Here is a 72,089-nt window from a genome sequence, read left to right on the forward strand (position 1 = left end):
GGTCTACTTGATACAGACGTGATGCCTATATACATGATCATGCCGAGATATTCTCATAACTATGCGCTTTTCTATCAATTTGTTCACCCACCGTAATAGTATTAATTTGTTCACCCACCATAGAATTTGCTATCTTGAGAGAAGCCACTAGTGAAACCTATGGCCCCCGGGTCTACTTTACATCATAAAAGTTTCTGATCTACAATTCTAGTTTACTATTTATTTTGCAATCTTTACTTTCCAATCTATACAACAAAAATACCAAAAATACTTATCTTATTATCTTTATCAGATCTCACTTTTGCAAGTGGCCGTGAAGGGATTGACAACCCCTTTATCGCGTTGGTTGCAAGGTTCTTGATTGTTTGTGTAGGTACTAGGTGACTTGCGTGTATCCTCCTACTAGATTGATACCTTGGTTCTCAAAAACTGAGGGAAATACTTACGCTACTTTGCTGCATCACCCTTTCCTCTTCAAGGGAAAACCAACGCATGCTCAAGAGGTAGCATTAATACATGGTTGAAAACTGATGAGGGCTATGTTGCCTTATGGTTTATCTATGAATCTATCCGGCATTTTGTTAACCCGGCCTGGCTTTGGACTTTAAGTCGCCAGTGTATGATGATTTTATGTGCTTAGAAGTGTTGTGCTCCAATGTAAGTGCATCTAGTGCCACCCCTAGTTGGTTTTGGAGTATTGACGACTAACCTGGTTGAGGGACTAATGTGTTTGTGAGAATTGCAGGATAACACAGGTAGTAGTCCCTCGTTGAGTCGGTTTACCTACCGGAGATGACCCCCAAAAATGTATGAAGACATTGAAGACAATGGTGGTATGTGAAGATATTCACATTGAAGACTATGACAAGAGAAGGTATTGCGTGAAGACTATGGAGCGCAAAGACTTCGTTGTTTCCTTTTCTTCTTTGTTGAGTCGTAGGAACCACCGTACTGTTAAGTGGGGTCCCAGTGAACAAAGTCAGAGTGACTGAAGTGATGCTCAACCAAAATCCTATGTCTTCGAGCAAACACAATGAAAGCAAATCTTATCCACAGCTAGATGAGTCAGCTTTACTTGTAGCCCAAGTAGAGTTGTCGCGTGTGTTTGAAATCTGACCGTTGGAACACGTGTCAGTTCCTTAGTGACCCAGGGTCATTTCGGACAAATTAGGTCGGGTTGCCTACTGGCTATAAATAGCACACCCCCTACACCATAAATTGGTGGCTGCTCAGAGTTAGTGCACGGCTTTTGTCGTTTGAGAGCAACCCACCTCCGAAGCTTTTGAGAGAGAGAAATCCTTGCGAGGACAAAGCCCAAACACCCAGAGCCAAAGAGTGTTAGGCATCACTGTAGTCTTTCTGTCCGCGTGACCTGAAGACTTGTTACACTTGAGGACTGTGAATCCTCCAGCCGGTTAGGTGTCGTGTTCTGAGCATCCAAGAGTCAGTGTGGATCGCCGGTGAACGAAGTCTGTGAATGTTTGGAAGTCTACCTTGAAGACTTACCAGAGTGATTGGGCGAGGACTGGGTGTCCTTAGCTCAAGGGGAATAAGGTGAAGACGCGGTCTTCTGAGTTGAATCTCAGCCTCCCTAACCAGACGTACAGTTGTCACAGCAACTAGAACTGGTCCAACAAATCCTGTGTCCTCAACAAGTGACTGGTTCTATCCTCTCCCTCTCCTTACTTACAATTCGTCTTCGTGAAGTCATTGCCTATTTGCTTTACCTATTTGTCTTCACTGTGTGACTACTATCGTTGTTTGGCTTCATACCATCTTCCATCCTGATCCTTACTACCTAGCTGCTATTAGTCTCCGTGCTTTCACTTCATTGCATACTTGACTATGGGTTGCTTAGTGTAGTTTACCTTCCGCTGCATATCAATAGGTTCATTTCTATTGTTTGTATTCGAAACTCTCATGTTTTGAAGACTTTCATAAAAATCGCCTATTCACCCCCCCCCCACTCTAGTCGATAACTAGCACTTTCAATTGGTATCACAGCAAGGTACTCCCTTGTTCTGTGTGATTCGGTTTAACCACCTGGAGTTTTAGCTATGTCGACTGCAGGGATAATCAAAGTCTCCGATGCTTGCCCCGTCTTCGATGGAACTGAATATCCCTACTGGAAGAATAAGATGCGCATGCATCTTGAAGCCATTGATGTCGACCTCTGGTATGTCGTCAAGAATGGCATTCCCAAGACTGGTGAAGGTGTCACCCCTGCTGATGTCAAGAAGTTTATTCAACTGGATTCTACTGCCAAGAACATCATCTGTGGTCATCTGACCAAAGGACAGTATGGCCGTGTGAGTGCTCTGGAAACGTCGAAGCTAGTCTGGGACTGGCTCTCCAAGGTCAACGAAGGCGTCTCAACCCAGAGAGATCAAAGGATCAGTGTTCTTCGCAACCTCTTCAACCGCTTCAAGAGAAACGACAATGAGAATGTCCAGCTCACGTTTGATCGGCTCACTGACATCACAAATGAGCTTCGTGCTCTCAGCGCCACTGAGATCACCAAGCATGAAATCGTCAAGACACTACTGAGATCACTTGACAGCTCGTTTGACACCCTTGCCCTCATGATACAAGAACGCCCTGACTTCAAGACACTCGATCCGTCTGATATACTTGAGAGGCTCAACACACATGAGTTCCAGCTATCTGAGAAAAGAGATATCTATGGTCCCAACTACGGGCGAACTCGTGCTTTGAAGGCAAAAGTTGTTTCCTCATCTGAAAAAGAATCTGACTGCAGTTCTGATGATCCTGAAGACATTGGAAAGGAACTTGCTATGCTTGTGAAGAAGTTCCAGAAGTTCACTAAGAAGAAGGGCTTCAGAAAGTCTTCACGATCCAGCTCAAGAAATGATGAAGCTTCCACTCATGACTATAAGAAGAGAACATGTCACAAGTGCAAGAAACCTGGACACTACATCTCTGAGTGTCCACAGTGGGACAATGAGAACAACAAGAAGAAGAAGAGCAAGGAATATGATTCAGATGACAAGAAGAAGAAGAAATCCTCAAAGTCTTCTTCCAAGTCCTCATCCAAGTCTTCATCTCATAAGAAGAGCTCATCTGGCAAGGCTCGTGCTTTTGTCGGCAAGGAGATGGATTCAGAGGAGGAGTCTGCTTCTGAGGAGGCGGAGGTGGAGTCTGAGGAGGAGTCAGACCCTGGCGTTGCAAGTCTGGCTCTAGCTACAGCCTACGTTGCCAAGTCCATCTTCAACACTGAAGACAATGGCTCCGTCACCAACGCTGAAGCTAATGACAAGGACGACTCTGCTCCCACCTACTGCTTCATGGCACGTGGTGCCAAGGTAAAATCACGCGATGCTTACTTTCAAACATCTAGTGAAGATGACTCGGATTGTGAATCCAACCCCAGCTACAAAACACTTGCTAAAATTGCAACTGAACAACAGAAAGCTATGGAACATACTCAAAAACTGTTAGATAAAAGCGATGACATGTTGGACGCTGAAATGACCCGTTCTCAGTCCTTAATTGAAGACATAAAAAATCTTCATGTTAAGTACCAGGAACTTGAAAGTCGTCATGAAACGCTCTCAACAACTCATGAAAAGCTCTCCTATGATTATCTTCAAAGGAAGCAAGAGCTTGAAAAATTGAGAGCGACTCATGAAGATCTTCAAAAAGAGAATGAGTCACTTCGCGCTCAACAGATCAGTTCCTCTCAGGAAGGATTTGAACCACCATGTCTAAAATGCCCTGAGCGTGATAACGCTACTTCTGTTGCAGAATGTTCTATTGCTGCTACTGTTGGAATATCTTCAACTGCTAATGTGGTAACTAACCCCTCTGCTGAGGATACCACTACTATTGCTGGTGAAAATGCTAGGTTGAAGACATTGCTTGAAACAGGGATGTACAAAAGTCCCAAAGGGCATCAGACACTGTGCGATGTCCTCAAAAAGCAGATTCTGAACCGAAACCCTAGGAAAGAGGGTGTTGGGTTCGAGAGGAAAATGAATGTTGATAGCTCCTACTGGAAGCCTGAGCAGTACCCCAAAACCATATGGGTTGCTGCAAAGGGACCTTCAGTGGATCCATCCACCTTATCTGGCTTCACCTGTGCTAACCCTATTATCATTGATGAATCCTTTGATGCAAACTATAAACTGTTTAAGAATCAGAATGGTGAAGTGTTTGCCAGATATATTGGTACTAACTGCAGGAATGGGCCACCTATGAAGAAGATCTGGGTTCCCAAAAGTTGTCTTGAGAATCTTCCCGTGAATGTCATCATGACACCACCTGGGAAGAAGACAAATCCCAGACCAAAGGCTTCATATGGTCCAAAGGCTTCATACAGATACAGGACTCAACTGAGTCACCCTAACGCCAATGTTTTGCAGGGAAACCATACTCAGACTTATGAATATGAGCGTGTGTCTTCAAACCGCTATGTTCATAAAACTAAGAACTTTTCTGCTTATTCATATGAGTATCATTCTTCTCCTGCAAGGCTATTTGCTAGGGCTCCAAAGCCGAAGTTCTCAGATGCTGCACTTAGACTCATTGCTTCTAAGCCACCCCTGAAGATGTGGGTGGTTAAGAAGAATTAACTTTCTTTTGCAGGGAAAGGTCTCCATCCGGAAATCAAAGGCGTCTGATGCTATTGCTGGGGACCTAAAACATCTTGTAGGACACAAGATCAAATGCCCAAATGGTCTCACTATGTATTTTGTTCCTAAATCATTTGCCAATCATCCTATCAGTCCTAATCTTGATCTGAGCTTTGATAATCCTCTTGCCCGTCAAATGTTTATGCTTCACAATACTCTTGGTGAAGCCTATCCCCCTAACTGTACTGTAGGGTATGACACCTCATGCTTCAGAATGGATTATGGACAGCGGATGCACTAATCATATGACTGGTGATCGAAGTCTTCTCATGGACTCAACCTTACGTCCATCTGACAAGAGTCACATCACATTTGCTGACACTCGTAAAAGCAAGGTATTGGGTCTAGGTAGAGTTGCAATCTCAAAGGATCAACACATGGATAAAGTGATGCTTGTTGAATCCCTTGGTTTCAACTTAATGTCTGTCTCAATGCTTTGTGACTTGAACATGATTGTGATATTTGGAAAATATTGTTGCCTTGTACTAATGGAATCTGACAAGTCTCTAGTCTTTGAAGGGTACCGGAAAGATGATCTGTACATGGTAGATTTCTCAGCAGGGCCACAACTTGCCATATGCCTTCTTGCAAGAGCTTCAGAGTGCTGGCTCTGGCATCGGAGGCTAGGGCATGCTGGCATGAGGAACTTACACACTCTCGCAAAGAAGAAGCATGTCATAGGCATCGAGGGCGTCAAGTTCAAGAAGGATCACTTGTGCGGTGCCTGCGAAGCTGGAAAGATGACTAGGGCCAAGCATCCCTCGAAGACAATCATGACGACATCTCAACCCTTCGAGCTGCTACACATGGACCTATTTGGCCCTACTCACTACTCTACTCTCACTACTACTGCTTGTCTCTATGGCTTCGTCATTGTTGATGATTATTCAAGATATACATGGGTGCACATAATTCTCTACAAGACTGAAGTGCAGGATGTCTTCAGACGCTTCGCCAACCGTGCCATGAACAACTATGGCGTCAAGATCAAGCATATCAGGAGTGACAGCGGCACAGAGTTCAAGAACATTGGCCTCGACCTTTACTTGGATACATTGGAAATCACTCATGAGTTCTCCGCTCCGTACACACCTTAGCAGAATGGCATCATGGAGCGCAAGAACAGAACACTCATTGAGATGGCTCGAACGATGCTCGATGAATACAAGACACCAAGAAAGTTCTGGCCTCAAGCTATTGATACTGCATGCCATGTCATCAACCGTGTTTATATTCACAAGCTTCTGAAGAAAACATCCTATGAACTCCTCACTGGTAAGAAGCCAAATGTCAGTTACTTCAGAGTATTTGGTGCTAGGTGCTGGATCAAGGATCCACATCACACTTCAAAATTTGCACCGAAAGCACATGAAGGTTTTATGCTCGGTTACGGAAAGGACTCGCACTCCTACAGAGTCTTCAACCTCTTTCTCTATAAAGTGGTTGAAACTATGGATGTGCGGTTCGATGAGACTAACGGCTCGCAAAGAGAGCACCTGCCAAATGTGCTAGATGAAGTCCCACCTAGTGAATCCATCAAGCTAATGGGAACTGGAGAAATCATACCGACTGATGCACAGCCTGAAGAGGAACTTATCATTTCTGCACCTAATCAACCTGAAGACAATGCTCAGCCCGAAGACAATCCTCCTAACGATGACAATGATCAGCAAGAGCAAAATCTCCGTCCGGTTCATCCTCGAGTTGCAAATGAAGTACAGATTGAGAAGATAGTTGACAGCATCAATGCGCCTGGTCCACTCACTCGTTCAAGAGCAACACAGCTAGCAAATTTCTGTGGGCACTTTGCATTTGTCTCAATATCTGAACCCAAGAAAGTTGTTGAAGCCTTTATGGAACCTGAATGGATTCAAGCTATGCAAGAAGAGCTTCAACAGTTCAAGCTGAACAATGTCTGGGAACTTGTCAAGCGTCTTGACCCCCGCAGGCACAACATAATAGGCACAAAATGGATATATCGCAACAAACTAGATGAGCATGGTCAAGTTGTCAGAAACAAGGCTCGTCTCGTTGCTCAAGGATACACTCAAATTGAAGGGATTGGCTTCGATGAAACATTTGCTCCTGTGGCTAGGCTTGAAGCTATTAGCATACTGCTAGCCTATGCCAACCATCACAACATCTTGCTCTATCAAATGGATGTGAAGAGTGCATTTCTCAACGGCAAGATTGAAGAAGAAGTGTATGTCGCACAACCTCCTGGCTTTGAAGATCCAAAACATCCTGATATGGTGTACAAGCTAAACAAGGCACTGTATGGCCTCAAACAAGCCCCTCGTGCTTGGTATGACACGCTCAAACACTTCCTGAAGAGCAAAGGCTTCAAACCTGGTTCCCTGGATCCCACACTCTTCACGAAGACATATGATGGTGAACTGTTTGTGTGCCAAATATACGTGGATGACATTATCTTCGGCTGCACCAACCAGAAATACAGTGATGAGTTTGGACACATGATGCAAGAGCAATATCAGATGTCCATGATGGGTGAGCTGAAGTTCTTCCTTGGTCTTCAAATTCGTCAGCAAATAAATGGCATCTTCATATCTCAAGAGAAATACCTCAAAGATTGCCTAAAGAAGTTTGGAATGCAAGACTGCAAAGGTTACACGACGCCAATGCCAACCAAGAGTCATCTGGGTCCTGACGCCAATGGTAAAGAGTTCGATCAAAAGGTATACCGCTCCATGATTGGTTCTTTACTTTATTTATGTGCATCTAGGCCAGATATTATACTTAGTGTTTGCATGTGTGCTCGATTCCAAGCGGCACCGAAGGAATCGCATCACTTAGCTGTGAAGCGAATTCTTCGATATTTGGCTTACACCCCAACATTAGGATTATGGTATCCAAAGGGCTCAGAGTTTGATCTAGTTGGATTCTCGGATGCTGATTATGCTGGTGACAAGGTGGATCGCAAGTCTACATCAGGCACATGTCACTTTCTGGGACGATCACTTGTCTGTTGGTCTTCAAAGAAGCAGAACTGTGTATCACTCTCCACTGCTAAATCTGAATACATTACTGCTGGATCTTGCTACGCTCAGCTTCTATGGATGAAGCAAACACTCAAGGACTATGGCATCCATCTGAAACAAGTACCACTCTACTGTGACAACGAAAGCGCCATCAAGATTGCCAACAACCCAGTTCAGCACTCGAAGACAAAGCACATTGAAATTCGTCATCACTTTCTCAGAGAGCATGTCATGAAGGAAGATATTGATATCATACACGTCAACACTGAAGAGCAACTGGCAGATATCTTCACAAAGCCCTTGGATGAGAAAAGGTTTTGCAAGTTACGGTGTGAGCTAAATATCTTGGAATCCTCAAATGTCCTGTGATCGGGCACACATCCTAACACTTATGCATGTTGATGACTTAGATGTGCAACACATGAAGAAAAGTATATCTTCAATCAATGATGACTTACATTCTAAGTGTGAATACGTTAACACGGAGTTTGACTTCGGAGCGCCACGATAATTGTGCGCCGTGTCTGGGTTTAATACTTCCTATACGGTGGGTAACGCCACCACCAAATTCTTCGGTTTGAAGTGTTTTTCTCATGGCGTTACATTTGCTATGTTTTCGCATTTGGTTTGTCTTCAATTTCAACTTGTCTTCATGATTATCTTCACTATGTTGATTTGGTTGCATTCTGATATATACATATATTAGTGTTCTGTCCTCTATAGCATTCACTTATAGCTATGTCTTCTCGTTTGAATCTTTTGAACTAAGTGAATGTGAACGGACCCTAACCTCTCTATGCTTCAAACTCTGTATATCCAAATCATATGCATTCTGTTGAAACTGTCGAATGTCTTCTCTGCGTCCTTGTCAGCAGAAGATACAGAGACAAACATTAAATCTGTTTTAAATGTTCAACTCTTATTGCCTAAAACCCGGAGAAGCCGGAACGACCATCCGACAGTCCAGGCGGGCGTGGGAACGTGGGACAACTCCAAATGTGTTGCATGTTCGCCACGTGTCCCTCAGTTGTGAACCGCCAGGGGCACCTGCGTAATTGCGTTGTGCCGTCCCCTTTCCCCATAAATACCTGTCCAATCGCGGTCAAAATCCTTCTTCCACCTCGACAAACCCTAGCGCCACCGCTAGCTCTCGACGACGCCGGCGACGAAGCGCTTAGCTGCCGCGACCTCTCCGACGCCGTCTTCACGCCGGCCGCGGACATCGTCTTCTCCACCGCCGCTGTAGGTGTCCTCCGTTGCCAAGTTAGGGCACGGAAGATCGAACTGCTCGGCCTCATCTTCTACTCTGTCTAGCAGTTCATCGTGTGGTAAATAAAACCCTCTTTTTACCGTCTTTTTGATCCTATAGATTCATCCTTTCTACCAAAAGTGGTTTCTGCCTCCACAAATTTGGATCTATCCTGTCTGCATCTCATACAATGCCTGGTATATTCACTTATGCTTCACCCATAGTTAGATTCCTCACTTGTACTTATTCTTGGATTCGTACAAATCTGGAACCAACTCTCAACATATAAGTGAATGTCTTCGCGCTATGAGGTCAATGTCTTCTAAACTGATTTATCTTCAAAATCTTCTGAGAATGCATATGACCTCTTCCCCTTCCCTCGCATCTCTAATGCTGTCACAGGTACATGTCCGTGGGAGAATCCCTTGGTTCTCATAGTCTGCATTCATTTCAGAATTCTTACAGCATCACATCAACTCTCCCGAAGCCAGCTCCTGTCTGACCAGCAGACGGAAGCCCTTGACAGTGTTGAAGCCATTCAGTCTGAACTTCATGGCAACAGAGAAGTCTACAAGGAAGGGTGGCAGACAGCGTCGTGGGAACACCTCAAGAGATTTGCCTCCTAACCTCTATGAGCTATACAAGACAGATCCATAGGAGGACTACAATCAGCGAAAAACCCAAATCCAATGGATTCGAAGATATTGGGCAGAACAATGGTACAAGTACAGGTTCGTGACCCAGAAATATGCTGAGAAGAATGCCATCAAGCGATCATGGGGAGACATTTTGTACAAAAATCTTCCACCCAGGTCCAGAGTTGAAGCCATTGAACAAGGCTTCTACCCTTGCATGGTCCATGGACCATAGCCTGAAGATGCCGACCCATCTTCATTGCTATGGTGTCATGACGACAATCTGTTCAAGCGCAACTTCCAGTTTGCCAAGAACTCTGCCAAAGAAAACAAGTCGCGGGGATTATACTTCAATCCAGGCCCCACTGCTCCTCGTGTCGATGGCACACGCGAAGCTGAACCCAATCTTGTTGGGCCCTTCTACAACCTAGAGGGTCTCATCACTCATATTATGGTTCAAGGGACAGCCATGGATGAGCCTGCAGACGACGCTGATTCTGATGAAGCGCCTACACCACCGAAGCCAAAGAAGCTGAAGAAACCTAAAGCTTCGAAGCCTTCCCCTGCACCAAAAGCTTCGCGAGTGAAGCCTCTAGTCACTACTCCTCCTGCACCAAGTGTGCAGTCTGAAGATCTCTCACGCATATCCAAGACTGAGAATAAGAACAAGAAGTCTATGCACACCACTGGTCCAGTTCTGACCCCTGCTGCTATTCTGAGGAACGAGAATGACGCCATTGATCTGTCAAGTGATGACGATCTTGCTGATGACGCTCTTGAGCAGCTGATAAAGAGCAAGCAAGAGGCGGAAATCTTCAATGATTCGCCTCTCTTTGATGTGGAAGTATTGAACAACTTCATTGATGAGTGGTTTGACACCCCCAATCTCAGCTTTGATGATCTACAACTTCCCATTAACCTGAGCGTCTCCTTCCATGGCGCCATTGCTCCTGAGCTGGCTCTTGCTCAGAAAATTGTTGAGCTGAAGCACAAGATTGATTATGAAAAGGCTCAGTTCAAGAAGCACATGGCCAAGCTCAGCGTGGCAGACGTCCAAAACTTCAACGTCATGCTGCATGAGCTCAAGGAAGCTTTTCACAAGAAACGTGATGAAGCCAAAGGTTCTCGTGAGCGCATGAAGATTCTTGCTACCAAGTGTGTTCAAGCTTACAATGAAGCTAAGAAGCACAAGGCACTTGGGCGTCCTGGCATCGACCCTAAGATGGCTGCCAAGCAGAAGAAGAAGCCATCTGTGGACCAAACTGAACCATCCAGGCGGGAAGAACCTCGCATTGTCTTCCCAGCCAGTATGACAGGCGTGAAGCCTAAGGTCCCCACAGTGGCTTTAGAGCTTCAGAAGACAAGGGCAGCTGAAGCCAAGGCCAGAAAGCGCAAGACCAAGAACACCACTGATGATGCTCCACCCACCAAGAAGCGCAAGACCAAGAAGAGAGATCGGGCTGCTCCCATAGAGCCCCTTGTAGTCGAGCCGATTTCTGTTGCTCGTCCTGAATCTGCACAACAAGAACGTCGAATGATAGTTCATGAGCCTGCTTCCACAGAGGCTCCTGAGGCTGAAGACATTCCAGCTGTTGACCCCACCGCAGCTGAAGACATTGGTCATCAAGACAATGTTGAAGATGATGAAGTCCTTCCTCAGATCGAGCACAACGTGGTATCATCGCCTGTTCTTACGAACAGCGAACTCATCAGCATTGGTCATCCATTGACGCCAATTTCTCAGGATGACTCATGGGCTGATCACCCACAAGAATCCCCCCGTCAAGAAGAAACACCAGTTACTCCCCCAACTCAAGTCACCACTCCGGTGATTGAAGATGAAGACTTTGTGGCCCAACCAACTCCATCTCCACAAGCGTCGCCAGCGTTCCGCGGGCTTTGCAAAGGACCAAGGCCACAGGTCACTCTGTCAAGTGTTCCAGAAGGAGAAGAGCGCCAATCCGTTTCACGTCAAGTCTTTCCTGAAGCCTCTCCAACTGTGAACAACCCCGAGACTGAAGCCAATATGGCTGAAGATATTCCGGCTGCATTAGCCGATGACCAAGAAGAAACAAGAGAAGAAGAAGCACGTGTTGCTACACCCCCTACCAACCAAGTTGTTCTCAAGGAGAACGTGTCTGACCCTCCAGCTACTCAAGTGGAGGTTAACAACATTGAGGCGGCCACCATCACCAACACTGAAGCCAATGACGTTGTCATGGCTGAAGCTAATGTGGTGCCCGAAGTGATAGCACCTGAAGTCAATGCTGCACCTGATGCAAATCTGCAGCCTGAAGTCACTGCCACTGCCAGTGCTCCTGTACCGCCTCCCAGGCCACATACTATTGAGCAAGCATACAACTATGGTCAGCTGGTCACTGTCAGATGGCCTATTCTGGTTCCTCCTGCTGCTGCAGGTCCGCAATTTGATTATCATGTCGAGCACAGGCCTCAGGTCCAGAAGCCTAAGCCAAGACTGCCCAGGTTTCCAGGTACTGCCACTTCACCAGGGTCCTTCAATGCTAATGGCTTCATTGCGCACAACACTTTCTTTGATAGCGCCAAGAACCCCTATTCCAAGCCAAGGATTTCATCAGATCGGTTCTGGAGCTATCAGCAGTGCAGTTATTATTCATGTGTTCTTTATGATCAAGGGCGCATCTTTCCTCATATGCATCTTGACTGCGAAGCCATTGCTGGATTGCCATGCCTTGAAGAAGCCCTTGACTGCTTCCGTGATGCTGGCTTGCTAAACTTTGTGACTGATAAGGAGCATTGGAATGAAGAACTTCTGCTTCAATTCTATGCCACCCTCCACATTCGCGGCTACAACAGGGATCCGAAGACTTGGGTCCTTGAGTGGATGACAGGTAATGTCCATCATGAAGCCAAAGCTTTTGACATCATTGAGCTAACCGGCCTGCCCACTCCAGGAGAATTATATGAACCTGGTTGTCAGCTTCACCGCAATGCTTTGGAGAGTATCTTCCATAAGCCAGAGCCCAACATGAGCCAAATGTTGAGCATGATGAAGCCTCTGCCACAAGACGCTGATTACCCAAAGGAGTTCTTTGTCAAAGACCTAGAGTATCTACCCCGCACTATTTATCACATCATCAGGCGAACTCTATGGCCTGTCAAAGGACATTCTTCAGCAGCAAAACTTGAAGGAGCAATGAAGACTTTGGTCTTTTATATCTTCAACGGCATCAGCTTCAATGTTCAAGACTTCTTTATCAGGTAGTTGGCTGCATCAGGCTCTGATCTCTTTGGACTAAAGTTCTATGCTCCGTGGGTCATGCGCCTCATCAAGCTACACTCAGCTGTCAACTATCAGCCCTCTGCTCGCAACCATCTGATCTTTCTGCCAGAGGTTGATATGTCAGTTGAAGCCATATACCCAGAGCCTGCCAAGGAGCCTGTTTGTCTTCACAATGCTGATCACCAAAGCTTCACGCAACCCATTGAAGGAGTCCAGGCAGTCACTCGTGTTTATCCTTTGGCTGGCAATACACGCTTACCTCACCGTGCTCAAACTGAAGCCACTGGAAGCACTATTGCTCAAAGGCCTCGGAAGCAATCTCATGTTCTCAATGACCGAGAACTTCTCATTGCCCTGCATCAGAAACAGGATAAGCATCACTTCTGGCTGAAGCGTCAGATGCAAAGCCGCTTGGTGGACGTCAATCGCATCCGCAATCTTGCCACCAAGAATGCCTTTGTTACTCATGAAACCTGTCGGAGGTCATGGAAGAGTTTGACATTGCTGAGTGCTGAAGCAGATCTTCAAGACGATGGCTTCACTGAAAGATTCAAGTTTGACTCCACTCCTCCAAGGAATGCTGTCTTGCGTCGAACTCCGTCTCTTGAAGACTCTGATTATTCCTCCTCCGTTGCAACGGTGAATGCAAGAGTGATCGATGATCAAGATGATGCTACTTCACCACCTCCAACTTCAGCAGGTATCGACACTGCACCAAGTTCGTCTGCACCGCCAAACCCCGACGCCGACCCTGCATCCTCTCCTACTCCTTCTGGGAACGAGTAGAGGCTCTATGTCTTCAAACCTTTTTGGTCCTTACTGACAAAAGGGGGAGAAGCATATGAGTTGATAGTCTTCAAGCGGGTCCATATGGGCGGTTGTTTTATATTTTGCCTAGTGTTTACAACTCTTGCTTTTGATACATTTGGTTCTTTGAGTTGTAACACTTAAACTTGATGGTCGTCTGCTACGTTTTCTGCTATTCTGTGATGCGATGATAAATTCCGCATGTGCGAGGATAAATTCCGCACTTAGTCATTTTTGCATACGTCCATTTTTCATTGTGCATGTCATTATCTTTGTTATATCAAATCATGCATGATGAATTGTCTTCATAAGTTGAAGAGGATCTCCTCAAGTACAACCTGCCATGTGCATTTGCATTCCAAAAGCAAATTACGTATATGCACATCTTCAGGGGAGCCTTTTGCTACTTACGAAGACAATACCTAAATCCTTTACAATTTCACATATTTTTATCCCCGTTGAAAACTTCAACCAGTCTGTCATCAATCACCAAAAAGGGGGAGATTGTAAGTGCATCTAGTGCCACCCCTAGTTGGTTTTGGAGTATTGACGACAAACCTGGTTGAGGGACTAATGTGTTTGTGAGAATTGCAGGATAACACAGGTAGTAGTCCCTCGTTGAGTCGGTTTACCTACCGGAGGTGACCCCTAAAAATGTATGAAGACATTGAAGACAATGGTGGTATGTGAAGATATTCACATTGAAGACTATGACAAGAGAAGCCATTGCGTGAAGACTATGGAGCGCGAAGACTTAGTTGTTTCGTTGTTTCCTTTTCTTCTTTGTTGAGCGTAGGAACCACCGTACTGTTAAGTGGGGTCCCAGTGAACAAAGTCAGAGTGACTGAAGTGATGCTCAACCAAAATCCTATGTCTTCGAGCGAAGACAATAAGAGCAAATCTTATACAGAGCTGGATGAGTCAGCTTTACTTGTAGCCCAAGTAAAGTTGCCGCGTGTGTTTGAAATCTGACCGTTGGAACACGTGTCAGTTCCTTAGTGGCCTAGGGTCATTTCGGACAAATCAGGTCGGGTTGCCTAGTGGCTATAAATAGCCCACCCCCTACACCATAAATTGGTGGCTGCTCAGAGTTAGTGCACGGCTTTTGTTGTTTGAGAGCAACCCACCTCCGAAGCTTTTGAGAGAGAGAAATCCTTGCGAGGACAAAGCCCAAACACCCAGAGCCAAAGAGTGTTAGGCATCACTGAAGTCTTTCTGTCCGCGTGACCTGAAGACTTGTTACACTTGAGGACTGTGAATCCTCCAGCCGGTTAGGCGTCGCGTTCTGAGCATCCAAGAGTCATTGTGGATCGCCGGTGAACGAAGTCTGTGAAGGTTTGGAAGTCTACCTTGAAGACTTACCAGAGTGATTGGGCGAGGACTGGGTGTCCTTATCTCAAGGGGAATAAGGTGAAGACGCGGTCTTCTGAGTTGAATCTCAGCCTCCCTAACCAGACGTACAGTTGTCACAGCAACTGGAACTGGTCCAACAAATCCTATGTCCTCAACAAGTGACTGGTTCTATCCTCTCCCTCTCCTTACTTACAGTTTGTCTTCGTGAAGTCATTGCCTATTTGCTTTACCTATTTGTCTTCACTGTGTGACTACTATCGTTGTTTGGCTTCATACCATCTTCCATCCTGATCCTTACTACCTAGCTGCTATTAGTCTTCGTGCTTTCACTTCATTGCATACTTGACTATGGGTTGCTTAGTGTAGTTTACCTTCCGCTGCATATCAATAGGTTCATTTCTATTTTTTGTCTTCCAAACTCTCATGTTTTGAAGACTTTCATAAAAATCGCCTATTCACCCCCCCTCTAGTCGATAACTAGCACTTTCATCCAAGTTTTGGGATATAACCCCTTGCTGGAAATGGTGTTGTAAGCCGGCGGTATAAGTCAATTGAACAGGGCATTGTGCGCTCAATCTTTGGGTTGTAACCCTTACTGCACAGGTATGATAAACCGGCAGCGTGAGCAAATATTACAGGTATGATATTTTGTTATGATTATATAAGGTTATGATTAAACCGGCCCTGGTTATGGACTGTGTTAGTCACCAGTGGGTTTTCTATGGGGCATTGTGACCCGCCCTGGGGTAAACTGCCAGGGCACTTGTGATCTGTTTGTGTGCAGGAAAAAATAATAAATCTGGTATGCATACTTGATGATGTCATGAGCATAAGTGGCAGATCTTCAATTGGCGGATCAGCAGTATTATGCAAACAAACCGTGCACGATGGCACGGCAGATCAAGAGTTTAGCTAGCCTATTACAAGGCATCTGATGGCCCAACGAGGATAAGTGTTTTGGAGATGTCAACACACCAAAGTATTATGCTTAATAAACCGGTTCATGATTGTTGGCGGGTTGAAGCCTCCGGATCATCCTGTGCTTCTTCTTCATCTTCAGCTCCTTGATTATCCATCAGCTGGAAGTCAGGTGTAGCCCAATTGATACCTGTCAACGCTCTAAACATAGCTTCATCATCAATTAGGTTTGATGGATCAATGTCAGGAGCGAAGGTGTGCTTACGAATCAGCGGGATTTCTGAAATTCGTCGGCTGATGAACCGGCGCTTTCGCTTTCTTGTTTTCAGCGTCATAAGCCGCCTGGTATGTGGATAGATTGGTTTCGATAGCCAACTTGCTTGCTAAGGGACGCATTGCTCTTTCTATTTCTGCAAAATCATCAGCACTGAAGGCAGATCCGTCCTCCTTCATGCTGGGGCAGCCATTGGCCAAATCCTCCGGATCAAGATCTGCTTGCCATGCCTTTGCCCGGCTTAAGGCAGTCAAGGCGCCGGCTCTGGCAGCTCCCCATTTTAAGTCATCAATGTGTCTTTGATGAGTGTTGAGGGAGATTTCTTGTGCAGAGTAGCAACAATGGTCCGTTGGGCGCCAGTATATAACTGTTCTACAAGAGTGTAGACAGCTTTAAGCTGGATGTGCATATCTGAGCCCAACTTGGTGCTCCGAGAACCTATATTCGTACAAATTTGGGTAAGCCGGCAGCTGTTTATATTATGATTATTAAGATGCAAGAGAGACATGTTTCCTACTTACCGAAGATGGCTGATGACATGATATTGATTTGTTGCCTTAAGCCGGACAACTCGTCAGTCACCGGTTTAAGTGCGGCTTCAGCACCCTCTGCTCTCTTCAATAGAGCCGCCTTTTCAGTCTCCCAGCCATCCTTCTCAGTATTGAAGTTTTTCTTAAGCTGCTTAATGTTTTCTAAGGCAGTTTTTAACTCTGATTTGACCTTGGGTGCCTCTGATTGCTGAGTTTTAACATTGGCCTTTAGATCATTCAGCTGTGCATCCTTTTCAATCAGTTCAGCCTGAGACATAAGCAAACAGGGAAGGCATTATAGTCATGATTCTTTGCAAAGTCCCTCGCACAATACAAGTATTATCCTTGGCACTTGGGGGCTAATGTTTATTGCTCTTAAGAACTTTTTTAAAGTCCCAAGCACAATACAAGTATTATCCTTGGCACTTGGGGGCTAATGTCTATTGCTTTTTTCAAAAAAACGAATTTATCCGATGATTTGGGTAAGCATGATATGCTCCGGTTTACAAAGGTAACATATTGAAGTATTTATTGATCAGTGTTGGTAAGTCCCAGTTTAACTATGCTAGTTAAATCAATCCTTGGGGGCTATGGATGCGAAGTTTATTTCTACTGCTTAAAGTACCGGCTTAACTTGATGATTTAAGCCGGCCCTTGGGGGATACTAGTGATGTTGTGCAGTTCTTTATGGCAATTGGAAATTCTACAGCATATTCAATCCTATCATATCCTATAGACTTGGCGGCTGATAGAAAGATAATTATGAAAGAGAATGGTGATTGGATTACCTCATAGCGTTCCTTCATCAAATTGACCAAGCCGGCTTCAAAGTCACGGCTGCTATATAGATGGTTCAAAAAACCAGAATGGATTTCTTGGGCACTGAACTGGGCGTAGCTTTCTAAGTCTACCTTCCACTTGCCTTTATCATCAGCAGAAATTTCTTCTTTGGAGTTGTGCTTGGATAAGACAGTGGGGTTACCCGGTGCTGTGTAACCAACCCTAGTCATGACGATGTCGTCAGTGTTTCCTTCAGCAGGCTTAACTGGGCTTGGCGGCTTAGAAATGGCCGGTTCAATGTCCATGTGGTCTATGGAGACTTCATGGTCTTCTGGTGGCGGATCATCAATGGTGGCTTCAGCAATTGGGTAAGAAGACTCTGGTTGTTGTTGTTCCGGTTCAGACGGGTTGGAATCGTCAACTGGCTTATTTAGTTTCGCCTTTTTGCTGGGTTTGGCCTGGCCCCTGAAAATAAGAAGTACAAAGAGGTTGGTATATTGATCAGGCTAAGATTTGAATGATTAAATATATCCTTACCCAGGTACAGTCTTGAAAGTTGGGATTTGAGTTCCCGTTGAGTCACCAGAGGAAGAATGAGATGTTCCCTGATAATTTGAATCAGACGGGTTAAGAGGCTGACGAACAAGACCCGCCTTGGGATAATCCAAGTCAGAAAATGTTGAGACCTCCGGTCGACGTTTGTGAGGTGCTGGGGTATTTGGTAAGCCGGAGGATAAAACGCCACCGCCGTTGTGACGGGTTGTATGGCGAGCTTCATGTTGCTGCTCCTTCAAAAGAAAGTTGGGATCCAAATGAGCTAAAGGGTGAGAAAAGCTTACTTTCCGGCTTGCTTGTCGGGTTTTCTGTGTTGGCAGAGGTTCTGAGCCGGAGGAAAGAATAATTACCTCTGCGTTATCTGCACGGCCGACTTCTGCTTCATCCTAATAATAGTCATTGTCAATAAGATGTACAAAAAACGAGCCAAGGGAATCAAGTTCTACCTCCGACTCATCGTCATCATCTTTGTCATCCAAATCAAATAACTCGGCAGTTTTGGACTTCTTCTTAGCAGGTTTTTTGGGGACCTTGTTCTTCGTCCGGGTTTTCTTTATTTTTTCTGGCAATTTCTTAGCCCAGAAAGCTGAGTCGGCCTGTAAACAATGAATATGTACAAGCAAGCAGCAAAAATGGAAATATGAATCAAGTATGAGCTAGGTTCAAACTTACTGCTGGCGGCTCATTCAATGTACAAAAAGGGCTCAGTCCGAATTTACTGCAATCTTCCAAGCTCTCATTCAACAGAGTCTTGGTCATGTTATTTATATCTTCCTCGGTCATTTCGGTGTTACAGTGGAGAGGATCTGTTAGCTCGCCGGTATATTCACACATTAAACCGGGCCGGATGCTCAGCGGCAAGACTCTCCAAGCGACCCAGTAGCGAACTAGATTGATTTCAGTTAAGCCGTTCGCCATTAGAGCCCGAACCTTGGCTAAAACTGACACATACTTCTTCTGGGTTATTGTGCTGATACGGTCTCGAAGATGATGTCTACTGCTAAGCCGGCTGGCGCGGTAACCTGGCAGGGGGTTCTCTCCTTCTGGTGAGGTGTCTTGGCAATAAAACCAAGTCTGATTCCAGTCTTTGGGGTGACTGGCAGATTAGCAGCTGGAAAGATAGCCTCTTTCCGGTGATGTATAGATATGCCACCTAGCTCCAGGCTAGGTCCATCTGTGAATTTGTTCTGCCGGTTCAAATAGTAGATTTATCTGAATAATTCCACAGTGGGCTCCTGTTGAAGGTACACCTCACAAAAAACTTGGAAGCTGCAGATATTGGAGACAGAATTTGGACCAATATCTTGAGGGTGAAGCTTGAAGAAGTGCAGTACGTCCCGGAAGAATCTTGAGCCGGGAGGGCTGAAGTTCCGGTCCATATGATCCATAAAAATTGTAAGTGCGTCTAGTGCCCCTTAGTGATTTTGGTGTATTGAAGACTTATAGGTTAAGGAACTAATGTGTTTGTGAGTGTACACAACTCTATAAGTCTATGAGGAGTTTGATATTTACAGAGAAAGTCGACCCCTAAATATGAATATCTTCGACTGAAGACTTTGGATTTCTGAAGACTTTGAAAGTGAAGAAATTGGTGTGACCATGAAGACTTGATATTCATGCGAGGAACATGAAGCGTGAAGACTTTTGTTTTCGTAGTTTCATTTTTCTCTTTCTTGAGTCATAGGAAACACCGTACTGTTAAAGGGGGTCAAGGAAATACTAAGGAAAAATTTCCAAGTGATGCTCATCTCAAAATCCTACACCTACCAATCCCTTCGTGTGAAGCCATTGGAAATCTCATGCAGCTCAGTCAATTTCTTCAGTGACAGAGACGAAGTTCTTCTGGTCTCTGAGGAATTTGTTCTGACTGAGGAGTTAGGAATTTGCCAGTGCAGATTGCCTACAAGTGAGGAACATGATAGCCCTGGGGAATTTGATAGTCAAATTTCCGACCGTTGCTGTGCTATGTGCCAGCTGTCCCAAAATATCTTATCCACCTAACGGTCATATCGTTGAAGGGCATTTTATGTCTTATCATGTCGGGCTGCTCCCTAGGCTATAAATAGCCGCCCCTACAACCACTAGCTGGTTGGCTCCTCCGAGAGAAACTGACACTTGTCATTTGAGAGTATCCCATCCTTCGAGGACTTTGAGCAAAAATCATCAAGTGAGGAAAACCCAAACCCAAACACCTACAAACCCAAAGTGATTGAGCATCACTGGAGAGATTGATCCTGTGTGGATCCGATGCTTGTTACCTTTGAAGACTGTGCATCTTCCAGAAGGTTAGGCGTCATGGTTTGAGCATCCAAGAGAAAATTGTGGATCGCCGAGTGATCGAGTTTGTGAAGGTTTGGAAGTCACCTGAAGACTTACCACGAGTGATTGGGCGAGGTCTGTGTGACCTTAGCTCAAGGAGAATACGGTGAGGACTGTGTGTCCGGGACTGTGTGTCCTTAGGTTTAAATACCTAGCCGCTCCAATCAGACGTACAATTGTCACAACAGTTGGAACTGGTCTACCAAATCATTGTCTTCACCAAGCCAACTGGTTCTATTTCCTCAACTCTTTCATTTCCTCATTACTATGTTGTGTACTTGTTCATATCTGTTTTAAGACTTTGAATGAAGACTTTCTCAATTTCTTCAGTCTGTTTGTCTTCTTCCTGTCTATCCTGTGTTTACGCTTTCTGTACTCTGTGCTTGCTTTCATTTCATCATGATGACCATGCTTATGTTCTGTTATGTTTGCATCTGAGTACTTATTCCGCTGCAAGTAGTTCTTCCTATAGGAATTTCCTCACTGTGAAATTCCTCAGTGAAGAATTCATAAAAATCGCCTATTCACCCCCCTCTAGTCGATATAACGCACTTTCAAAAACCACTACTTCGCCATTTTTGGGCTCAGGGCGAATTTCATTGCCTAGGACCCTCCAGTGAATGACTTCTTTCTTGGATAAGACGCCAGACTGAACATATTCTTTCAGGTCTTCCTCGGTGACCCGGGAAACGACCCAGTTGCAGGCGGTGACGGTCTTAACCATTTTGAAGAAAAAAGGCCTACAAAACAAAGATGTTGCCGGCTTACGATCGTGATAAGATCATTGATTCAAAGGTAAAGCGTTATCACATTAAGTCGAAAGATGAACATTTGAAGTACGAAGGCATTCATATTGGCGGCTTAAAAGGGGACTAATGGTACCTGCCGGATTATGTTTTTGTTGGTAAGCCAGACAGAGTGTTAAAGAAATCAAATCATAAGCAAGTACAGGTAAACCGGAAAGATATTGTTGAGTCATGGAAGTTATGAAGCATGTAATGGATCACGGTTCGCAATATAAGCCGCCGTGGCAATCGTGGGACTTCAAATTTATCAGTGGAAATTTGGCTAAGTGTTGGACAAACATATTTCACAAGCTAAGGTTATATTTTTGGATCTACGACAATTCAGAAAAGGAGTGAAAATTCTAGACCTAAATGAGGGCAGTGAAGAAACTCATGTGTTCAGATGGATCTTGTACAAGTATTTACTACGATTGGAAAAAGGATGTTAAAACTATTACTGTGTGTTTTTCAGTATCATGTTTAGAATCAACTACACGATCTGGAGAAGAACAGAGAAGAACAAAGAGGAACTCCGACGAACAGTGGAACCCTAATGCAGATCTGTGGCAAGGGGTAATGAATACCTGTTGGCGCTGATGGACAGTGGAGAAGCGTCGTGATTTCTGGACGCGTTCAGGTTGATGCAGCGGCCTTGGCTTCGGGCTACGGAGGAAGTTCGACGGCGGCGGCGGAGCTCTGGCCGTGCTAGCATCGATAGGAAGGAGAAGAAGAAGCAGCGGCAGGGGGTAAAAGTGAAAACAGGGGGCCCCTGTCCCTATTTATAAGGCAATAGATACAAGGCATGCACGGGAATCGAGGAGGCCAAAATCATCATATGGCTATATGGATGCCTCGGTTTTCGAGAGGTTTATTAAGATAAGTATCAATTAAGATGCTCTGGGCTTCGTGCGATATTAATGCGAAATGACGTCATGGCCGCTTAAGAAAGTTCTACGGGCTGACGTCATGGCGGTTTACAGTAAGGTTTATCAAACAAGGCAATGCAAGATTTTGACAAGTGTTGAAGATTGATATGAACAAGTTCAAATCAACCTGGGGCCTAATGTTGGGGATATAACTACTGGATACGAACCGCCCAGGAGGGGCCGGGTCATACCACTGGCGGCTTACCAATGAAGATGGTGGATCATGTGAGCCCATTGACGGCCCCAAGACCCAGAGGTGACTTAAGGCCCAGGTGATGAACCGCCATGTATGTATGACTTGTATTGTAAGGCATGTGTAGTTAGTCACCAAGCCAGACACGTTGTGTATGAGCCGGCCGGGACTCCGTGAGCTGCCAGCGTCGACCTATGTATATAAAGGGACGACCCATCGGTGGTTCAGGGCAAGAAAACAAGAGACCGAGAACTAGGTCAAGCGTATTCGCTCCCTGGTAATCGAAACCTAAGCAATACCACCTCAAACTAGATTAGGCATTTACCTTCACTGCAAGGGGTCGAACCAGTATAAACTCCCTGTGTCCTTTGTCCCGTTCAACCCCTTTAAGCTAACCTAGCTGCGATGGCTCCACGACTAAGTCCTTCTGCTAGGACATCTGCCGCGACAATTCCACGACACAACCCTTTACAAGGACATCATTCTTGCATCTGAAGTAGTGATCATACGCCACTATTCCCTCCCGAATATGGTTGAACACATGTCTCACCATCCAAAAGCGGCGCCGGAAAAGCTTGGCATTGAAGAGTCGGGAGGTGTGCTGAAAATAATCAGCGAAGAGTAGGCAATGGCTGCTCTCTCGGTTGCGGTTCAACACCGGAGCATGGCCTGGGATCGGTCCCCTAAACCTTGGTCGCTGCCTAGCAATGCCGTCATTGACGAACATAGTCGCAAGCACAAAATCCTCATCGTCCGATGAACACATGAAGTTATTGAAAAAGAACTCATCCCCGCTATCCATGGTACCTTGTGGGTAAAATGCCAAACACCTTGCAGGCGTGGTGGAGTAGCGGCCGATGAAAAGCCCCGTCCCTCCACGTTCATGCAGCAGGTTTATCAAAGTGGAGGCGAGGGGTGGTGCCTCGGACAACGGCAATGAGAAGAGGCGACAAACGCGGGCAAGAGTGGGCCTCGGATGCGACTTGGAGGTGGGGGGAGTGAGTGGATGCTAGCTACGACCTGGCTAGCGTCCATGACGCAAGAAGTGGGCGACGATGGCGTGGTCGGGGTGGGGGGAGAATGCCCAATGTGCCACCAACGGATGGGTGAGGGGGCGGACAAGGACGAGTGTCGCACACGTCCGCGCCATGTCCATGTCGACGCAAGTCCGACCCTAATTTAAGCCGTAAATTGAGTCCGACGCGTTGAACCGCGTTTTATATCCGCGTGGATCCAAACAAAGCGGGCGAACCAAATGAGTCACTGGGCGTTGGCCTTATTATCCTAAACGCGACAACAAAGCGAGGTGTCCGACGGCGGGCGTCCCTATGTCTCGCTATAAGCGAGACAAATGGCGGCCTATCGCGCGGGGAGAGCTCTACATGGGCTGCGGCCCATCCATGCAGGAAGCTCCAGCCTCCTTTTTTCTTTTTTTCTTTTTTTCTCCTTTTTTGGTTTTTTTCAGCAACCAGAATGTTTGTTGCCTCTTTCTTTACCATCTGTACTAGTACAAGCATAGAACCCTGGTTCATCATCCTTTATTTGGTGCTTATGTAATTCTTAAACATGTGTACCTGTGAATCGAATAATGCATTAGTTGCTTGAACCTGATTGATATGAATAAAGCTATAGCCTACTTTCAAGTTTAAATTAGGTGCAATTTTAAATAGCATCAACTAAATTAAGGTGAAATTATGGTGTGTAGGTCATTACGGCGCACACGGTTAATAAAGCACAGCGTATGCGATATACATCATAATCCGACATGGTTCACGGAGAGGAAACGTGTGTAACAATGCACATAGTTGCCGTTTTCAAAGCATGTGTGATGTCAGACACTATCACATACGGTGCGGGAAAACTAACTATGTGAGATTGTCTACCTATCGTACACGATTTATAATCATGAACTGTTTGTGATGTGCCAGGCATCATAAATGTAGAGCCAGTTTGGTACGTGCCTGGAAAACTCCCGTGCCTGGAATCTGCCTGGTTTTAGGTAAAACCACAAAACACCGACTGCGATGGCAATGTGAGCACAAACGAGTAGCAAGGATGAAGCGTTTGGGATATTCGAGATATCGAAAACGGTTATATAGGGACAACTGTATGCATCAAGGCTCCTTATCCCCGACGGTTTCTGGGGCGTGTGGGAAGGACCCCCTATCGCCCACACTAACTTGGCGACGGTTCCAAATGTCGTCGTGAAAACGGGTTAAAAACCGTTTGTATAGCACCGACGCGTACTAGTGGGTTTCTGGATTTATAGGAATTTTTGGCGTCGGTTTCACGCCAGGGAGGTCCATAAGTCACGACAAGGCAGGAGGGCACGCCCTAGGGGGGTGGGGGCGCCCTCCACCCTTGTCGTTGACTCGGGACTCTTCTGGCCCAACTCTTTAGCTTCGGGGGCTTCTTCTGGTCGATAAAAAATCACCGTCAATTTTCAGGTCATCTGGACTCCGTTTGATATTCCTTTTCTATAAAACTCAAAAACAAGGAAAAAAACAGAAACTGGCACTGGGCTCTAGGTTAATAGGTTAGTCCCAAAAATAATATAAAATAGCATATAAAACATCCAAGATGGGTAATATAATAGCATGGAACAATAAAAAAATTATAGATACGTTGGAGACGTATCAGCAGGTTTGTCGAAGTGGAGGCGAGGGGCGGTGCCTCGAACAACGGCAGCGAGAAGAGGCGACAAATGCGGGCAAGAGTGGGCCTTAGATGCGACGTGGAGGTGGGGGAGTGAGTGGAAGCTAGCGACGACATGGCTAGCGTCCAAGATGCAAGAAGTGGGCGACGACGGCATGGTCGGGGTGGGGGAAGAATGCCCGATGTGCCACCAACGGACGGGTGAGGGGAAGGACAAGGATGAATGTCGCACACGTCCGCGCCATGTCCATGCGGACGCAAATCCGACCCTAATTTAAACCGTAAATTGAGTCCGATGCGTTGAACCGCGTTTTCTATCCGCGTGGATCCAAACAAAGCGGGCGAACCAAAGGAGTCGCCGGGCGTTGGCCTTATTATCCTAAACACGACAACAAAGCGAGGCGTCCGACGATGGGTGTCCATAGGTCTCGCTGTAAGCGAGACAGATGGCGGCCTATCGCGTCGGGAGAGCTCTACATGGGCTGCGGCCCATCCATGCGGGAAGCTCCAGCCTCCTTTTTCTCTTTTTTTGGTTTTTTGTTTACATTTTTATACGTAAAAATATTCTCTCTCTCTCTCTCTCTCTCTCTCTATATATATATATATATATATATATATATATATATATTAGAAAAAGCACTCTATAGAAACATTTGAAAAAAAATGATGAACAAGCATTTGAAGAATGTTAAATGTGTATAGAGAAAATGTTTATCACGTATACAAGAAATGCATTCAAAATTGATCGTCTATTCAAAAAATTTAAGCAAGCATTTGAAAAATGTTGATAAAGTATTTTTAAAATGTGAATCAAGCATTTAAAATATGCTAAATATGTACAGAGAAAATGTTGACCATGTATTAAAAAATACTAAATATGTATCATCGTAACAAGAAAATAAAGTTTCTACGATCTGATCGTGGAGGAGAATATTTGAGTTACGAGTTTGGTCTTCATTTGAAACAATGTGGAATAGTTTCGCAACTCACGCCACCTGGAACACCACAGCGTAATGGTGTGTCCGAACATCGTAACCGTACTTTATTAAATATGGTGTGTCAGAGGCAATAATAAAGTTGTTATTTATATTTCCTTATATCATGATAAATGTTTATTATTCATGCTAGAATTGTATCAACCGGAAACTTAGTACATGTGTGAATACATAGACAGAACAGAGTGTCCCTAGTATGCCTCTACTTGACTAGCTCGTTAATCAAAGATGGTTAAGTTTCCTAACCATGGACATGTGTTTTCATTTGATGAACGGGATCACATAATTAGAGAATGATGTGATGGACAAGACCCATCCGTTAGCTTAGCATAATGATCATTAAGTTTTATTGCTATTGCTTTTTTGATGACTTATACATATTCCTCTAACTATGAGATTATGCAACTCCCGAATACCGGAGGAACACCTTGTGTTCTATCAAACGTCACAATGTAACTGGGTGATTATAAAGATGCTCTACAGGTGTCTCCGATGGTGTTTGTTGGGTTGGCATAGAACGAGATTAGGATTTCTCACTCCGAGTATCGGAGAGGTATCTCTGGGCCCTCTTGGCAATGCACATCACTATAAGCCTTGCAAGCAATGTGACTAATGAGGTAGTTACGGGATGATGCATTACGGAACGAGTAAAGAGACTTGCTGGTAACAAGATTGAACTAGGTATGATGATACCGACGATCGAATCTCGGGCAAGTAACATACCGATGACAAAGGGAATAACGTATATTGTTATTGCGGTTTGACCGATAAAGATCTTCGTAGAATATGTAGGAACCAATATGAGCATCCAGGTTCTGTTATTGGTTATTGGTCAAAGATGTGTCTCGGTCATGTCTACATAGTTCTCGAATCCGTAGGGTCCGCACGCTTAACGTTCGATGACGTTTGTATTATGAGTTATGTGTTTTGGTGACCAAAGTTTGTTCGGAGTCCCAGATGAGATCACGGACATGACGAGGAGTCTCGAAATGGTTGATAGGTAAAGATTCATATATTGGAAGGTAGTATTCGGACATCGGAATGGTTTCGAGTGGTTCGGGTATTTTATCGGAGTATCGAGGGGTTACCGGAACCCCCCAGGGAAGTATTGGGACTACATGGGCCTTAGTGGAGAGAGAGGAGGGCCGCAAGGGGTGGCCGCGTGCCCCCCCATGTGTCGGTGTGGAACAACACCTATGGGATCACAAGAATCCCTACTACGGTTGCCGGGGCACAGGGTTGCGAGGAGAGCAGGACTAGTAGACAACACAGGGATCGTTTACCCAGGTTCGGGCCGCGAGGATGCGTAAAACCCTAGTCCTGCTTTGGTGGGTGTATTTCTGAGAGTTCTTGAGCTCTCGAACTAGCTGTGGTCAGTGCGTGGTTCCCTTGCTTTATTGGGGACGGGGGCGAGGCTTGTTCGGCGCGGGTTTGGCGGTGGCCCCGCTGGCGTCCTTGGCGAGGGCCTTGCTGGGTGGCCCGGCAAGGGTCTTGCCGTGGCGTGCTGTCGTCCCCGGCAAGGATCTTGCCGGGGGTCTGGTGGCCTTCCTCGGCAGGGATCTTGCCGAGAATCATCGTCTTCTAATCCTCATCTGATCTTGAATATGTCTTCACAAAGATCTGCATGCCACCACAGAGGTGCCTTCCCGAGCCCTGGCCCCACGTTGATGACGGTGTTGGGGGCCGTGGGCTCAAGGGTGGCTCGCTCTGTTGGTGTGGGGCGAGCTATCCCTGCAAGGGTCTTGTCGGGGCCGTGCGGCAAGGGTCTTGCCGGGGGAACCTGCTTCGCCCCTCTGCTCTTTGTGGTCTTGGCCTTGGCGTTGCTTTGATTGTCTTGGGCTTCGGTCTTACCTTGGCTCACCTCCCCTGTTCTGCTTAGTGTGGTCGTGGGCGCGGCTCTGACTGCCCGTGCACAGGTAAAGGGGTACAAAAGTGTGCCCCTCTTTTTGTACACCGACAGGAGCCCCCGGGCCTGGGCCACACATAAGCGCGACACGTTGTTGGGCCAGGCCCAAAACGGTGCGCGGGTAGGTGGGGCGGTTTTTACCATGGTAAGACTCTTCGCGCGCCCCGCTACCCACGACCCGCGCGCCCGGCGCGGCGTGGAGGGGCATGCGTGACGTGGGCAGCATGCGTGGGGCAGTTTCCACACGCATGCGTCATATCGCAGTAAAGAGGCGGCTCGCGCCCTCCCCGTAAAAAGAGGGAGGCGTGGAGGCGCGGCTCATTTACTGAGCGGGGCTGGGGTGCGGTCTTCAAGGCGTCCACTTCCCATGATCACGGGGTGGGGAGAGGTCGCTTCACCCGTCCCCTCAGTTCTACACGTCTGCCACGCGTCTTTCATGCGCCCGGGGTGGCAAACGGTGGAGGCGGGAAACCGGGGCGTCGCTGGTTGGGGCAGCGGGTCGGTCCTGATTCCCTGCGCCTCCGGTGTCTGGATTGGCCGAGCGGGGCGGCCGAGCCCCAACCCCGTTCCTTTATAAAGAGGGGAAAGGGGGATGGCATCCTGCATTCTTCCATCTTCTATCTCCTCCTGCTTCCGCTTCTTCCCCTCACCCGCCATGGAGAAGGGGAATCCTGGTCCCTTGACGGTGGCGGCGAGGGTCGCCGCTCGACAGCACGTCCCTCCTCCTCCTAAGCCCGCGGTGGTGGAACCGGCCGCGAGGGGAAGGGGGAGGGGGCGAGGCCATGGGCGAGGTCGGGGCAGAGGCCGTAGCGCTCGGGGAAGAGGAGGACGGGGCAGCACGCCGGCCTTGCCCCTGCCAATGATGCCCTTCCTGATGGAGGGCCACATTGAAGACCAGCCTTGCGAGTTCTTCATCAGGCTGCGGCGGCCTCCGCATCATCGTCTTCGTCTTCCCGCCCCGTTTGCTCGGGTGATGGAGCATGACCCGCCCCAGACCCTCAGATTGCACATGAGGGGATGTGGGAACGGGGGCACGCGGGTTGAAGTCGACTTCCCGGCTCCTCGGGTTATGTACCTCCGCCGTGGATGGAAGACGCTCTCCCGCATCCATAGCCTCACGGCGGGCTCGTCCTCTATTTCAAATTAATGCAGGACGGCCTGCTCTCCGTCAAGGTCTTCGGAGAGTTTGGAACTCTCCTGAAATGCTGCATGGAGAGCTCCTCTGATGGATATTCCGACGATGGAAGCTCTTCCTCGAGCGAAAGTGACGAGGAGGACGGCGGGGACGAGTCCGACTAGGCGTCGGACGCCCCGCGCCTGGGCGGGTGCGGCAGCAGCAGCATCTGCACCTGGCCGCTCCTCCGGCAGGGTTTTGCCGGGGGCTGGGCCAGCTCCTTGAACTTCTCGGGGCCGTCTCCTTGGGCGGCTGGCGTCGGGAGGTTGCGGAAGAGGAAGAGGGCGGGCGGCAAGGCCGTCAACTCGGAGTACGCGGGCACCAACGCCTTCATCGCGTATTGCCGGTCCTGCCGCCTCGTCTTCCAGCTCCTTCCCGGCACCGTCATCACCGGCCCGCCCGTGGGCGGCCACCGAGGTGTTCTCTAGGTGCTTTCTGCTGCTCGTAGCTTGCCTAGGCGCCCCTTTTGCCCTCTCGCCTCCTTGACCTGCCTCCTGAGGAGAGGGACAAGAAAGGGATCACGGGCACCTTATCTCTTTTTTTTAATCTGTAAGCCTGCGGGCCTTGTTAAATTTAAAGCTTGTAATCCCCTTTGTCCATGTTTTTCATTTCGTACGAACTGTACCTGTATGGGATGTTTTTAATGAAAAAGGGATGCTTGCCGGGCTTTTCGTTCGTGGGTAAATCCCGCGACAAGGAGCGAATCCTCGTTATTGTTTAGGATAAACGTTTTTCGCCCGGCAATAGGCCTTGCCGTTCCCCCCACTTCATTCGACCGTTCTCGCACTCTTGGCGGAGGCAGTGATGAAGTGGGCTTCAGGCTCCTCGTCCCACCTCCTTGCCGTCGCGGCTACAACCAAATCCGGACCCAGGAAATAATCCTTAGGTATGGGAAAAAGGGGAGCACGGCAGCCTAGAGATAGAAATGAGGCTTCACATGCCCCAGTCCCGTTTCGAAATGTATGACAGGGGATAAAAATACTTATCTGGTTCTGCAGCCCCCGACAGTCTTATCTTGCCGCGGTTGGATCCTCGTGCTTGTAGCCCCCGGCAACTCTGGTTTGCCGGGGTCAGGACGCCGGTCCGTTTCCTTTCTTCCAAGTAGCTCGGCAGAAGTGCTCATGTGCCCTGCGAACCAAAAGAGGACAGAAGAGGAACAGATAGACGCGCACTCGACTTCTAAGCTAGGGGTTAGTCGCTACTGAGCACTATCAACCCTAACCGAGGAAGAGACTCGACCTAGCATGCATGCTATGACTTAGGGCGCCAGCGCATCATTTATTTATGCTCAGGGTCTGCGCCTGGCTTTGTACAAAGGGTCACATGCCTTGTCGGCAGAGCTTGTACGAAAGGTGGCTTGCCGGGAGGCCCGGCAAGCCGCGCCTTACGGGTAAAACTTGCGAAGATGCTCGATGTTCCAGGAGTTGCTCACTGGGACGGTATCCTCGGTCTCCAGGCGGACTGTGCCAGGCCTGGTGACTCGCATTACCCGATAAGGGCCCTCCCACTTCGGCGTCAACTTGTTGGAATTCTTGGCTGACTAAACGCGCCGAAGAACAAGGTCGCCTTCCTCAAAGCTTCGGGCATGAACCTTGCGGCTATGGTAGCGGCGCAAGGCTTGCTGGTAGCGTGCCGCTCTCACAGCCGCCCGAAGACGATCTTCCTCAAGGAGCATCGCGTCATCTTGGCGCAACGGCTCTTGCTCAAGCTCATCATAAGCGAGCACTCGAGGTGACCCGTATATGAGTTCCATGGGGAGAACTGGTTCTGCCCTGTATACCAGGGCAAAAGGTGTCTGGCCGGTGGCTCAATTTGGCGTCGTCCTGATTGACCAAAGAACTGTCGGCAACTCATCAATCCAGCGCCTTCCACTCTTGTGCAGCTTGTCAAAGGTCTTCGTTCTCAAGCCTCGCAATACTTCAGCATTTGCCCTCTCTGCTTGGCCGTTGCTCCGTGGATGTGCCACGGAAGCAAAACAGACCTTGCTGCCGAGGTCTTGGATGTACTGCATGAAGGTGTGGCTTGTGAACTGCGTGCCGTTGTCGGTGATGACTCTGTTTGGCACACCAAAACGACAGACCAATCCTTTGAAGAACTTGACGGCTGACTGAGCAGTCACCTTCCTCACTACTTCCACCTCTGGCCACTTTGTGAACTTGTCGATTGCAACGTACAAGTACTCAAAGCCCCCGACAGCGCGGGGGAAAGGGCCCAGTATATCGAGCCCCCAGACCGAGAATGGCCAGGAGAGAGGGATTGTTTGAAGGGCTTGGGCTGGTTGATGAAGCTTCTTTGAATGGAACTGGCATGCTTCACACTTGGTTACTAGTGCCGTCGGATCCTGGAGGGCGGTGGGCCAGAAGAAACCTTGCCGGAATGCCTTCCCGGCAAGGGCCCTCGACCCTATGTGGGAGCCACATATGCCTCCATGTATCTCCGCCAACAGCTCCAGTCCTTCCTCCCAGGGGATGCACTTGAGTTTCACACCGTTCGGCCTTCTCCGGTACAGGACATCATCGACGAACTGGTACAGGGCGGACCGACGGGCTACTTTCTCCGCTTCTTCCTGCTCCTTAGGAAGCTCCCCTGTTTGGAGGAATTGGACGGTATGCTGCGCCCATGCCGAAGCCTGGGGCTCGACAGCAAGGACCAAAGGCATCTCTTCCGCCATGGGAGCGGCTGTATCTACGGCCAGGGCTTGACGCCCTGCCGGAGCCAGTTGCTCTTGGGCAGGCTCAGCGTCCGCGGCAGCACCCTTGCCGGTAGCCCCAGGGGGCTCGGTAGGAAAGTACTTGCCAGGACCTGATTTCCTCCGCTTGTTCTGCCCCGCTGATGGTTCGACGGATGGTTGAGTTAACCAGAGCAAAAAGGTACCTGGTTCCACAAGTAGCTTGAATGCGGCACGCTTTGACAGGTAATCGGCGATGTCGTTCTCCGCTCGGGGGACGTGCTCCGCCTGGATACCGTCAAAGCGTTCCTCCAGCTTCCTCACCTCATCTACGTAAGCTTCCATCAATGGGCTCTGGTAATCATTGTTGACCTGCCTGACAACGAGTTGCGAGTCACCCCTGACGATGAGCTTCTTAACCCCGAGGTCTGCCGCGATCCTGAGACCGGCAAGCAATCCCTCGTACTCAGCAGTGTTGTTGGTGGACATCTCCCTGGGGAAGTGCATCTGGATCACGTACTTGAGGTGTTCTCCGGTGGGTGCGACGAGCAGCACACAGGCACCGGCGCCTTGTAGCGAGAAAGCCCCATCAAAGTACATGATCCAGTCGCGGTCTGCTTCCTCGCCGGGAAGAGTGGTCTCCTGGATTTCTTCGTCAAGCGTCGTGGTCCATTCTACGATGAACTCCACCAAGACTCTGCTCTGAACTGTCGAGGTACTTTCAAACTTTAAACCGAAGCTTGACAGCTCCAAGGCCCATTCCACAATCCTTCCGGTTGCGTCTGGGGTGTGCAGTATCCGTTGCAACGGGAGGCGGGTGACGACAGTGATCTCGTGGGCTTGGAAGTAGTGACGCAGCTTCCTCGAGGCCATAAGGAGGCCGAAGAGCAATTTTTGCACGCCGGAATACCTCGACCTAGCCCCCTGCAAGAGGGAGCTGACAAAGTAAACCGGGTGCTGCATCATCTTCTTCTTCGGCACCACCTCACTCGACTACGCGGGCACTACCTTGGTGGCACCAGACTCTGCCGGGGGCCGCGCCTTGTCAGCACCAGGCCCTGCCGGGGGAATCTTTGGCTTGCCATCCGCTGGTTCTGCCGCCATTGTTGCCTCCTCGTCGACCTCCCTCTGTGCCACCAGTGCGGTGCTGACCACTTGATTCGTCGCCGCCAGATACAACAGCAATGGCTCTTGTGGTTTAGGCGCAACCAGTATTGGCGTGGAGGAAAGCTATTTCTTCAGATCCTGCAGTGCTGCCTCGGCTTCTGGGGCCCACTCTATTGGGCCTGCCTTCTTCAAGATTTTGAAGAAGGGAAGGGCGCGCTCGGCGGACTTGGAGATGAATCGGCTCATGGCGGCAACGCAGCAGGTGAGCCGACACACATCTTTGATCCGCTTGGGCGCCTCGATCTGCTCAATAGCCTTGATCTTTTCTGGGTTTGCCTCGATCCCGCGCTGTGACACAAAGAACCAGAGAAGCTTGCCGGACGGAACGCCGAAGACACACTTCTCAGGGTTCAGCTTGAGGTTGATCTTGCGCAGGTTAGCAAATGTCTCTTCCAGATCTTGCACAAGAGTTGGCCCGTCCTTGGTTTTGACCACTATGTCATCCATGTAGGCCTCCATATTTCTATGGAGCTGGGGTTCAAAACCAATTTGGACTGCTCTTGCGAACGTTGAGCCAGCACTCTTCAACCCGAAAGGCATCCGTAAAAAGCAATACGTACCACATGGGGTGATGAATGCTGTCTTCTCTTCATCCTCTTTCGTCATGAAGATCTGGTGGTAGCCTGAGTAGGCGTCGAGGAATGATAGCAGATCGCACCCGGCCGTGGAGTCAACAATCTGGTCGATGCGTGGCAACAGGAAGGGGTCCTTAGGGCAAGCCTTGTTGATATCTGTGTAATCAATACACAGTCTCCACTTCCCATTCGCCTTGCGCACCACTACCGGATTGGCCAACCACGTCGGGTGGAGCACTCCTCTCACCAAACCCGCCGCTTCCAACTTCCTGATCTCCTCTGTGACGAACTCCTGCCTCTCCAGAGCCTGCTTTCTGACCTTCTGCTTGACGGGCCGCGCGTGGGCGCAGAAAGCTAGGTGGTGCTCAATCACCTCCCTAGGAACACCGGGGATGTCGGATGCTTGCCACGCAAACACGTCGACATTTGCCCGCAGGAAGGTGATGAGCGCGCCTTCCTATTTGCTGTCGAGGGTGGAGCCTATGGTGAAGGCCCCTCCCGTGCCATCCTCCTTGACGGGCACCTTCTTGGTCAGTGGCGGCTCGGCCCTGGTTCTCTTGCTCTTGTCGGTAGAGCTCTCTGGCACGTCCTCAACGGTAGCACAACACTCCGAGGAGGTGCGCTTGCCGGAGTGGGTGCGAGAGGTCTTGCCGGGCTTCTTCTTCCCTCCCGGGGCTTCAGCGGCATGAGTAGGTGCCTTGGCGGCAGCCGCTGCAACTGCTTCCCGATAGAGCTGGTCGGCGCAGATCAGCGCGTCCTTCTTGTCGGAGGGACGGAGATGATGGTCAATGGCCCGGGCATCTTTAGCATGTTGTAGGCGTAGTGTGACGCCGCCATGAACTTGGCTAGTGCCGGGCGGCCGAGGATCCCGTTGTAGGGCAAGGGGATCTCGGCTACGTCGAAGACGATCCTCTCCGTCTTGTAGTTCAACTCTCCTCCAAACGTCACGGGCAGTGTGACCTTTCCCTTCGGCTGGCTCCTCCCCGGATTGACCCCTTGAAACGTGCCCGTTTCCTCGAGTCTCCATCAGGGATTTGCAACTTTTTGATCACGACAGGCGAGATCAGGTTCAGGCCAGCCCCGCTGTCAACCAACATCTTGTTCACTCCGAGGTCGTGTATCGTTGGTGAGACCAACAATGGCAAACACCCGACCGCGGTAGTGTGGTCAGGGTGGTCCTCGGCGTCAAAGATGAGGGGCGTGCTGGACCACTTCAGCGGCTTCTGAGCGTTGAACGACGGCTCTGCTGCCGTAATCTCGTGCACCCACTGCTTGAGCTGGCGATGACAGGTATGCAGCGAGGCGCCGCCCTCGATGCACATGGCCTCCGTAGCCTTCTGGAACCCTTGCTCACCAGACTCGTCGTCCTCATCGTGATCATCGTCTTCTTGTTTCTTGTCGCGGCCCCGGGCGGGCCTTTCTTGCTGGTTGTCCTTGCCGGGGCGGCCTCCTTGGCCGCCACGCTTCTTGCCGGACCCCTCCGCACCATCCTGGTCCTTCTCCTTGTCCCGCCTCTCGTACTCAGCCTTTTGCTTCTCAGCAACCAGCTCGACTTGCCGGCAGTTCTGGAGGTCGTGGCCCTTGGTGCGGTGGATCTTGCAGTATTGCTTGCCGGAGCTTCCTGGCTTGTCGGTAGCCGCCAAGGCTCGGCAGGTGGCGCACCCAGCAATCTCCTTGCCGGGGGCGTCTGCTTTGACCTTCTTGCCGGCACCGGTGTCGTCAGATCCCTCAACGGCAAGCACGGTCTTGCCTTTGCATTTCCTGTTGCGACGCCGGCCCTTCCTCGTCGGGGTAGCGGCGTCTTCATCGGTAGAGTCGGTTTCCGCGCCGGCGTCTTCGCCTGGGTACTTCCTTCCCTCTTCAGCCCGGGCGCACCTATCGGCCAGGACGTAGAGCTCGGCCACGTCCTTAACTTTGGTCATCGCCAGCTCTTCGCGCATCTTGCGATTGCGCACGTTCTGGTGGAACGTGCTAATCACAGCGGTGGGATGAACGTCGGGGATGTTGTACTGCACCCGGCTGAATCTCTGGATGTACTTGCGCAGGGTCGCCCCTTCCTTCTGGGGAATGATGTGCAGATCACTGGCCTGGCCATGAGCTTGGTGGCCTCCTGTGAAGGCGCCAACAAACTCATGGCACAGATCCGACCAAGAAGAAATGGAATCCACCGGCAAGTGCATCAACCAAGACATCACATTGGGCTTGAGCACCAGTGGGCAATAGTTGGCAAGCACCTTGTCGTCGCGAGCCCCAGCAGCCAGCATCGCGATGGTGTAGATGCTGAGGAACTCGGACGGATGGGTTTTGCCAGTGTACTTCTCGCCGACGTCGGGCTTGAACGTGCGGTGGGACGGCCACTGCAACTGCCGCAGCTCACGGGTAAAGGTCGGGCAGCCCACCTCGTAAGGTAGGCCGCCGGAGCCCCCCGGTGCCGGGTGGTCCATACCGGGTCCTTCCCGCTTGTCCGACTGGCGGCGCATTTCGCGACGACGCTCGACGGTGGTTCGAGCGTCTTCGTGAGCTCGTTCCCGAAGGACCTGGCGCTGGTCGCGGAGGGTCCGCGGGTCGGACGACGCTATGGAGATGTTATCGCAAGCATCGTCACGACGGGCCGACGCCTGCAGCGGCTGGCGAGGAGGAGGAGAGTGCACCGTGGCTGCAGCTTCCTCGGTCCTCCCAGCGCTAGCATGTGGTGGCTCGGTGGGGCGCCGACCTGAGGGCCCCGCTGGTCGCGGATCATCTTTGTTGGCGATGGCGACGAGGCTCCCGATGGTGGCCCTCCACTCGTCGAGCTTCTCAGCAGCAGGAGGGAAATCGAGGAGCAGCAGCGCGCGCGCCAACGCTTCCGTTGGTGTGGGTGACGGCGACAGCTTCGTGGATCGCGGCGCGCTTCGACTTCTAACTATGTTAAAAGGAGCTCCATCACGACCCAGCGGTTGCGTGCCATTTGCACCAGCGCTTCGGCGAGCGTGCTGAACCCCTTCATCTTGCCGATGACGCAAAGGGCTCTTCCCACGGTGGTGCCTAGGGCCACCAACATGGTGACGCTGCTCGGCGCGCACACCATGGGAAGAACGCGCGCTGGTCGCCGGTGTAGGCGTCCTGGAGGTCGCCGCGCCGCCCGGAGTCGGCACAACGACGCCCATGGAGGGCCTCGCACCGCCTGCGGGGGGCCCAGCTCCATCTTTGGATCCGGCGACATGTAGCCGGTCGTCTGGCGCGCGAACGACGCCGCTCGCCAGGCTCCGACTGCCTGGGCGATGCTGGTGCTCGCGGGCCGCGGCCCGGGTCCTGTCTGCGACCGGTCCGCTGCTCGTCCGCACCGGCACGGGCAGTTCGGCTCCCAACGAGCCGACCGCCATGGCCGTCTTCTTCTTAGGGGCCATGGCGACGAAGAACTGCTAGGCTAACTACCAGACCAGATTCTCACAATTGCGCCCCCTACCTGGCACGCCAAAGATGTCGGTGCGGAACGACACCTATGGGATCACAAGAATCCCTACTACGGTTGCCGGGGCGCAGGGTTGTGAGGAGAGCAGGGCTAGTAGATAGCACAGGGATCGTTTACCCAGGTTCAGGCCGCGAGGATGTGTAAAACCCTAGTCCTGCTTTGGTGGGTGTATTTCTGAGAGTTCTTGAGCTCTCGAACTAGCTGTGGTCAGTGCGTGGTTCGAAAGAGCCGAATCCTCCTCCAGTATGCCATGGACCTCCTTTTATAGTTGAAAGGGGCAGCCACAGTGACACACAAGAGGTGGAAAGGCGTACAGTGCCCTGAGCTTATCGCTCGTATTACAGGACAAGACGCATTTAATGCATAGCTTAGGTGTCCCCTTGCTTTATTGGGGACGGGGGCGAGGCCCGTCCCGACCGTCGCCGCTCCTCCTCGCCTTGACACGCGCTCTGGCCAGTGAGGTGCGTGGTGCCATGTAGGCAGTCAGGCAGCTGAGGTTGCGCGGTGGCGGAGCCTTCACGAAGATCTGCATGCCGCCACGCAGGCGTTCGATGAGTTGGCCTGGGAGCTGCATGTTGCCACACAGGTGCCTGCCCAGCTGGTTGGGCTGGCAGCTGCATGCGAATGGTGGTGGAAGCTTGTTCGGCGCAGGTTTGGCGGTGGCCCCGCTGGCGTCCTTGGCGAGGGCCTTGCCGGGTGGCCCGGCAAGGGTCTTGCCGTGGCGTGCTGTCGTCCCCGACAAGGATCTTGCCGGGGGTCTGGTGGCCTTCCTCGGCAGGGATCTTGCCGAGAATCGTCGTCTTCTAATCCTCATCTGATCTTGAATATGTCTTCACAAAGATCTGCATGCCACCACAGAGGTGCCTTCCCGAGCCCTGGCCCCACGTTGATGACGGCGTTGGGGGCCGTGGGCTCAAGGGTGGCTCGCTCTGTTGGTGTGGGGCGAGCTGTCCCGGCAAGGGTCTTGTCGGGGCCGCTGAGGCCGGGCCTTGCCGGGGGAACCTGCTTCGCCCCTCTGCTCTTTGTGGTCTTGGCCTTGGCGTTGCTTTGATTGTCTTGGGCTTCGGTCTTACCTTGGCTCACCTCCCCTATTCTGCTTAGTGTGGTCGTGGGCGCGGCTCTGACTGCCCGTGCACAGGTAAAGGGGTACAAAAGCGTGCCCCTCTTTTTGTACACCGACACCATGGCAGTCCGAATTGGACTAGGGGAGGGGGCGGCGCCCCCCTTTCCCTCTCCCTCTCCCTCTCCTTCCTTTTCCCTCCGGTGAAGAAAGGAAAAGAGGGGGGCGGATCCTACTAGGACTAGGAGTCCTAGTAGGACTCCCCCTTGGCGCGCCCCCTCCTGGCCAACCGCCTCCTCCTCCCCTCCTTTATATACGGGGGGCGGGGGCACCCCAAAGGCACATCAATTGTTCTCTTAGCCGTGTGCGGTGCCCCCCTCCATAGTTTACTCCTCCGGTCATAGCGTCGTAGTGCTTAGGCGAAGCCCTGCGCGGATCACATCACCATCACCGTCACCACGCCATCATGCTAACGGAACTCTCCCTCGACCCTCTGCTGGATCAAGAGTTCGAGGGACGTCATCGAGCTGAATGTGTGATGAACTCGGAGGTGTCATACATTCGGTACTAAGATCGGTTGGCTCGTGAAGACGTTCGACTACATCAACCGCGTTAAACTAACGCTTCCGCTTTCGGTCTATGAGGGTACGTGGACACACTCTCCCCCTCTCGTTGCTATGCATCTCCTAGATAGATCTTGCGTGATCGTAGGATTTTTTTTTGAAATTGCATACTATGTTCCCCAACAATCTGGGGAGGAGAGGGAGGTGGGCTGGTGGGTGTGTGTCCGGTTCAGATGCACGTCGGGGTCCGTTTGATCAGTGGGTTAGTCAGGTGTTAGCAGAATAAGGCTATGTGTTACTAGAATAAAATGATGAACAAGCATTTGAAGAATGTTAAATGTGTATAGAGAAAATGTTTATCACGTATACAAGAAATGCATACAAAATTGATCATCTATTCAAAAAAATTAAACAAGCATTTAAAAAATGTTGAAAAAGTATTTTTAAAATGTGAATCAAGTATTTAAAAAAATGCTAAATATGTATAGAGAAAATGTTGACCATGTATTAAAACAGGCGAAGGAGATTGGGTGGACTAGTTGAGTGAAACGCAGGCGGATGGTGGGGGGGGTGTTGGGGACTTCGGGTGTTGGCGGCCTAGGTGAAAAGGGTGAAAAATATCCCTAGTCGCCGCGCGCGCGGAAAGGCCTATGCAAACGGTTTCCTCTAAGCGCTCGTGTGCACAAACAGAATAATTTCGTTTGAAATGAAGACGTATTAATTTTGAAATGAAGACGTGAGTTCATCGTTTCGCCTCTAATTTGTCCCATGTAAACCAATCACAATTTGACCACGGGTTTGATTTGCTGGCGCATTTCAGGCCTCGTGTGCTATATGTAAGACATTTTTTGGCATTTGCTGTGCATGTTGGCATATAAATCAATTCCTAGCCGGACTGCATTTCCTGTCGAAAGGGATGGGGATTGTCGTTCGATCTGGGAGCATCCAACGGTGCAGACGTACGATCCGTGGGGTTTGGGTTCTAGCCAATCAGAACGCACGACTCAGATCGCGCGCACAGCAAGGGGGGGCATCAGCGACTGTTTGGTAGGCACACGGCTTTCGTGTGTGAACCGTGTGCTATTTGAAAACATTTTTTTGGGAGGCGCTATTTGAAAACATTTACATGTGTTGTCGAAAGGGATGAGGATCGTCGTTCGATCGAGGAGAATCCAACGGTGCAGACGTACACTGGTGCGCGTCGGTCCTAAACAAACGGTTTTTAACCCCTTTCTGCGACGTCATTTGGAACCATCGCCAAGTGAGTGTGGGCGATAGGGGGGTCCTTCTCACACGACCCAGAAATTGTCGGGGATAGGCCCTCCTGGGACCCAGGCTGGGGCCGTGTGCGATCGGGCGAGACATCGAAACCCAATCATTTCCGTAGGTATGTACATCCCACACGATAATCTGAGAAAAAATTTCCGTAGGTATGTACATCCCACACGATGAATCCCAGAAAAACATTTCCGTTCGTATGTATATAACACACAGTCAATCCAAGGAATACGTTTCCGTTCTTATGTACATCCCACACTGTCAATCCAGGAAAAACGTTTCCGCTCGTACGTACATCCCACACAGTTTTATGTATACGCTCGTGTGTGAAAGGTGTAACTATCACAAACGGTCTGCCTTGGTTAACTGTTTGCTTTTATCAACTATATCACACGTGATTTGATGAAGAAAACTGTGTGGCATTGGGCTATCCATCACAAGTGCTTTTACTGCTAGAACCGTTTGCAAAGGTCCATGACACATTTAGCAGGTTTATTAGTTTACAATTAATAATTCCAGTATTACACAAATTCACATTTCATATCGAACAACTGTTTGCCAATTTCATATCAGGCACATAAATATATTATAACATCACAGTACGGTAGCTACAGAAAAACAACACAGTACAACATATAGCTAGTTCAACTTCATAAGAACAATATATTCATTTTCCTAATCGAGATCATCCAGGCTCGTCTTATCCACCTCTGCTTTCAATTCAGTAAGAACCTGTTTTGCACGGGCCAACTGGGAAAGTGCCTCCTCCTTCGCCAACACCATCTTAGCAAAGTCTGATTTAAAAATCTAAGCTCATTCTCCACCTTCAACTTTTTATCCCGAATCTTCAAATATTCTTCAGCGTTGACAATAGTTTCTAAGCCTACGTCTGTTCTCTTCCTCATACATGCTCCAAAGCTTCGCTAGGCACATCTTCAAAGACTGTGTCCACTCTTGATCAACCCACTCTAAGTAAGAACACTTCTGTTCATCCTATAATATTTAAAACTAGATCAGTAACAATTGTAGGGGAAATGGGTTTATAGCAACATAGAAAATCACCAATGCTTATTTTGAAAAACTGAAGAAACATGTTAATTATGTCATATCTTCTCAAAAAGATCAATGTGCAAATGAATTAATTGCTACTGAGACAACAACCAAATTCTGGAACATCAGAAGCTATAATTAACTACAACGACGCTACGAGTTCTTACTCATGTACAATAAATAACAAATTGAACATTTTATGAGGAAGGTAAATATAACTGCAACAGCATAGCGACAGTGTTTGGATGACAGCAAATTGATACTAACAGGTGTCTACATGCACGAATTTAGTAATATAGAACTAATAGCACTAAGGCCGTCCACTATATATGCCAAAACTGGGGTAAAGACAACTGTTGCTACATCTCGCACTGGTGCCCTGCACTGGCGAGCCGATGCAGCGGAAAAAAATTAGGGACCCAGACTCCGGAGCACGTAGTTGCTTCGATGCCTAGTTCCTTCGTGCCATAAAGATTTAGTATTTTACTGCTTGGCTGCTTGGATGTGTGGACCAAAGTTGGCTGCACAAACTGCTGAAGCAGTGCCAAATAATTTTCTAATGGCACTGCTGATGAGATGGCAACAATTTAAGATACTAGGTACAAACTGTGACACTGTCTTAGGATGCGTTTGGTTGAAGGTGTGGTATGAATGGGTTGGGACCGTGACAGTTTCTGAATCACATCTAACAAATGATTTGTAACAACGAAAGAGGGTCTAACCTTCTCTGCACATGCCAGAAACTTCCTCCCACTGTCCACAGATTCAAATGCAACTAGCTTCACACATGGAGATTGACGGTGACAACGAGCAGATAGATCTTCAGGCACCCCGCAACATTCGTTGCCACTGATGGTCCTAGGGAGCTACAAGAGGAAGAAATGACTCAAATCGCCCGCCGGGTAAAAATCCTTCATTCCAAGTCATAGCCCGAGAGAGAGAAGAGAGGCATACCCGGGTGGTGAAGGAGTCGTCGCCGGAGGAGGAACTGCTGGAGAGGTCTTTGAAGAAGACCATGGCGACCCCGGCGGTAGGATGCGAGATGGTGAGAGCGAGGAAGCGTCTATAGCTTAGGAAGGAAGGAAGGAGGAAACATGGGAAATGTGACTTGTGGTCGCGGAGAAAAGGGGGTGGGGAAGGGGGAACGGGGCGGGCTAGATAATTTGGCGGTAGGCCAAAATTTTGGAAATGTGGAGGGAAACTTTGCGCGCGGTCCCGCTGGACCATTCACTTTGAACGATTGCGTGCATCGCAAACGATTCTTCTGCTTTAACAAAAGACCAGCATTCAAAACAAAGCCTAAGTACGCACAATTTTAACAAATCCGCCGTCGCGCCGGTCTATGCATCGCCGATGTGAGATGAGACGTCGATGACTTGTCCTGGCGACATGCCACCGTTGGTGGACTCCGCGTCCCCCCTACTGAAGTCGACTGCGTCCTCGTCCTCGTCCTCATCCTCTTCCTCGGCGCCGCCCTCAAGGTTGTAGTACTCGTATTAGTGGCAGCGTCAGAGCTCGCGTTGGTACTCCACCGCCGATTCCTCGACGGATAGACTCTTCTCTACCTCGACCTCGGCCACGTGCAACTCCTCCTCCCGGCGCTCCTCGATCTCCGCCGCCTCCTGCATCTCCAGCTCCCGCTCGGCGACCTCTTGAGGAAGCAGGTGCTCCATGGCCACCGCCGCCTTTTCAGACATGGGTTGCATACTGGATTCCGAGGTGGCCTGGAAAATCTTGGCGTGTGCATCCTTGATCTTGGCATGGATGGCCTCGACCCGGGCTAGGGCGACATCGGCGGCACGGACGGCAGCTCGAGCGCTCTCAGCGTTTGCAGCCGCCGTCGCAGCAGCAGCTGCAACCGTCTCGGCTGCTGCAGCTGCCCTGTCGGCTGCCGCAGACGCCCTCACAGCGGAAGCGGCTGCGGTTAATGCGGATGCGGCGGCACTCTCGGCGCAGGCGGCGGCGCTGGGGGGGGGGGACACGACCATCATATGGGCCTTCACGAAGCGTTTCCATGGCGTCATCTTTGCAAGAAGGGGGCGCGGGAATGGGGATTGGGATTCGTAGATCCGGGGGTTGCCGGCACTGGAGCACACGAGCCGGCGAAGCTTAAGGAGGGAGACTTAAATAGACCCAGATATTTTCATCACAAACGGTTCCTAGAAAACAACTGTGTGTGATGTTGTAGATATTTTTTATTAGCTGTGAAAACAACTGTCCGTTTGATCAATGGGTTAGTCAGGTGTTAGCAGAATAGGGTATGTGTTACTAGAATAAAATGATGAACAAGCATTTGAAGAATGTTAGATGTGTATAGAGAAAATGTTTATCACGTATACAAGAAATGCATACAAAATTGATCATCTATTCACAAAATTTAAACAAGCATTTAAAAAAATGTTGAAAAAGTATTTTTTAAATGTGAATCAAGTATTTAAAAAATGCTAAATATGTATAGAGAAAATGTTGACCATGTATTAAAAAAATGATGAATTTTTGTTCATGTATATAAAAATGTTAAGCAACCATTTGAAAAAAAGTTGAACAAGTATTTTAAAATGCTAATCAAGCATTTCCAAAATGTTAAATGTGTATATAAATAATGTTGACCTTGTATTAAGGAAATGATGAATTTTTTTGATCATGTATATAAAAATGTTATTGAAGCATTTGAAAAATGTTAAATGCGTATAGAAAAAATGTCGGTCATGTATTAATTTTTTTTCATGTATAGAAAAATATTAATCAAGCATTAAAAGAAAAGTTGAACAAGTATTTCAAAATTTTTAATCAAGCAATTGAAAAATATTAAAGGTGTATAGAGAAAATGTTGATCTTGTATTAAAAAAAGTTAATTTTGTATTGTAAGAATGTGAACGTGTATTGGAAAAATGTTGTTGACATATATAAAAAATGTGGAAAGAAACAAAATAATAAATAAAACCAAAAAAGAGACAAATTAAACCAAAGAAAATGAAAAAAAGAAACGGATGCAATTTTTTAAAAAAAAGATAAGAAAAAATAAAAGAAACAAAAGAAAAAAACTAAAGGAAGAAAACGAAGAAAGAAAAAAGAAAGGAAAAGAAAAGAATGAAAGAAATGGAGAATAAACAGTGAAAAAACAAGCATGTTTCGTGTTAAGAATAACCGCCCTGTGGCTAGTCGCACTTCCTGAATTAGGTGAGGCATGTGCCCTTGGCGAGGCCCCCGCGTCGCCCCCCCGCTCAGGCGACTCGGGTGGCTCCCCAACCCTAGCCGTCGCCGGGGCCTAGCCCATCTTTCTCCCTTCCTCCCGCCGCCGCCGGAGGACGCCGCCGGCTTGCGCCCGGAGGCCGACGGCGGTGGCGGGGGCTCTTCCTCCCTCCCGCGTCTCAGGGGTGGCGGGGCCCCAACATGCGTGGAGGTGCGGCCGATCTAGAAGCGACGACGTTGGCTTCGACGGCGGCGGCGGTCGGCCCTGCCTCGGGCCACGGGCGGCTGCTGCGGCGGCTGGCCTGGATCGGGCGGCGGCGTGATGCGGTCTTCGACGGCATGTCATCTGGCTTTAGATCGGCGACGGCGTCGAGGGCCTGGTGGCTGCTTGGCGGCACCCATGGCATATCTGTTCTGGCCGGTGTAGCTAGTGGTGGTGCTCATCTTCTTCGTCGGCGGTGGCCGGCCAGAGGCTTGGTGATCGGATCTCGAGATCCATCATCTAGTCCCGGCTGCGAGTTGGGGAGACATGGTTGCCGGTGAAAACCGAGCCGACGGCAGGCGATGGCGGCGTCCTACGCCGTTACCTTGATGAAGGCATCGTCGTGTAACTACTGTCGACCCACTCGTGCTGCTCCGGGGGAAACCGTAGGATCTGGTGTTCCAGATCGGACGATGGCGGCACTTCGGTGTCGTTTCTCTCTTGGGAGCATCGTTTGTGGAGCAGCGCTGGAAGTCAGAGGCAGGAAGTGGAGCGGCTTCATCTTGCACGGAGCTTCGGTGAGATGTCAAGTCATGCCTGACCGACAGGTGCTATGCTTTGTCATGCCTGGTCGGCAGGTGCTACGCACGACAGATCTTCCAAGGACTTCAAGCTGTGTCGACTGGTGGTACTTGGCAGCATGGCGCTGAGGTGTATCAGTGGCGACCGCGACGTGCTCAGCTGTTTGCGCACAGGGAGGTGATGCCGTTGGGCGCCGTGGTGGCGTCGACGATAGCTAGACCGAGCAAGGTTGATGCATCGGTACAATTCTGAAGATGGAGCGGTGGCAGTTGGCGGCGGTGGCCTCTGAGAGCACGCCGGACCAGTGTGTGTCCCAGACCCGACAAGTGGCTAGGTTGGAGTCTCAGGTCTTAGATGTTAGGCTTGGTTGCGATGTCTGTTTGGTATTAGGCCAGGCTATCTGCGCCCCTTTATCAACTAGATAGGTGTGCGGCAGTTTGTTGCTTAGACGGCGGCTTTAGTCTTACTGTTGTATGACTTTGTAAGGTCTTGTGAGAATAATTAATAAAGTGGCCGTATGCATCGCTCAGATGCAGAGGCCGGGGGTCATCCTCCTTTTCTAAAAAAAATGTGCCCTTCGGTGAGCAGTTAACCTTGCATGTGAGATGGGATGTGATTCGGTGATATTTACCTCCGATTGCCTCTCTTTGGTGCAGAGAATCAATCCCTTGTTCGTTCACACTCGTTGGTGCTGTGGTCTCGGAGATCAAAGATGGCATGTCGAATATTCTTTTTTCTCGGGTCAAGTTTATTCGTCGGCAGTCTAATGTTTTAGCTCATAATTTAGCTAAGTCTTGTTTGGGGTGTAATGGTCTTTGTGTTTTCACTTCTATTCCGGAATGTGTCCGAGAGACTATTTGTAATTATGTTGCTTGATTAATAAAGTGCCAATGTTTTCTAGAAAAAAAAGTGGCGAGTCGCACTTCTTGTGAACAGGGAGAGCAGGGTGCAAGACTTTCTATCGTCTCGCTTAATGCGATACATTGTCACCGCGTCCGACGCACCCACAGGCCTACAGTTGATGTGACACGACGAACCACGATCTTTTTGTTCCAGAGTAATGAAATCGGCGCTTCCTGGGCTTATTAATAGGCTTGGCAGGATGTGTAAGAAAGAAGGGCCTGGCGGTACGGTGGTGCCACCAGTCATTTGGGCCGCTTTGATTTTTGCTTGGACCACGCTTATCCTCGGAAAGAAAAAAACAAAACGCTATATAAGGTGCCATCGCTCGGTTCAAAGGGTTTCCTCTCGTCTGGATCTCAGCCGCCGCACCCGAAACACGCCCAGAGCGCCCTCCGGATCTGGCTGACGCACGAAGTGACTCAAAGCAAAGAGCGCGAAGGAGCGCCGTCCGGATCTGGCTGACGCACGAAGTGGCTCAAAGCAAAGATTGCGAAGAGCGCGAAGGATTTGCAGATACTCCGTAAAATCACTTTATGGAGTCTCTGCCAATTCTTCGTGTTCTTAACGTCTTTGCAGTTTATTGCGTATCTTCAATGATTGACATCGGTTTGGTACTTCGTATGTGAAGCTTTTTTGACATCTGTTTTATGAATTTTTGTGTTTTTGTGGTCTAGGTTTGGTCCATGGAGAATGAGTCAAGATAAGGCCGAAAGATTTTTGCTCGCAATGGTGTCTGCGCAAGTCCTAAATTTCTTTGGTCTCGTCGTTTCAGGTATGATAGGTAGTTTTTTTTTTGTGTGTGTAGAAATCCGCTTGTCATTCTTTACTCCCCCGATTCTAACTTGAAAGGGGATTTTGGATTTGGTATGCTGAACATTTTTTGACACTATTTTGTATCGAATGTTCTCCTATTGCCAGGGAAAAATTTGGTCATAGACCACACTTTACTTCCCTATTTGATGATTTGCTCCTTGTGTACCCGGGGCAAATCATCAAACCGGGAAGTAAAATGTGGCAAATGACAACCCCCCATGGGTGGGCTGAGTTTGTATCAACAATCTTCTCCTGCTATCAATTCCAAATAGCCGTTTAACATCTTAGCTATCCTTTTTCCCCCCTCAGTAATCGACCGATCCCACCAGAAGGTTGGACGCCGACCCGCATTGGATCCCTGTACAAAAGCAGCTGGCTAGAAAACGGGGGGACGAACAGAGCCTGCCTTGCAAAAAAGCCGCCGCCGCCCCCAGCCCTCAGCCCTCCCCCCTCCTCCTTCCTCGTGCCCGCCCACAGCAGCCGCTCCCGTGATGGCGAAGAAGCGAAGCTCCAACAAAGGAGGGCGACGGGGCAAGAGAGGTGGTGCCGCCAATGCTGGTGCCCCGCGTCGTTTTGTGGTACCCATCTCCCCACGTCTTCTCTTGTTTTGTCCGGTGCTCTGATTTGATTTGTTTTATCAACTGAACCCTGATCGACGATTTTATCTCCTGTGTCTGTCCTGTACCTATATCCCGCCTGGTTGAGGTTTTGATCCTTGTATTAGTTTAAGGTCCGAACAGTTGTGCCATATGCATGCAAGGTGTTTGGATTCTTGTGTGCATGCAACCTATTCGGCGGTTTGCGCCTTTGCTGTTTGGCAGTGTGCGCGCGCCCAGTCTAGTCAACTATTTCATTCATTTAAAATTTAAATGAACCACAGATTTCTGGACGAACAGGTAGAATTGGCCATCTGAGCAATACGGCTCAGTCAACTGAACATGACAATTTGGCATTCTTGTTTTCCATGCTAGTGATCCATGGCAACAGGAATGGTGACAAGTGACAACACTTGTGTTTGCCATGCACGCATGTACCATGCTGCCCCCCTTCCCTTTATAGTACTACAATGCATTGTTTTACAATGTACACCAGTGTCAAAAACGCTCTTATATTATGGGACGGAGGGAGTACCAATCTTTTTTGCCCGGCTTTATTCCACCCTAAATATGATAGAAGAAAAGAGGGTCCTAGTAGCAGTAAAGAGTCAAACTAAAGAACATTTCGGTCGTGGTGTTTAAGTTCGAGTCGACCCCTGCGTGGTACAAATATTTCCAAGTGACTGCAGCGATTTGGTTGTTTATGGTTTTTGGCTCAAAAGAGCCAACATTGCTATTTTGCTAGTCATATAACACAGGGACTCATGTTTGCTGGATAAAACTGGTACATTTTGTCATTTACACAACACTATTGTTTTTCCTGGATGAGAAGGATATATATTTTTTATCAACTGAACCTTGTTCGACAATTGCTTCCCTGTGTCCGGTACTATCACCCCTGTGTTTGAGGATTTGATCCTTGCTAGTTTAACTTCCCAACAGAAGTGGCACATGCATGTAAGGTGTTTGGCTTGGACTGTTTCATCCATTTAGAATAGAATGAACCACACATTTCTAGCGACAGGTATAATTGTCCATCTAAACAAGACGGCTCGGTCAACTGAACATTCTTGTTTTCCACGCCAGTCATCCATGGTAACAGGAATGCTGATAAGTGATAACACTTGTGTATGCCACATGTACCATGCTTTCCTTCCTTTATACTAGTACTACAAATCATTGTCTGCCTGTCTTCATTCCAGCCTAAATGTGATAGAAGAAAAGAGTCAAACTAAAGAACATTTCGGTCATGGTGTTGCATACCATCACGTTTAAGTGTGAGTCGACGCCTATGTGGTGTGCATATTTGCAAGTGGCTGCCGTGTGTTTGTTGGTTTATGCTTTGGCTCAACAGAGCCAACACTGCTAGTAATATAGCACAGGGACTCACTATTGTTTGCCGGATAAAATTGGTACATTTACACAACACTTTTGTTTTTCCTGGGTGTGCACTGATCAGTTTCCCGAAAAACATATTAATGTGCACTCACTATTTTTCTTGTGCACATAACACTTGTTTTTCCTGGTGTGTTGGTGGTACATCAGAGTACATAGATTCTCCTGGTTACATGGTTGAAAACTTGTTGTTCTTTTTTTCTTTTTCAGTTCAACGAGCAAAAGAAGTTTGACGTTCCTCCAAGCTGCAAAAGTGATGACCCTGAGGTAAACAGATTGAACAACAGCTTGGCTGTCTACTACGGGACCATGGCAACCTGCAGGGAGAACGTGCACGCTCTGCTGGTGGAAGAGCTCCAGGACAGTAACGTGGGTCTGAAACAAGCTGAGGCAAGATACGAGGGAATGAAGGTGACCGCGCACAGGATGATGGCACAAATTACAGATAGGCAGGGCAAGCCGGTGCCTTTCCCTTCCCACTTTAACCATGCCGTGAAGCTGTAGATTAGTTGGAAGTATGAATGAGGTGAGAACGGTACGAGAATTCTGTTCCGTAGACTGTTAACTTGGGAGTAGACTATTAACTTGGGAGTATGGATGACCGGAGAGGAATTCTGTTCTGTAGACTGGTTGCATTTGAACTTTCAGCATTTCTAGAGAACCAATATGATTGGATTTTGTGATATAAAATTCGGCAAGTCTGGTTGGATTCTCGATTGGTTGTTTTTGCCGGCACTCTTTCCACTCTGAAAATACTACCGCATATATCTCCCTTGTTCATACGGGCATTTCCAGGATCGTCCGGATGGTCTACCCAGATGACTAAACGGAGAGCGTTTTCTTCCGGCTTCGGCTGAATCGTCCGGACTCCGCCCTGGACGTCGGAGGCTGCTCTTTGCTCAGCCGCTATTTCAAAAGAGAAGAATTCACTATAGATTCTATTACTTGTGCTGACGCCAGCTTGAGTCCCTGTGGTTATAAATACCTGAAATATAGTCACCAAACGTGCGCTAAGGGGTTATCTACGGTTCATTATACGGTTTTATGTATGTATTCGCTGATCTGGCCTTGGTCAACCTGTGCCACGCGTGCGCTGACTGCCATGTCCTCTCGTCCGCCTGAATACGCAGGAAAGCAGGGGTATTTTTACAAAAACGCCAGAGAACAAAACAGATCATGGTGGGACGTGACGACGAGATCGACGCGCGGTTTGCATCCTCTGCCGCCGGAGAAAGAACTGCGTGGCCCTTGTCGCCCTGAAGACCCTAGATAATCCTCCCCATGGCCACGGCTAGGCTGCGATCCCCGTCGGCGTTCACCATACGTGGGGTCCTCCTCCGTCACTACTCCGCGAGACCCGCCATCGCCGGCGAGCCCCCGCACGCCGTCTCGGGTTCCTCCCCACCACCTCCTGCCCCAGTGGTCGCCCCCGGTCCCGGTGTGACAATGGCTAGATTTGATCCGCGTGGTGCTGCGTAGCTTCGAGCTGAGGCGTGTGACGCGATTCTGCCGCGTGGTGGTCGCTCTCCTAGTGCGATTAGGTGTTACGATTAGTGAATCGCTCTTCCTGCTCCCGATGGCCATGACCGCCGGCCAGACTGGAGCTGCAGCCGAGGCGCCGACGCCGTGCCGGAACCCAGCCGTGCTCGGCTCAATGGAGAACTTCAGCCAGTGGAAGGAAGCCAAGCCCCACACCGCCGTGACCAAGGATTCAGAGGAGGAGAACTTGGTCACGCTCTCCGACCCAGTGACGGCCCTGGCCATAAAGCAAGAAAAGCCGGCGGTGAGCTCGGACTACACCCGACTCGCTCTGGACGACCATGTCCTCCGCCACATGGCCCTCCGTGCGTGCAGAAGGCCCGCCTCACGCTCCGGAGGTCCTCGTCGACGATTGCATGGTCCACCCTCGTGAAGTTCCGGTGGTTGCCGCCGCCGGCTGTCCGCCTCCGCCCCCATGCTGCTTCGCTGAGGCTGCTTTCCCTCGGTCTAGTGGACGATGTTGTTGCTGCTTCTGCCGTCATCCTCTCCTGCATCTCTTCGCCGACGCACCCTCCCATGCTGCTGCCGTCGCCCCTGCTCGACATGGCCCAGGCCATCTTCCCTTATGCTGCTTGCCCCAATATGATAGATTTTCCTGATTTCACTCCAAGAATCCTGGCTCTCCCTGACGTTGAGTTCATAATTGAACACCGTTGTGCAGTGGAAGTACTGACATGTTACAGAGTTCAAGACACTTCCAGTTTCCAATTGATTTATGATTCACTAGTAAAAAATTATGTTCTGAACTCTGCAGCCAAGTGAAGCAAAAGGAAATTGCTAAGCAAACTAGTCTATGTGCCTTTATCCGAACTGAATGAGAAATTTGAGTTCAGAGAAAAGATGGCTCTGCATCTTCTATGCAACTGAAGTGAGAAATTTTTTACGGCCGGCCCTGGCCAACGCGACGGGTGCTCCTGCCCTCGCAGCCGCCGCCACAAGAGCACTGTCGGCGCTGTCGCGCGGGTCACCGCCGGCTCGGACAACGCCCGGCCTCCGCACGTCACCGACGCCGGCGCATGATTGGAGACCAGCACCACGTGCGGTTGCCGACCAAGAGAGGCAGCAGGTCGATGCAACTAGCTGAAGTCGAGTCGCACGATGAGGTCGTGCCCGATGGGAGCATGCGCGTCCTCGGCGTCGCTATCCTACCACTCCCTCCACAACGTCCCGACGAGAATGGTGCAGAACCATCATGGTCGACCGCAGCGTCCTGTTCGTCGGGTCGTCTCCTCCTCGAGTACGCCGAAGGCGTCGCTGGACTCGCTTCGCCATGCGGCCATGGAGCTCCCGCTGCTCGCCAAGCACAACTCGGACTACCGGATTCGCATCGCGGCGTCCGGAGCGGTGCGGCCGCTCGTCGCGCTGCTGTCGCACCGTGCAGTTGCTGCAGGAGCTCGGGGTCACCGCGCTGCTCAACCTGTCAATCTGCGACGAGAACAAGGCCATCATGGTCGAGGCCGGCGCGATACGGCCGCTCGTGCGCGCGCTCAAGTCCGTTGCATCGCCCGCGGCCAGGGAGAGCGCCGCGTGCGCTCTGCTCCGCCTCTCCCAGCTCGACAGCGCCGCCGCCGCAGCCGTCGACCACGCGGGCGCTATCCTGCTATTGGTATCCCTCCTCAAGACCGGCGGGGCGCGCCGGAAAAAGGACGAGGCGCCTCGGCTGCGGCTCCTGTCTGGCCGGTGGTCATGGCCATTGGGAGCAGGAATGAGCATGTTGGCGGCGTCGTTTCAGCGCTGGTAGTCGCCGGCGCCGATGAGCGTGTGCATCTCATCGATGAACAATATGATCTTGCCGCCGGAGGCCTCGGCCCACCTGATGACGCCCTTCATGCGCTCCTCTAACATACCGCGCCACTACGTCCCAGCCACCATTTAATAACTGGCAGTTTTGCAAAAAAGAAAAAAAATCCTGCCTGCATGCATATTCGAGCGAGCTGAGTACATGTGGCAGTCAATGCACATTTGGCATCGGTTGACTAAAGCCAGCTCAGCACATACGTACACAAAACCATATAATGGACCATAGATGACCCCTAGAGCAAGTTTGGTGACTGTATTTCGGGTATTTGTAACCACATGGACTAAAGCTAGCGCCAGCGCAAGTAATAGGACATGTAGTGAATTTTTCTCATTTCAAAATGCACCCCCCAGATGTCCGGACTCCTCTGCGTAGCTGTTCTGTGTTGACCCAGCCAGATCATTCGGGCAGGTCACCTAGTGCACCAAACGACTCTATTTGCCTTGTGCTATAAATTCCGGGAGAATATCCGGTGCACCGAACTCACGTTGCATATTTTAAATGTTTATAAGAAAATCTGAGAAAAAATTAGCACATTCACATAACATTAATTTAGGTTATCACAAAATTTCAAGTCAAAATTCGAAACATAGCTCGGAAAACAAAAATGACGTTCAACATTGTATAGTACATGAATTGAAGACCTCAGCTGGAGGATTCCATCTACCCGCACCCCCCGCGTCGCCCCCGCTCGGGCGACTCGGGCGGGACGCAACCCTAGCCGCCGGGGCTCCCCGTCCTTCTACCCCTCCCTCCGTTGCCGCCGAAGGACGCCGCCGGCCTATAGCCCGGGGGCTGACGGCGGTGGCGGGGGCCTTCCCTCTCTCCTGCACCATGGGGGCGGTGCGGAGCCCCGCGGTGTGTGGAGGCACGGCCGATCTGGCCTTGGTAGCATGGCGGGCCTGCCTTCCGGCGGCGGCGCGGCGGCCGCCTCGGCCTAGGGTGGATGGTGGCGGGCGCGGCGGCTGGCCCTGCTTCGGGCAGCGGCCTTGGCTGCGTTCGACGGCGGCGGCCGGGTCGGCGGCGATGGACCATCTGACCTCGGTTCGGCGGTGGCGGCATGGAGGGCCTGGTGGTTGGGTCGGCGCCATGTGTGGTTTGCCCTCCGGACAGATCTGATCTGGCCGGTGCGACCTGCTCAATGTGCGGCGGCTCAGATCGCCGGCATCCCGTGCACACGATGCTTGATGGAGGTTCCTCGAGCGGATCCGGGTGAAAACCTAGTTCTCAGCTTGATGCCAAGACCGGCGTTGGCGGCACTCTTTTGTGTCATTACCTTCTTGAAGGCATCGCCGTGGAGAAGCTCCAGACCTCTATCCGCTACCTCCGGGGGAAACCCTAAATCAGTAGATCAGATGACGGCGGCGCGTTGGTGTCGTTTCCTCCTTGGGGGCGTCATTCTTGGAGGCGTACACGGGTTCGAGGGACCAGTGGACGGCTTTTTTGGTGGAGCGGTGCTTCATCCTACACATTGATGACGACGGATCTCGGCGACGTGGTGCAGTGGAGACTCGGCGCCCGATGCGCGGTGCTGGACTCGCGCAGGAGGAGGTTGCTGTCTGGCGTCATGGTGGCGTCGATGGCAGAGTGGCCTGATAAGGTAGAAGCCTCAATATCTGCTCTGAAGACGGACTAGTGGAAGATGGCGGCGACGACACATGTGAGTGCGTCAGACCAATTTATGCCTCAGACCCGGTATGTGGCTCGACTGGGGCTTTTGGCTTTTGATGATAGGCTTAGGTGAGTGGACTGGGTATTTGGCCCAGCTAGCGCCCCTTCATCATATGGATAGGAGTAGTGGCATATGATGCCAAGATGGCGGATTTAGGCATATTGTTGTAATACTTTGTAAGGTCCTCAAGAATAATCAATAAAGTGACCGCATGCATCTCCCAGATGCAGAGGCCGGGGGTCATCCTCCTTTTCTAAAAAAACATTGTATAGTACATAACATAAGTTGGATTTCAGATTTGACCCATTAGCACACTGATGTAAAAATTGTCATTTTTGTATCTCAAGAAAAGTTTCAAATTTTGATACGGAATTTTGCGACAAAATAATTAATGTTGTGTCAATCTGCTAGATTTTTTCTTTAGATTTTTAAAAATAGTCTACGGTATCCGGTGCACCGGTAGCACAAGTGTGGGTGCACCGGATACATTCCCTGTAAATACCCCTCTCCCACTCCGGGAGAGGGTTGACCACTACAATCAATATTTCCCCAAGAACACAAGTGCTACCTCTCATCATCTTCTACACCAAATCCAAGATCCTGTGACGATTTGTGAGGGTTCTTGAGAGTTGTTCCAATCAAAAGATAGATCCACTCCTCCCTCTTGTGACCAAAGCAAATCGCGATTTGAGCATGTCTTGAGCTCCCCCCCCCCACATGATCTTGTTACTCTTGGATGTTGGAGACTCCTAGGCGTTAGGAGTATTCCAGCAAGGAATCAAATATCGTGATTACCCGTGGATTGTTTGTGAAGGTTTGGATACCACTAGTGATTGAGAAACGCCTTCGTGGTGTTGTCTCAAGGGGAGAATAGGGTGGGCCTTCATGGTGTTGGTGTGTCTTCGTGGTAACATTCACCCCTCCACGATGACTAACTTCCCTCCAAGGAAGTGAACATCAACATAAATCCTCATCTACGGAGTTGCGGTTATCCCTAAACCTAACTTCCCACTTGTGGTTATTTGTCTCTTTGTCTTTACTTACATTATATTGATTGTTCAATATATTCCCTTTCATATTTCACATTATTATCTAATTCTAAACAAGAATTAAGATGGCCCATCTCGATACTTTCAGTTGGTATCCAAGCAGTGCCTCGTGCTCTATTATTGTGGGTTAACCGCCCTAGAGCGAGACGAACCCCGACGGGATCCCGATGCTTTGAAATCCTCATGACCCCGGTGCTTTGTAATCCTCATGAGGAGGTTGATCTTCTCGAGGAAGAACATAAGATGTTCTCCCAAGAGGATATGGAAAAGGCACTTGCTAAACAGAAGGAGAAGCATGATGCTTCTCTTGAAGCCTTGGTCCAAATGAGGATTGCTATAATGGTTCCAAATGTTATCCTACTTGGTGACACAAGTGGTGTACATTCAGGGGCAAGTGTGCCCGCTCCTCCTTCGTCCCAACAACCTCATATGAAGAGTAACTCTGACATTGCGTGGATTTATGCAAAACCTAAAAGGGAGAAACCTAAGTATTGTTGGAAATATGCCCTAGAGGCAATAATAAATGGTTATTATTATATTTCTTTGTTCATGGTAATTGTCTATTGTTCATGCTATAATTGTATTGTCCGGAAATCGTAATACATGTGTGAATACATAGACCACAAAGTGTCCCTAGTAAGCCTCTAGTTGACTAGCTCGTTGATCAACAGATAGTCATGGTTTCCTGACTATGGACATTGGATGTCATTGATAACGGGATCACATCATTAGGAGAATGATGTGATGGACAAGACCCAATCCTAAGCATAGCATAAAAGATCGTGTAGTTTCGTTTGCTAGAGCTTTTCCAATGTCAAGTATCTTTTCCTTAGACCATGAGATCGTGCAACTCCCGGATACCGTAGGAGTGCTTTGGGTGTGCCAAACGTCACAACGTAACTGGGTGACTATAAAGGTGCATTACGGGTATCTCCGAAAGTGTCTGTTGGGTTGGCACGGATCGAGACTGGGATTTGTCACTCCGTGTGACGGAGAGGTATCTCTGGGCCCACTCGGTAATGCATCATCATAATGAGCTCAATGTGACTAAGGTGTTAGTCACGGGATCATGCATTGCGGTACGAGTAAAGAGACTTGCCGGTAACGAGATTGAACAAGGTATTGGGATACCGACGATCGAATCTCGGGCAAGTAACATACCGATTGACAAAGGGAATTGTATACCGGATTGATTGAATCCTCGACACCGTGGTTCATCCGATGAGATCATCGTGGAACATGTGGGAGCCAACATGGGTATCCAGATCCCGTTGTTGGTTATTGACCGGAGAGGCGTCTCGGTCATGTCTGCATGTCTCCCGAACCCGTAGGGTCTACACACTTAAGGTTCGGTGACGCTAGGGTTGTAGAGATATATGTATGTGGAAACCCGAAAGTTGTTCGGAGTCCCGGACATCACGAGAGGTTCCGGAATGGTCCGGAGGTGAAGAATTATATATAGGAAGTCCAATTTCGGCCACCGGGAAAGTTTCGGGGGTTACCGGTATTGTACCGGGACCACCGGAAGGGTCCCGGGGGTCCACCGGGTGGGGCCACCTGTCCCGGAGGGCCCCGTGGGCTGAAAGTGGAAGGTAACCAGCCCTTAGTGGGCTGGGGCGCCCCCCTTGGGCCTCCCCCCATGCGCCTAGGGTTGGGAACCCTAGGGGGGGGGAGCTTCCCCCTTGCCTTGGGGGGCAAGGCACCCCTTTCCACCCCTTGGCCGCCGCCCCCCCAACCCTAGATGGGTTTTGGCCGGCCCCCCCTCCCAAGGGGGCCTATATAAAGGGGGGGAGGGAGGGCAGCAAGACACAGCCTTGGGCGCCTCCCTCCTCCCCTGCAACACCTCTCTCTCTCTCGCAGAAGCTCGGCGAAGCCCTGCCGGAGAGCCGCTACATCCACCACCACGCCGTCGTGCTGCTGGATCTCCATCAACCTCTCCTTCCCCCTTGCTGGATCAAGAAGGAGGAGACGTCGCTGCACCGTACATGTGTTGAACGCGGAGGTGCCGTCCGTTCGGCACTCGGTCATCGGTGATTTGGATCACGGCGAGTACGACTCCGTCATCCACGTTCATTGGAATGCTTCCGCTCGCGATCTACAAGGGTATGTAGATGCACTCCCTTCCCCTCGTTGCTAGTAGACTCCATAGATGCATCTTGGTGAGCGTAGGAAAATTTTAAATTATGCTACGATTCCCAACAAGTATAACTTTGGGGGTACGCCTCCCTTGCTTGATAACACTGTGGATTTTCTTCTTTCGAAGGTTGGAATGCAGGATAATGTTTGATTCATATATGAGGAGATGTTCGAGATTGTGGAGAATGACTTCATAAGAAGGGGCACGTCACACCAAAGGATCTCACACTATAAGAAGACTATGGCAAGCATGTCAACGGCTCTGCACTCATGGTCATAAGAAGGGGCATGTCAGATAAGCAGAGAAGGCCATACATTCACATCAATAGTACCAAAGAGCTACGTAATAGCATTGTCATGACCAAGACCGATACTTCCACTCTTCGTCTCGTGAAATAGCCAAAGGTGCATTGCACTAATTTTGTATGGAGAAGGGTGAACCCCCAAGCATCTTCACGAGTGTCTCATGACTCTTGCCTTTGACATTGAGTCATTTGATTGTGACAAGACTCAAGATGGATTCAACATGACAAAGCAATATCTTATGGACAAGTTGTTAAATGCTCTTGCTCCATATCATGATAAAATGGTGTGGTACATAAGGCGTGAACATGGTTCCAAGGACATGTCTCCCAATGATATCATTTCCACGTTCCAACTATATGAGGAACACAAGAACAATGCAACAACACATCTTGACATGCATGGTAGTTCACCATCAAAGACGAACCTTGCATTGAAGGCCAAGCAAGTGTGTGTTGAAGAACAAAGTGAAGAAGAAGAGTATGAAGAAGGTGGTGAGATTGACTCAGATGAGGGCCCCTCATATGAAGACTGTTGGGAAACGTAGTAGAAAACAAATTTTTTCGCCCTATGATCACCCAGAAACAATATGAAGATGCATAACGGGTTGTGATCAGTGATTTTACCGACTCCGTGAGTGCAGCGGAAGTAGACGAGTCAGTATAGACCATACTTGGAGTCCCTCGAACATCGATGACGATCCCGCGAACCACCCTCGAATGACCCCTCGAACAGAAGACCGAAAGCACAGCCTCTCTACTTGGTTGCAAGTGTATGGTCTTCACGATCTGGCAGCGCTTCGCCGCCCAGAGCTAATCGTCGCTGGAGAATTAGAGGGAGGAGTTTAGAACCACACTGGACTTCTAATTATGAGGATTAGAGGTGGCTAGGGCTAGCTCTAATTAGTCAACAAGGGCCAACTAGATCTAGAACTAGATCAACTAGAGGAGGCTCCAAAACTTATGTATCAATAGGGAGAAATCCTCTAGTATATATAGGTTAGGAGGGGAGGAAAAGGCAGCCACCAGGGAGGGAACTCCTTGGGGTGCCGGCCAAGGGGGAGGATTAGGACTCCTCCCCTACTCCTCCCCTGATCCAATTCGGCCCCCTATATGGCAAGGGGGGCGCCACTTCCTACTTGGGCCTTGTGGCCCAAGTTGCCTTCCACCTCTTGGCCTTTTTAAGCCCGTTGATATTTAAATTAAATATAAAATGTTCTAAACATTTTCAGAGCATTACATATATAATTTAATATCTTCAAAAACATTTTCCACCTATATATATTAATCGGTAATACCCGGTATTACCCGATATTCACCGAAACCCTTCCGGTGACCCCGAAACGCTTTTGAAACCTCTCAGAACTATTCTGGATATTAATGAAATAATTCCACAAATATATTCTCATTAATCCCGTGCTACCAATACTCAGAAGATCGTGATTACCTTAAGCTTGTGACCCCATAGGTTCGGTAAATCATAGGCATGAATGAAACACCTTCGTTCAATGACTGATAACGGAACTGTGGACATCCATATCGGTCCCTATGGTTACACGAATGATATTCGAGTGAACCTTTGGTTATCATGTGATGTTCCCTTTGCTTTGTGATACTTTACAAAACCTGGTGTGCATCGGTATCCTCTTGAATCATCACCATGCTCACTATACTGTTGCTCCCGTTACCGGTTTTGTTCTTCTTTCTCATTAACGTGTTCCGGCATCCCTGTGACATAGTCAAACTTTCTGGTGAGCCTGAAAGTTGTCGTTATGATCACCTTGTTACAGGTGAGGTTTGAGCAACCCCAAAGCCCACCGTCTAGTAGGAAGTAACCGAGACACTCTCATGGTCAGAGGAACTAAAACACATGCTAACACTCCATGTTATAACAAATGATTTCAGCCGATATAATCACAAAGTTTAACATACAAGTTTGGGTAAATTCAATATGATCGTTCTTTTAACGTCACACCCTCAATGTTTGTTTTAGGACTATCATTACACTTAACGATATCCTCAGATCCAGAAAATGTTATCACCAACAACACTTGAGCCAGTCTTAGAGGCGGGACTAGGAAACTTTTGTTTACCATTTATCATTCCACACGTGCATATGAGTTTTCCACTAAATCACATATTCCAAGATCATAGCAGTTATAGCATGAAGTATAAACTCTTAATTATGAACAATGGAAATATAATAATATTATTGCCTCTAGGGCATATTTCCAACAACCGCCCACTTGCATTAGAGTCAATAATCTAGTTTACATAGTCTCTTTAACACCAATGGCTATCCGGTGTTGCTCATGATTTGCTCGTGGTAGAGCCTTCGTCATTGGATCTGACACATTCAAATCCGTGTGAACCTGGAGAACTTTCACAAAAGCCTTCTCGACATGCTGCCGGATAATGTGATACTTGCGCTCAATATGCCTGGTCTTCATGTTGGATCTTGGTTCCTTTGCTTGAGCAACGACGCCACTATTGTGACAATAGAGTGCCATTGAGTTCATCGCGCTTGGGACCTGATACGTCCATTTTGCATCATGCTTTTATATCGATATTTATTGCATTATGGCTATTATTACACATTACATCACAATACTTATGCCTTTTCTCTCTTATTTTACAAGGTTTACATAAAGAGGGAGAATGCCGGCAGCTGGAATTCTGGACTGGAAAAGGAGCAAATATTAGAGACCTATTCTGCACACAACTCCAAAAGTCTTGAAACTTCATGGAGAATTATTTTGGAATATAAAAAAAATATTGGGCGAAGAAAGCACCAGAGGGGGGCCACTAGCCATCCACAAGGGTGGGGGCGCGCCCTACCCCCTGGGCACGCCCCCTGTCTTGTGGGCCACCTGGCAGGCCCCCGATGCCCATCTTCTGCTATATGGTGTGCTTTGACCTGGAAAAAAAATCAAGAGGAAGCTTTCAGGACGAAGCGCCGCCGTCTCGAGGTGGAACTTGGGCAGAACCAATCTAGGGCTCCGGCGGAGCTGTTCTCCTGGGGAAACTTCCCTCGGGGAGAGGGAAATCGAAGCCATCGTCATCACCAACGATCCTCTCATTGAGAGGGGGTCAATCTCCATCAACATCTTCACCAGCACCATCTCCTCTCAAATCCTAGTTCATCTCTTGTATCTGATCTTTGCCTAAAAACCTCAGATTGGTACCTGTGGGTTGCTAGTAGTGTTGATTACCCCTTGTAGTTGATGCTAGTTGGTTTATTCGATGGAAGATCGTGTGAATTTGTTCAGATCCTTAATGATAATTAATACTCCTCTGATTATGAACATGAACATGCTTTGTGAGTAGTTACGTTTGTTCCTGAGGACATGGGGGAAGTCTTGTTATAAGTAATCATGTGAATTTGGTATTCGTTCGATATTTTGATGAGATGTATGTTGTCTTTCCTCTAGTGGTGTTATGTGAACGTCGACTACATGACACTTCACCATGATTTGGGCCTAGGGGAAGGCATTGGTAAGTAATAAGTAGATGATGGGTTGCTAGAGTGATAGAAGATTAAACCCTAGTTTATGAGTTGCTTCGTAAGGGGCTGATTTGGATCCATATGTTTCATGCTATGGTTAGATTTATCTTAGTTCTTCTTTCGTAGATGCGGATGCTTGCGAGAGGGGTTAATCATAAGTGGGAGGCTTGTCCAAGGAAGGACAGCACCCAAGCATCGGTCCACCCGCATATCAAACTATCAAAGTAACGAACGCGAACCATATGAGCATGATGAAAACTAACTTGACAACAATTCCCATGTGTCCTCGGGAGCACTTTGCTTTATATAAGAGTTCTTCCAGGCTTGTCCTTTGCTACAAAAAGGATTGGGCCACCTTGCTGCACCTTAGTTACTTTTGTTACTTGTTACCCGTTATGAATTATCTTATCACACAACTATCTGTTACCGATAATTTCAGTGCTTGCAGAGAATACCTTCCTGAAAACCGCTTGTCATTTCCTTCTGATCCTTGTTGGGTTCAGCACTCTTACTTATCAAAAGGACTACGATAGTTCCCCTATACTTGTGGGTCATCAAGACTCTTTTCTGGCGCTATTGCCGGGGAGTGAAGTGCTTTGGTAAGGAAACATTTATATAGTGTGCTGAAATTTACTGTCACTTGTTACTATGGAAAATAATCCTTTGAGGGGCTTGTTCGGCGTATCTTCACCTCGACCGGTAGAGCAATAAGTTGCTCCTCAACCTACTACACCTACTGAAAATATTTATTATGAAATTCCTTCGGGTATGATAGAGAAACTGCTTGCTAATCCTTATGCAGGAGACGGAACATTACATCCTGATATGCACCTAATCTATGTGGATGAAGTTTGTGAATCTTTTGCTACTCATGTTGATCTCCCTAAGGAGAAGTGGTTTAAATATCATCCTCCCATTGATGTGAAAGTAGTAGAACCTATTAAAGTTGAAGAATAAACTGTTACTTATAATGTTGAACCTATTGTTCCTACTGCTTATATTGAGAAACCACCTTTTCATGTTAGGATAAAGGATCATGCTAAAGCTTCAACTGTGGTTCGTAAGAGTTATACTAGGACACCTACACCCCCTGAACAAGTTAAAGTTGAACCTATTATTGCTATGGTTAAAGATCTCTTGGTCGATAATATTGATGAGCATGTTATTTATTTCTGTGGTGAAGCTGCTAGAATTGCTAAACCTGATATTAAAGATAAACCTAGGCCCGTTGTTGGCATGCCTGTTGTTTCTGTTAAAATAGGAGATCATTGTTATCATGGTTTATGTGATGTGGGTGCTAGTGTGAGTGCAATTCCTTTTACTTTATATAAAGAAATTATGAATGATATTGCACCTGCTGAGATAGAAGATATTGATGTTACTATTAAGCTTGCCAATAGAGATACTATATCACCAATTGGGATTGTTAGAGATGTTGAATTCTTGTGTGGGAAAATAAAATACCCTACTGATTTTCTTGTTCTTGCTTCCCCACGAGATGATTTTTGTCCCATATGTTTGGTAGACCTTTCTTGAACACTGTTAGTGCTAAGATAGACCGTGAGAAAGAAATTGTTATTGTATGTTTTGGGGATATGTCTCATGATTTTAATTTCTCTAAATTTCGTAGACAACCCCATGATAAAGAACTGCCTAGTAATTAAGGATGAAATTATTGGCCTTGCTTCTATTGCCGTTCCTCCTACTGATCCTTTAGAACAATATTTGACAGACCATGAAAATGATATATTTATGAATGAAAGAAGGGAAATAGATGAAATATTCTTTAATCAAGGGCCTGTTTTGAAACACAATTTGCCTGTTGAAATCCTTGGGGATCCTTGTCCACCCAAGGATGATCCCGTGTTTGAGCTTAAACAATTACCTGATACTTTGAAATATGCTTATCTTGATGAAAACAAGATATATCCTGTTATTATTAGTGCTAACCTTTCAGAGCACGAAGAAAAGAAATTATTGAAAACTCTGAAAAAGCACCGTGACGCTATTGGATATACTCTTGATGATCTTAAGGGCATTAGTCCCACTCTATGTCAGCATAAAATTAATATGGAGCCTGATGCTAAACCAGTTGTTGATCACCAACGAAGGTTGAATCCTAAGATCAAGGAAGTGGTAAGGAATGAAATACTAAAGCTTCTGGAGGCGGGTATAATTTATGCTATTGCTGATAGTAGATGGGTAAGTCCCGTTCATTGTGTCCGTAAGAAGGGAGGTATTACTGTTGTTCCTAATGATAAGAATTAATTGATTCCGCAAAGAATTGTTAGAGGTTACAGAATGGTAATTGTTTTTCGTAAATTAAACAAACCTACTAGAAAGATCATTACCCTCTACCTTTTATTGATCAAATGCTAGAGAGACTATCCAAACATACACATTTTTGCTTTCTAAATGGTTATTCTGGTTTTTCTCAAATACCCGCGTCAAAAGATGATCAGGAAAAGATCACTTTTACTTGTCCTTTTGGTACTTTCGCTTATAGACATATGCCTTTTGGTTTATGCAATGCACCTGCTACCTTTCAAAGATGTATGACTGCTATATTCTCTGATTTTTGTGAAAAGATTGTTGAGATTTCATGGATTATTTCTCCGTTTACGAAACTTCTTTTGATGATTGCTTAAGCAACCTTGATCGAGTATTGCAGAGATGTGAAGAAACTAATCTTGTCTTGAATTGGGAGAAGTGCCACTTTATGGTTAATGAAGGTATTTTCTTGGGGCATAAAATTTCTGAAAGAGGTATTGAAGTTGGTAAAGCTAAAGTAGATGCTACTGAAAAGATGCCATGTCCTTTGGCCGCCCGTTTCTTTTGTTCATCCTCATCGCAAACAGTTAATTGAACTGAACCGTATGCCCTGCATCGCACACGCAACTAAAATCTGAACCGTGTTTGATGCATCCTCCATCTCAAACGGTTTGCACCTTTTTTGACGGGTTTTTACACCACCATTTGTGATTATTGCATCGCACACAGTTTCCTCGAAGGGTCTCTGATCGTAGTGTCGTGTTAGCAGCATCCTGCAGTAGTGACTTATTACACTCCACGCAAGCAAATTTCTTGTCATGAATAGTAGTGGGAGCAGACTCAACAAAATAACTATCATGAGAATGAAAATTAAAATCATGATAACAAGTTTCATGGTTATCATTATTCTTTATAGCATACATGTCATCACCATAATCATCATAGATAGCAACTTTGTTATCATAGTCAATTGAATCCTGATGTCTACTACACAACCTTCTTCTTGTAGACGTTGTTGGGCCTCCAAGTGCAGAGGTTTGTAGGACAGTAGCAAATTTCCCTCAAGTGGATGACCTAAGGTTTATCAATCCGTGGGAGGCGTAGGATGAAGATGGTTTCTCTCAAGCAACCCTGCAACCAAATAACAAAGAGTCTCTTGTGTCCCCAACACACCCAATACAATGGTAAATTGTATAGGTGCACTAGTTCGGCGAAGAGATGGTGATACAAGTGCAATATGGATGGTAGATATAGGTTTTTGTAATCTGAAAATATAAAAAAAAGCAAGGTAACTAATGATAAAAGTGAGCACAAATGGTATTGCAATGCGTTGAAACAAGGCCTAGGGTTCATACTTTCACTAGTGCAAGTTCTCTCAACAATAATAACATAATTGGATCATATAACTATCCCTCAACATGCAACAAAGAGTCACTCCAAAGTCACTAATAGCGGAGAACAAATGAAGAGATTATGGTAGGGTATGAAACCACCTCAAAGTCATCCTTTATGATCTATCTATTCAAGAGTCCGTAGTAAAATAACATGAAGCTATTCTCTCCGTTCGATATATCATAGAGTTCGTACTAGAATAACACCTTAAGACACAAATCAACCAAAACCCTAATGTCACCTAGATACTCCAATGTCACCTCAAGTATCCGTGGGTATGATTATACGATATGCATCACACAATCTCAGATTCATCTATTCAACCAACACAAAGTACTTCAAAGAGTGCCCCAAAGTTTTTATCGGAGAGTCAAGACGAAAACGTGTGCCAACCCCTATGCATAGGCTCATGGGCAGAACCCGCAAGTTGATCACCAAAACATACATCAAGTGGATCACGTGATATCCCATTGTCACCACACATAAGCACATGCAAGACATACATCAAGTGTTCTCAAATCCTTAAAGACTCAATCCGATAAGATAACTTCAAAGGGAAAACTCAATCCATTACAAGAGAGTAGAGGGGGAGAAACATCATAAGATCCAACTATAATAGCAAAGCTCGTGATACATCAAGATCGTACCACCTCAAGAACACGAGAGAGAAAGAGAGATCAAACACATAGCTACTGGTACATACCCTCAGCCCCGAGGGTGAACTACTCCCTCCTCGTCATGGAGAGCACCGGGATGATGAAGATGGCCACCGGTGGGGGATCCCCCCCCTCCGGCAGGGTGCCGAAACAGGGTCCCGATTGGTTTTTGGTGGCTACAGAGGCTTGCGGCGGCGGAACTCCCGATCTATTCTGTTCTCTGACGTTTTTAGGGTATATGGATATATATAGGCGAAAGAAGTCGGTGAGGGGAGCCACGAGGGGCCCATGAGGGTGGGGGGCGCGCCCGGGGGGGCAGGCGCGCCTCCCTGCCTCGTGGCCACCTCGTTGCTTCCCTGACGTACACTCCAAGTCTCCTGGATTGCTTCCGTTCCAAAAATAACTCTCCCGAAGGTTTCATTCCGTTTGGACTCCGTTTGATATTCCTTTTCCTCGAAACACCGAAACAAGGGAAAAACAGGAACTGGCACTGGGCTCTGGGTTAATAGGTTAGTCCCAAAAATAATATAAAAGTGTAAAATAAAGCCCATAAATATCCAAAACAAATAATATAATAGCATGGAACAATAAAAAATTATAGATACGTTGGAGACGTATCAGCATCCCCAAGCTTAATTCCTGCTCATCCTCGAGTAGGTAAATGATAAAAACAGAATTTTTGATGTGGAATGCTACCTAACATATTTATCCATGTAATCTTCTTTATTGTGGCAAGAATATTCAGATCCATAAGATTCAAAACAAAAGTTTAATATTGACATGAAAACAATAATACTTCAAGCATACTAACAAAGCAATCATGTCTTCTCAAAATAACATGGCCAAAGAAAGTTATCCCTACAAAATCATATAGTCTGGCTATGCTCTATCTTCACCACACAAAATATTTAAATCATGCACAACCCCGATGACAAGCCAAGCAATTGTTTCATACTTTTGATGTTCTCAAACTTTTTCAATCTTCACGCAATATATGAGCGTGAGCCATTGTAGCGACCCGACCTCAAACGGTCAAGTCTCTGTGCTTCTGTGTCATCCCTGGATCGGTAATGCTGACACACACAGTACTCGAAGGATTTATAACAGAGTAGCAATCACACACTTATTACATCAAATGTCTCAAAAGAGAACTTATTACAATAAATATGGCTTAAGGCCATCTAATACGATAACAACGGAATGCTTGGAAGATAAAGTGAGTCCATCAACTCCAACGACATAGCTCAGCTGCACGACAACGACCCAACGAACCTTACTCCTCGTCTGAAAAGTCTGCAACATAATACGTTGCAGCCCGAAAACGGGTCAACACATGGAATATGCTGGCAATATAACACAGTAGAGCAAGAACAGAATAATGCTATCACTACATGCATATTTGGCTGGTGGAAAGGCTCTATGGTTATAGTTTTGCGAAAAGCCAATTTTTTCCCTACAACAAAGGAATAAATTTTATTTATCTGTCATGGTAGTTGAAACATCATTGAGAAGGTTCCTCCAACTCAATCCCAATTAAAAGTAATTATCAACCCAACATATTAAATTAGAGTGATGAGATACTTAGGATAATCCAAGTACTAGATACTCAAGATGTCCATAACCGGGGACACGGCTAACCATGATTAGATTGTACACTCTGCAGAGGGTTGCACACTTTTCCCCACAAGACTCGATCTCCTCCGTTGGATTTCTCGCACTACATGGTGTTTGAGAAACGGATGACCGAGACACAGTCTTTCAGAAGCATTAACTCTAACCCCGGATAGACAGTACCAACCTACATCCCTCTACATCTGCTAGCCTACCACTGGAAGAGGTCATGCAACTTACTCAACTATGCTAGAGCCCATAATAGCTTGTGGCTGCACACAGAAGTTTCTAGCATGAAATATCTCAGTTCCCTTTGAGCCTGGGTGGCGGACCTTAGGATGATCACACGGGTACTCCGGGGTATCCTAGGACAACACTGGATTCTCCAGGTGCCCGACAAGCAATCCACCCAGATGGGTATTAAAGTTGCCACCTTAAGTTGAACTATTAATTAACAATCTCACATCGTCATGGATTCACTCACCCAAACCACGTCTACGAGCATAGCATAGCAATATAAGCAATACATTGAAGTAACTCCCAAGGGTTTGATAATAACAGGGCAATAGGTTCTACCTCATCAACTACTTCCCAATACCCACAAGTTAATTACATCCTAATCATGCAGTGTTTGAGGATTGGAGCTAATGCATAAAAACTGGGTATGAAAAGAGTATGATCAATGTATTACTTGCCTTGCTGACGATCCGCAAAACCTAGGGACTCGTAGTAGCACGCTTCGCACTCTGGGAATTCTATCGCAAACAAACAATAGCATACATAAGCAATCAATCACGGATGCACGGGTAAAACTCAAATAAGAAGAACTAACCAGAAAGTTCAACTTAAGAACTCCGGTTTGCAAAAAGAATCAAATCAAACGGAGCAACGAAACTCAAACTGCGAAAGAAACAAGATTCGATTACTAATCTGGACTAAAGTCAAATTTTACAGTACCAAAATCTTGTTCAAGTTGGTTAAACAGAAAGAGGGTTTCGAGACGAAGACCTAGGCGCTTGAATTGCCTGATTCCGATAAAGGAGCGAAAAGATAAACTAAAACAAAAATCGGATCAGAAATCGCAATCGAAAATAATCGCGAAAAACCTGAGAAAAAGAAAAACTGACGAACAGGCTAACGAACGAACGTTCGTTGTCTGTAACTAACGAGTGAAAACCGTTCGTTAAAATGAACGTATGGACGAACATCCGCTAAATAATCTAAACCGAGAAAACCAACGAACCGATCTAAAAAACGCAACTAGGTTTTTTTTTAAAAACCGACGGTTTTTACCTAAACCGAAAAAAACGGCGGCTCCGGATCGGATCGGCGGCGGCGGCTCCGGCGGCTTCCGCGGTGGCGCGGCGAGGCGGGGCAGCGCGGGGTGGTGCGGCGGCGGCGCAGGGCGACGCTGGCGGCGGCGGCTGGCGGCGAGGCGAGGCGTTGCAAGCGGCGGCGGCTGCTGCTGCTGCTTGCGGCAGTGGTGGTGGCGATTTGGGGGCGGGGGCGGCAGCTTATAAAGGGGAGGGGGAGGGTGGCTTGCGGGAGGGGGCGGGAGGAGTCCCGGGCGGCGACGGCGGCGGCTGCCGAGTCCTGGCCGGACTCGGGCACGGCGGAGGCGGTGGCGCGGCGCGGGCCGGCGGCCTGGCTCGGCTGGGCCTTGGCCCAGTCGGGCGCGGAAGAAGTTTTTTTGTTTAAAAAAACAGATTCCGCCGAAAATTAATCCTAGAAAAATAAATAAAAATCTAAAAATGCCAAAACAAATTTTCACCGTCTAAATAAAATATTTAGAACAAGATGAACATTTTGTTGGCCCTAAGATGCAATTTTGAAAACATGCAATTTTTCTAATGCAAATAAAATTGCAATAAAATCCGAATAAAAATCAAATTTTTGATTTTAATATTTTTCCTCTAATATTTCATTTATTTTGGAGAAGTCATATTATCTCCTCTCATATATTTTAATATGAAATATTTTCGGAGAGAAAAATAATTAAAACATATAATCCTCGTTTCAATATTTGATAAAATTCAAATATGAAAACAGTGAAATCCCCAACTCTCTCCGAGGGTCCTTGAGTTTCTTAGAATTTCGAGGATCGCGAAACGAAATGCAACAAAATATGATATGCATGAATGATCTATGTATAACATTCCAAATTGAAAATTTGGGATGTTACAACCATGGATATAGCACTATAGGTGGAATAGAATGGTGGTTGTGGAGAAGACAAAAAGGAGAAGATAGTCTCACATCAACTAGGCGTATCAACGGGCTATGGAGATGCCCATCAATAGATATCAATGTGAGTGAGTAGGGACTGCCATGCAACGGATGCACTAGAGCTATAAGTATATGAAAGCTCAACAAAAGAAACTAAGTGGGTGTGCATCCAACTTGCTTGCTCACGATGCAAAATATGTGCGACCAATACAACCTTGCCAAGTTAGAGCATGCACCTTGATGGGTGAATAAGATAGGCCATCCTCCACCATGCCAAGTTTGTTAGCCAGTGGATTGTTCAGCAATATTCCTCTCATGCGCCCATTCTCATATTCATTTTGATCATGTTCAATACCTGACATGCATGAAAACATAAAAACAAGTGAGATTATCTCTGTAATGCAGAAGTGATTCTAATCCAATACTTCCTCCCTGTAAACCCCTTTGTGCTATCTCTGCAATTCTTCTAAGAGGTGCCATGCATGTTGTAATTTGGTGTGTGCATTAATATAATGTGGCCTACTACTCAAAATATGAGAGCTCTAGAAGTGATGATACTTCGCAGATGACAGATTCAACATATAGTAAAGAAGAACAAGTCGACCTGACCTGACAGATTCAAAATATACTAAGGGAGAATAACTCAACCTGACTAGTCGACCACAAGAGAAGAGGACCATCTTAAAGAAGAGCAGAAGAGCAAGCAGATTGAAGATATTACAAGTCTTTCTATACAATGTCGGTTGGCCACCCATGATGAACCGGAGCACACAGAGAAATACTATTCCTTCCGGTCTCTCCATATGTGGCTCACATGCATTTCGAAACTAAAGTAGGAACATTTAGCTGACCAATTAAACATCTCTCAGTTTTACTAATATCAGCATAATACCATATTTGAATTTGTACAACCAAGCTTGTTTAGCTTGATGGGTGGAGCAGTGCTATTACGACACGAACCACGTAGGCTGATCGTGGTCATCATAAAATGGGGAAACCGTAAGCATGATGAGTATAGTGTTGACCGTGGCAGTGGGATGGCAGATCTGAAGCTGCAAACCGCGCAAAGGGTAGTTAGCAACCGATGTTTGCTTTGAAATAACAACTAAGATTTGGTATGGACAAGAAAGTACAGTCAACAAGTGACAAAGAAATGCAGTTCTGCTGTCTCTCTATATGTCGCGACATGCATTTGGAAACTCAAGTGGGGCCTTTAGCTAACCAATTAAATGTGTTTGTTAACTAATATCAGTATCATATCACAATCATATTTGAACAACTAAGCTTTGGAATTTTGAGTGTTGTGTTGTTTAGCTTGAAGGGTGGAGTAATGCTAGTACGACAGAAAGCACCTACGCAGATCATAGTAGAGTAGATAAAAGGGGAAAACCCTAAGCATCAAGAGTAAAATCAGGAAAGTGGAACTAGCTGGACCAGTGGGTGGCGCACATGCTTTTTGAAACGAATATAGGAACATTAGGTGACCAATTAAACGTCTGTTTTAGTAATATTAGCATCATATCAGATTCGTATTTCAACACGTAAGCTTTGGAATTATGAGTGGCATGTTGTTTCGCTTGATGGGTTGAGGTCTTGAGGAGCAGTGCTAGCACGACACGAAGCAGTGAAGCACCTACGATGATGGTAGTGAATATAAGGGGGGGAAACCATAAGCTTTATGAGTATAGTGACCGTGACATGGCGGGTCTCAAGGTGCAAACCAGACAAAGCTACTTCACAATCAATGTTTGCATTCAACTAGCCACTACGATTTGGTATGGACAAGAAAAGTACAGTAAAAAATTTAAGATCTATTTTCCGGGTGAGATCAATAACTTAAGCACATATGGAAGAGTACCACCTCTCTTGCGACGCCGTGTAGGCCCCTACTGATACGTTGAGGGTGTTACAGGTGCGATGGCTGTCGGCGGCAGGGAAGAAGACTTTAGATGGCAGACGACCGGGTCGGGGGATAAATCCTGTTGCCATGGACGAGGCGGTCATAGGAGCGGCAACGGCAAGGTGGACGACGGCGCCGATGAAGCGAGACGACGTGATGAAAGGATCCTGGTCCGGCGCCGTGGATGAGAGACGTCCATCTCTTGCAGTGGACGACGGGGTAGGGGTAGCGGCTCCAGCAAGGTGGAGGATGGGGTGGCGGACGGAGGAGGCTGGCCGCAGTGGGGAGGTTGTCGTGGCGCCGATGGTGTACGAATGGGGAAATGGAGGGGGAGGGGGGGTCTCAAACTTTGGGACGCGCTTGTCTGAAATGTGGGAAAGTTACGAACTTATCCCCCGTTTAAAATTTCGGACATCACGTCGGTTGGGGATAGGACGGTAATCTCGCATCTCCCAAATATTTGCCGGTAACGATTTCGGGCGAGGAGAGGGTGTTTTGCCGCCCACGGTTGGCGCCCATGGTGTATGAACGGGGCTGACAGGTAGGGCGGTTGTGTCACGTCTGAGGGAAGTTACACATCTGCCCCTATTTAAAATATTAGCCTACATCGATTTCGGACGAGGAGAGTTTGTTTTGCCGCCCACCGTGGATGAATGGGGAAATGGAGGGAGAGACACATGTCTTTCGGACAAGCTTGAATCAAATGTGTTTTGCCGCCCACGTTTGGCGCCCACCGTGTCTGAATGGGCTCAGAGGCCATCGTGTCACGTCTGATTGAAGTTACTAGTCTACCCCTATCGACAGCAGTGTAAATCCGGTCGATAAGGATGTCAAGTGTCAGGGGTAGACAGTAATTTCCATCTCACAAACACTTGCTTCGGGCAGCCACAAATGATAGTGGGTGTTTAGCCGCTTCGTTCAAAACTTGGGAGAATTAGCATTCACGTTTGCCCTGGGCCCTGGCAACTAAATCCAAATCCAATTTTTATTCGATTACAAATATCCACAGATAATTCTATGTTTTGTTATTTATTTCTTCAAAACCACAACAAAGATTTATTCCACCTTTATATATGATTATGATTTAGAAATGTCGTGATCTTCGAATTCAGTAGGTTGGATACACTTTCAGTCAAACAGTTATTTCATCCAATACAATATGCTCACACGAAAAACAGTTCACCTTATGTCAATCATACAAGTACTGAGGATTACCTCGCCTAAAAAATTCGGATCATTACAACACATGGACAACATAGGGGGTCTTACAACATAATCCATTCAGAGACATGACACAACATGCAAGTACAATAATCTAATGACAATTTCAACTGCTATCTAAAGAAGAACTGGGATTACAATGGGCTTCAGATAGCAGAAGCAGCAGGACCTCCTCCATCTTCAAATGCAACATTCTTACTTCCTCCGATTCTTGGGTTGCTTGCATAATGCGTGCAGCTAATTGCATAATTTCCAGCTTCAAGATCGAGATTACCTCATTCATGGCAGCCACACCATCTCTTTATGCCTCTAGTAGAGCCTCAAGAACTATAATATATGTGCTCAGACA

General features: G+C 47.9%; 2 protein-coding genes across 3 annotated transcripts; both read left to right on the forward strand.

Moving 5' to 3' along the window:
- Positions 1 to 45,480: 45,480 nt before the first annotated feature.
- On the forward strand, positions 45,481 to 49,175 carry LOC109759820 (uncharacterized). 2 transcript variants are annotated; one of them, XM_040394426.3, is made up of 3 exons: positions 45,839 to 46,430; positions 46,781 to 47,049; positions 48,673 to 49,175. In XM_040394426.3, the coding sequence occupies exons 2-3, from the start codon at positions 46,963 to 46,965 to the stop codon at positions 48,964 to 48,966; spliced, it is 381 nt and encodes a 126-aa protein (XP_040250360.1). In that variant the 5' UTR covers positions 45,839 to 46,430; positions 46,781 to 46,962; the 3' UTR covers positions 48,967 to 49,175. The 2 variants fall into 2 exon arrangements, 1 of the variants encoding a protein (XP_040250360.1); XR_002232199.3 differs by lacking the exon at positions 46,781 to 47,049 and having other exon boundaries at positions 45,481 to 46,430.
- Positions 49,176 to 51,099: 1,924 nt separating this feature from the next.
- On the forward strand, positions 51,100 to 51,742 carry LOC141026960 (U-box domain-containing protein 8-like). The gene is made up of 2 exons (XM_073503856.1): positions 51,100 to 51,345; positions 51,392 to 51,742. Exons 1-2 carry the CDS (start codon positions 51,100 to 51,102, stop codon positions 51,740 to 51,742), a joined length of 597 nt encoding a protein of 198 aa, XP_073359957.1.
- Positions 51,743 to 72,089: the final 20,347 nt, after the last annotated feature.

This window comes from Aegilops tauschii, chromosome 7 (assembly GCF_002575655.3).
Source record: "Aegilops tauschii subsp. strangulata cultivar AL8/78 chromosome 7, Aet v6.0, whole genome shotgun sequence".
Classification (NCBI taxonomy): Eukaryota; Viridiplantae; Streptophyta; class Magnoliopsida; order Poales; family Poaceae; genus Aegilops; species Aegilops tauschii.

Excerpts from the sequence above, each read along its gene's own strand:
- LOC141026960 (XM_073503856.1), top strand. The coding sequence starts at position 51,100 with ATGAGGTCGTGCCCGATGGGAGCATGCGCGTCCTCGGCGTCGCTATCC. Across the intron at positions 51,346-51,391 it reads GCATCGCGGCGTCCGGAGCG|GAGCTCGGGGTCACCGCGCT; the intron begins GTGCGGCCGCTC and ends CAGTTGCTGCAG.
- LOC109759820 (XM_040394426.3), top strand. The coding sequence starts at position 46,963 with ATGGCGAAGAAGCGAAGCTCCAACAAAGGAGGGCGACGGGGCAAGAGA. Across the intron at positions 47,050-48,672 it reads GTGCCCCGCGTCGTTTTGTG|TTCAACGAGCAAAAGAAGTT; the intron begins GTACCCATCTCC and ends TTTCTTTTTCAG.